Consider the following 72089-nt stretch of genomic DNA (forward strand, 5'->3'; position numbering starts at 1 on the left):
AAGACTCTTCTTAAGTAACAATAATAGTCATTCAGAATAGAAATCCAGATTTCAGGACTCCACAACACTATTGGCTCCTCTATAGAAAGAACATCTAGCATCATTACAAAAGAACTGAAAAGAGAGTCAGTAACTTGGAGAAACTGTCATGTGAATTGGTAACGGGTTCACTGGTGTCCCTTACTTCCCATTTCCCAGGCATTTTCAAGCTTCATTTTCGCAGCAAAATTCCTCTCCTCAAACTCCTGTCTTTCCATTTTTGTCTTAATAATCCATTTACCAAAATGAAACCAAATATCATGACTTATAACTGCTGGAAGGGTTTGCTAGCAAATGGGACGCTATGGACCTTCCCCTAAAAGTCATGCCTGCTTCTTCTAAATAAAAAACAATGAACCATGACAGGGAAAGTTCCCTTCCCCCTAATTATAAAAAAAAAAAAAAAAAAAAAAATTATTTTCTTGATGTTCCTGTCAGAGAAAGATGGCTGTGATTGCAGCAAAGCAATTCCCAGGCTCACTGGTTTGTTGGTTTGTTTGTTTGTTGTACCAGGGATTGAACCCAGGGGCCCTTAACCACTAAGTCACATTCCCAGCCTCTTTTATTGAGACAGTACCTCACTAAGTTGCTTAGGGCCTTGCTAAGCTGCTGCTAGCTTTGCATTTGTGATCCATCTGCCTCAGGCTCCTGCACTGCTAGGATTACAGGTGTGCACCACCACACCTGGCCTCACTAGGGTCTTAGTATCCTCAGTAGGAGAGGCTCTTAGAAAGTAAGAGGGAAAGATTCAGAACCCCCATTACTCCCTCAAATAATGTCTTAGATTCAGCATGTTTTTAGCAGTATGGTAGACAAGGATCCCATATATATCCATGTCATACACACAAACACATAGAGGCAGGTATTTGGGTAAACAGGAGCATAGAGCCAGGAATGGTGGCGCACGCCTGTGGACACTCAGGAGACTCAAGGAAGAGGATCCATCACTCGAGTCCACGAGTTTGGAATCAGCCTGGATAATACAGTGAGACTCTGTCTCAAAACAAATAAGAACATAGAATGTGTGACTTGCACAGTTAATTTTATGTTGAGAACTAGAATTCTGTAAAATAGTTTGTTGTAACCCATTTTGTGCTTCTCTAACAGGACACCTGAAACTTGAGTAATTTATAAAGAGAGATATTTATTTTTTATACTTCTGGAGACTAGGAAGTTCAAGATCAAGAAGGTTACAGTCTGGGAAGGGCCTTCTTGCTGCATCATCCCACAGTACAAGGCAGGAAGAAAAGAGGGGCCAAGGGGGCTGAGTTCAACCTTTCCCAAGGTCAATCCCATTCCTGAAGTAGGTCCTCACGGCCTGATCGCCTCTTCAAGGCCCACCTCTTAATACTGTTGCAATGACAGTTAAATCTCAACATGAGTTTTGGATAGGATAAGCATTCAAATCACAGCACAGCTGGTTGATTACATTTTTATTACATTTTTCATGGTAACTTTTAGAACTTTTATAGAAGTCTAAATATTTCATTCAGAACAGAAAAAAAGAGAGATGGCAAAACGAGTACTACAATCATTTCATAAGAGTTGTATTCATTTGTTTTTCACAAAACTACAGAAGAGTGGAAATCCCACTTTAGCCTGCCAGGAAAAGAAAACTTCAGAGTAAATTCTGGGAACAAGTATTTTTTAAAATCCTTTTATAAAGAACATTCTAGCTGCTACTGCAGGAATACTAGTTGAGTCTCTATTGCATGCCAGGCCTGTGTTTGGAGCTAGAGTTATGTATGGGGATGCAACATAGCTTTCTGCCCCCAATGTCATTTACTTATTCATTCAAACACATTTATTAAGCATCTTGTTTGCTCCAGACACTGTATGTTAAAAAAAAAAAAATTAAAATCCACTCGTTCATGGAATTTTCTTCCAAAGTGGGGAAAGCAGATAACAAATAAATACATTTTAAAAGAGTATTTACATTTAGAAACTGATAAAGATGGATCAAGGCTTTGAAGAAAACAAGCCAGCTAAAGGTTTAGAAATTCAGAATGCTGCTGGGAAGGAATTCTATCTTAAAATGATTAGTAGAAATCTCTTAAGGGACAATACTAGAGTGCAGCCCTGAAAATACGAAGAATTAAGTCACCTGGTGATCTAAAAGAGTGCTGCAGGCAGAGGCCACTGTGCAGAGGGGCATGTGGCTGAAGCGCACCAGCAGGGGGCGGTGCTAGGGGAAGACACTGGAGAGATGGGCGGGGTGAGCAAGCAGGGGACTGGCGGGAATTCTGGACTTGAGGTATCTGGGGATCGTGAGTAGAGCGATGTCTGAAAAACCTCACTGAAGGTATTTCATAAAGAATAATCTGTTGATTTGGGAAATGGAAGCAGGGGAGCAGTGCGAGGTTCTGCAGTGATTTGAGTGAGGAACGACACTGATTAGAACGGGAGAGATGGAGCGGGGAGCACAGTGCTCATGCAAACACGAGGACAGCGCCAAGCACCGCTCTGCGGGTCCTGTCACCTCACCTGCACGACTGTAGTCGACACCACTCAATAACCACTCAGTAACAACCTTATGGAACAAGTTCTAGAGACAGACCCACTTCACCGCCATGGAGAAGCGAACACAGTGCATTTAAATAGCTGGCTCACGAATGCACAGAGGAGAATGCGAAGGCTTGGGGAAACGAAAAGTTAGAGGAAACAACCCACAGGTAAGACCACCTTTGCTTCTAATACCAACCAGAAGTTCAGGGGTTCTCAATATCACTGTATTGCTCCACAGCTCACTTAAACTCAGAACTCACTGAAGGCTGCTTCCTCATAGTTATGGTTTATGATGGAGAAAGAATACAGACTGAAATTAGACAAGGAAGAGTCCAAAATGTCTCAAAATGGAACTTCCAGTTGTCCTCTCCTGTGGAGTGACGGCATTCACTTGCAGAACCTATGTGGGACAGCAAGCGTGGAGTGCTGCAAGAGAGAAGCTCACTCAGGCTCAGCAATGGGTTTTCAGTGGGATTCCATCCTGTGGGCATGTGTGACTGCCCGACTGGCTGCTCTCAGTCCCCACTCTCTCTGGAGGTCTACTGATGCCAGCAGGCCCAACCTTGTCACTTAAAAATCACACTACTGGTCCTTCTGGCGTGGCCATCCACCACCCTGAACCATATTATTAGACTATCCTGACTCAAGGTCCACAGAGGGAAGACACTCCTCTCTTGTTTTCACACATGGAGGTTTAGAGGTTACTTCCCAGAAGTCAAGAGCAAAGGTCGAACCTATTTTTGGTCAAGATTTGATTCTTTACTGTACAGGAGAAGAAATGGGTAAGAGGGGAGTGAATAGTTCTTTTTCAACAATGTGAAATTTGCACATTTTGTATCAAAATAAAGTTATTAAGTCATACTCGTATAAACATATTCATGGTTCAAGCATGAGAAGATTGGACTAGAATTACAAATTTTGGAACCAAAAGAAATGGGGATAACATTAAATGCCATGAGATGGAATAGGAGGAATTAAAAAGAAAGTTTAGACAGAGAAAAGAAGAGGGACAGGAGCTTTGAGACAGAACCATATACATAAGGTCAGAAGAAGGAGAAAGACCCATTGACAAAATTGAAAATAAATGGCCAAAAGTGATTCAGCAGAAAAAGGAGGGGAAAATGAAGAAACTGTATTTTTTTTTTTTTTTTGGGTGCTGGGGATCAAACCCAGGGCCTTGTGCTTATAAGGCAAGCACTCTACCAACTGAGCTATCTCCCCAGCCCAAGAAACTGTATTTTTAAAAGTGAGATTTATGTAGGAAAATGACCCCAGATTTTGGAAATGCATTACTTAAGTATTGTAAATAAAGTATCACAATATCTGTAGCTTTCAAATTATTCAGCAAAATTTTAAAGGTAAAATATATTTTCTTTTTTATTTGTTCTTTTTAGATATAAATGACAGTACAGTGTATTCTGACATATTACACATACATGGAGTACAATTTATTCTAATTAGGACACCATTACTGTGGTTGTACATGATATGGAGTTACACTGGTCATGTATTCATCTATAAGGATAGACAAGTTATGTGGGATTCTACTGTCTTTCCTATTCTTATTCCCTCTCTCTTCCCTTCATTCTCCTTTGTCTAATCCAATGAACGTCTAGTCTTCCCCTCTTTACTCTCCCTTGTTGTGGATTAGCATTCACATATCAGAGAGAACATTCAGCATTTGGTTTTGGGGGACTGGTTTATTTCACTTAGCATTTACCAGCAAATGTCATAATTCTTCTTTATGGCTGAGTAATATTTCACTCTGTGTGTGTGTGTGTGTGTGTGTGTGTGTGTGTGTGTATGTATATACATATATACATATATATATATATCACATTTTCTTTATCCATTAATCTGTTGAAGGGCACGTAGGTTGGTTCTATAGTTTGGCTATTGTGAATTGAGCTATAAACATTGATGTGGTTGCAACACTGTAGTATGCTGATTTTAATTCCTTTGGGTGTAAACCAAGGAGTGGAATAGCTGGGTCAAATGGTGGGTCCATTCCAAGTTTTCTAAGGAATCTCCATACTGCTTTCCAGAGTGGCGGCACCAATTTGCAGTTCCACCAGTAATGCATAAGTGAACCCCACATGTTACCCAGCATTTATTATGTATATTCTTGATAATTGCCATTCTGACTGGAGTGAGATGGGTTGGGTGCCCTCAGTACAGTTTTACTTTCTAGAGATGTTGAACATCTGTTCATATATTTTTGACCATATGTATTTCTTCTTCTGTGAAGTGCCTATTCAGTTCCTTTTAAGTTTTAAATTGCTTACTAACATAATGATTGCACATATTTATGGGGTACAGTGTGATGTGTGTGTGTGTGTGTATTATAGTGATCAAATCAGAATGCTTAGCCTATACATTACCTCAAACATTTATCATTATTATGTGGTGAGGACATTTGATATCCTGTCTTCCAGTTACTTCATATATGTTATGTAATATTGAAAAAACAATCTCAAAATTCAATCACAAAAGACCCCAAACAGCCAAAGCAATCTTGAGGAAAAAGAACAAAACTGAAAGCATCACATGAGCTTATTTCAAAATATACTGCAAAGCCATAGTAATCAGAACAGTGTAGCACTGGCATACTAATAGATAAAAAGACCAATGGCACAGAACAGAGAACACAGAAGTAAATCCAGGCATCTGAGGCCAATTAATTGCTTAAAGGCATCAAGAACACACATATGCAAAAGCATAATGTCTTCAATAAATGCTACTGTGGAAACTGGACAGCCACCTGCAGAAGGATGAAACAAGACACCCATCTCTCGCCATACACAAAGTGGATTTAAGATTAAATATAATCTTAAATTGAAACCATGAAACTACTAGAATAAAAAGGTCAGGGGAAGCTGCCTGACATTGGCATGAGCAGGGATTTGGGGTTTCCTTTCCTCATTTTTTTATTAGTGCATTATAGATGAATGTATTGATGGGATTTGTTGTTACACATTCATAAATGTACAAAGTATAACAATATAATTTGGCCAATATCACTTCCCAACATACCCCCCCCCTCCAAGCAGAGATTTTTTTGCATAAATTTATTTCTATAAATGTAAAAGAAATACAGCACATATGTTGGAAATTATTGAATCTAGACAAAAAAAATGAGGACTTTATTGCAGTAGTCCTTTAACTTCTTGCATATTTGGATTTCTTTTTGTACCTGGGATTGAACCCAGGGGTGCTTAACCACAGGGTCATATCCCCACACTTTTTTTATGTCTTTTTTTTTTTTTTTTTTTAGAAACAGGGTCTTGCTAAGTTGCTTAGGGTCTCACTAAATTGCTGAGGCTGGCTTTGCACTCATGATCCTCCTGCCTCAGCCTCCCGAGCTGCTGGAATTACAGGTGTGCGCCACCATGCCCAGCCATGTTTTAATTGTTTTATAATAAAAGATTGGGCCCTAGAAAGGAGGGGGCTGATGACCAGTACCAACATGTTCCTGAGAAATCCAGACGGTGGGACAGATAAAAGACTCATAGAATTCGCACTGCAGAATCTGATAAAGATAGGAGACAAAAATCCTCATTTGGGGGATTTAAAGAGAATGAAAAAAGGAGGAAGGTGTAAGGGGATTTTCTCTAAGGCAGAGAAAACAAATTAGACAAGGGCCTTCAGACAGCTGTAGAAATTGGGTAGGCACAGAGGAGTTCAAGGTTTCAAAAGGACCTGGTGTTTGAGCTTTGTGTGCAAGGATTAAGAGTTTTTGTTTGTTTGTTTGTTTTTATCAGAGTTAAGAAGAGAGACATTCCAGGCAAGAAGAGCAGCATATGCAGAGGCGTGAGTGTGTGGGAAAGGCGTGGCGCTGTGTCTAGTTTGAGGATCTACAGTATGGTTACTAGTGATGTGGACACACACACACACACACACACACACACACCCCAAAAATCAGAACCCCCCAAAGAAAGGTCTGAAGGTCTGTAACTTGAGAATCCCCCCGGGCACTGGTTACAACGCAGACTTATGGGTCCATCCACCACAAACTGGAGGAGAACCCCTGGGGTGGGGCTCCAGCTCAGAGGTGGTGAAGGGGAACGTGTCACAGGACCCTTGGGTGCATGTCTCCTCCCGTCCCGCCCAGCATCGCAGCTCCTTTCACCTTTGCCACCTCTTTGAAGCCCTTTCTGTCTTTCTCTCCCACCCTCATTCCAGATCTCCTCTCCTTAGAACTCGGGTTTGCTTGTGGCCTGGCCTTGCATGACACCACCACCACCAAGACCTTTCTGTGCAAACCTTGACTGTAGACTGACACAGCAATCTAGGTGTCTCCATCCTTCAAGTTCCCATTACACACAGAGAATCAGATGGGGGCAGAAGGAAGAAAAGAGACAACTGTCACACAGAACAGGCCATGAATCCACTCCAATGAATAGGGGCATGCCACATGTACTTAGGAGCAGGTTCTCCAGAGTAGTGCTACTAAAAATGCCAATCTAATATACACAATGGAATATTACTCAGCCATAAAGAAGAATAAAATTACAGCATTTGCAGGTAAACGAACAGAGCTGGAGAATATCAAGCAAAGTGAAATAAGTCAATCCCCCAAAGCCAAAGGCCTAATGTTTTCTCTGATGAGTGCATGCTGATATATAATGGGGGGTAGGTAGGGAAGAATGGAGGAATGCTGGATTGTGTAGAGGGAAATGAGGGGAGGGGAGGGGGTGCAGGGAAGGAAAGACAGTGGACTGAGATGATATCATCACCCTGTGTACATGTGTGATTACGCAAATGGTGTGACTCTACATCATGTACAATGAGAGAAACGAAAGGTGGTACTCCATTTGTGTATAATGAATCAAAATGCTTTCTGCTGTCGTGTATAACTAAATAGAACAAACAATAAAAAAAAAAATGCCAATCTACACTGAGAAAAGAAGCGTGTGCCAGAATGTAAATGCACGCACTGCTCCCTTCCCCAGGGAAGTCTTGCTACATACATAAAGTCAGCTCCAGTAGAGAGAGTGCTTAGTGACACAGTTAATACAGAGTCTGCCACAAGTCCCTTATCTTGCTGAGGACTGGTGCAAAAAGTTTCGAGGCCTGTCACCAGTTCTTGGGCCACACATTGAGAAGCACTGCTTTAAAAAAGAGCTGTAGATAAAATGGGGATCTGAAGTACACAAAATACAATATATATTGAAATCACTGATCAAAAAACACCAAAAAGAGTTCATCTGGAAAACCCAAAAGAAAGGCCTTCTGATAAATACACAAAAGTATAGGACAGCCACAAGCGGTAGGCCATATTTCTGAAGATGGTGAGAAATTAGCTATTAGAAATTAGAAATCTGACACTGAAAACAACTCCAACTCCTGCCAGGCAAGATGCCTGTTTTTATAAAGAAGGGACCGTGAACCCCAAGAGCACCTTGGGTGCTTTATGGCTTACTTTTATTCCTCTCCACCAGGTGCAGTCACCAGAGTGAACTGGGAAGCATAAAAGCCAGAGAACATTTTTTCAAACTCTCTTTAAGGCTGTTAGGAGGTATAAAATACACACCTTGAGCAAAATAAATGTATGCATTGCAAGAAAGTAATAAATCACTTGCAGTTTTATCGTTGTCAGTCATTGGTTCTGGAAGGGCAAACTGTACTTGATTCTTGACTTGTTCCTTGCTTCACTGATCAGCAACTTTTCTTAGAAGTTACAAAGTTTCCAGCATTGATAACTGTTGGATTTTTAGGGGGTAAAAGTCACCTAATATTTTTAAAAATATTGTTTCATAGACATAATGGCATGCAATTAAATTCTGCAAATGTCAATTGAACACCTACTACGTATAGTAACTGCTTCCTCTGGACTCTAGAAGGAAAACAAAAGAATAAAATGTCATCAAGAAGCTGATAGAATCCCTTAGCAGAGACTAGTGTGTGTACACATAAGTAGCAATTAGGGTAGACTTCAATTAATGTTATAATTGGGCAAGAAAAAAGGATGATTAATTCTGACTATGGGAATATTGGAAGACTTAACAGCAGAATTGGTCCTTAAAGGATAAGTAGTATTTCAAGAGGCAAGGTAAGAGGGAAATAAAGAATCCCAGGCAGAGGAAACACTTTAACTAAATCTTGAAAGAAGGTGATCCTTTTAGGAAATTTCAAGTAGTCTACCAACTAGTGCATCAGCTGTGTTGTGGGAAGGACAGACAGAGTGGGTAGAGATGCAAGCTCACAAACGCAAGCACACGTGTGGAACTATAAGACATGCGGGGTCACTAGATCACAGAGGTTGTAAAGAAGAGGGGTGGGCTCCAAGGCTGGGATGTAGACAGACCACATGATGAACGGCTTTGAAGGTCATGCTGAGGAATTTAGAGCATGGAAGAATGCATACAAGAGAGCAAGAGACATAATGGACAAAATGAGTACAGAAACAGCTACAGATCAGGAATAGTCTGCACTTGGCTGGTCTAAGGAGTTGCATAGTGGGTTGGGGCCTGAAAGGTGCTCTGCATTTCTCTTAAAATTGGGACACAAAGCTATCTTACACAGTCAATGCCTAAGCTTGCAGCTTGGTGGAATAAGTCCCTACATTTTCCTTCCTCTTGAAGATCTCGGCAAATATGGCCAAATATACCTTTTGGCACAGTGTGGCCTCAGCAAAACACTGAAGCAAGCCTTTTGAACAATTTATACAGTGAGATGGCTGCCAGTCCAAGGCCACCAAGCCCCACTTCCAGCTGGCAGCAGGAGAAAGTCTAGGCCACCTCAGAACCAGGAGTCCTCTACTGTCTGAGTGCACATAAGAGTCCACAGAGCGACGCTCATGTCAAGGAGGGGTCCAGCTGTCAGGGAAGAGACATGGCGCACACAAACACACACACACACACACACACACACAGAGCTTGCTGGTCCGGGACAGATTCAATTAGCCAGGTGACCTCCTCCAGGCTCAGGGGCATTTAGAGGATATCCTGCTGTGGCTTGGACATTTGCCATAGTCTGAAAACTGGTGGGCTCCAAAACTAGAACTTTCTGAAAGAAGTCTCTCCATTTTAAATACCTTGGCAAGGAGGAACTTTAGTCTTTCTGTTTGTTGTTTTATTTCTTTTTTTGCAGGGTGGGTACCAGGGATTGAACCCAGGGGCAGTTAACTTATGTTGACTTAAGTCACATCCCCAGTCCATTTTTATATTTTATTTAAACAGGGTCTCACTGAGTTGCTTAGGGCCTCACTAAGTTGCTGACTGTGATCCTCCTGCCTCAGTCTCCTGAGCCTCTGGCATCACAGTACACACTGAGCCCACATCAAGCTATTTTTTTAAAATTTCTCTTGTATTATTTTCCATGTTTTTTTTATCCCTCATTGTTTTTTCCTACTTTCATCTAATTTCGTTTCTTTTCAAGTCATTTATTTGAACTTTTCTATCTTTTCTTCTTTTCCATTTTTATACCCTTCTCTTTTCTTTCTCTTCTCACTTCTTCTTCTGTCTCTCATTCCACCTCCCTTTTAAAAAATACATTAATATTAATTTTACTTTCATTAATGCCTAATTTTCAAGCCTAATTCTATATTATTACTCCTCCTTTCTTCTCTTTAGTTAATGGAATTGTAGAGACCATTTTCAATCAGTTTTTAGTATACACTGATACGTTGTTCTCCTTTACATTGTAACTTTTACTGAGTTATTTTCTCAAAGTGGTGCTGGAGATTGAATCTAGAACTTTGAACATGCTCCAAGTGGGTGTTCTGATGCTGAGATATATTCCCAGTCCATGGCACATCATTAAGAGAAAGTTGTTCCCTAAAAGGACCTTCACATAATAGTGGAAGAGATAGCCATCTGCGTAGATGCACAAATCTCAACATGCAAATACATCATATATAAGAAAACAAGACAATAAGACATCTCCAAAGGTTCATAACTTAGCAATAACTGAACCCACAGATATTGAAATGGATGAAATGTCAAACAATTTTTAAAATTAGTTGTTAAAACAATTACGCACTCAAAGAATATACAAATAAACAACCAAATGAATTAAAGAAGACCAACAGGATATGAGTGAAAAATTCAATGAAGAGGTAGAGATTCGGGAAAAGAATCAAACAAATCTTGGGATTGAGAAGCTCAACAAGTCAAATAAAAAACTCAGTTAAAAGTCTCACAAATAGGCTAGATCAAGAAGACAAAATTTAAGGACTTGAAGACATGGTGGATGAACTAGAACACTCAGTGGTAAAGGGGAAAAAAAGAAACTATGACCAGAATATTTAAGATGTTAGGACAATATGAAAAGACCTAACAAGATCCATAGGTCTTGAGGAAGTAACAGACATAGAGGCAGAAGGCATAGAAATCCTATTCAGTGAAAAAAAAAAAAAAACAACAGAAAACTTCCCAAATTTGGGGAATGAGGTGGACATTCAGATACTGGACGTTTTTAGAACCCTAAATAGACATAACCAGGAAAAAAAAAAAAAAAAAAAAAACCTCTCCACAATATATTATACTTAATATGCTGAAAATTTAGAACAAAGAATTTTTAAACCTTCAAGAGAAAAATGCCATGTCACTTATAAAGGCAAAAACATCAGAATAACAAATTTCTCAGCAGAAACTCTGAAGGCCAACAGGGTATGGAATGATGTATTTTCATGCCCTGAAGGAAAAGTTAGTGTCAACCTAGATTACTATATCCAGCAAAGTTAACCTTCAGAGTTAAAGGTGAATACAGATCTTACGAGATAAGCACAAACTGAAGGAATTCACAACCATTAAGTCAGCAGAGAAGATATTTAAAGGAAGACTACACACAGAAGAGGAAGATAAATAGAACCAAGTGAACATGGAAAAGAATAACTCTCATGTGAAGAGTATATAGGAATATGAGAATTAGGAATGAATCAAACATTAGAAAAACCACAAAATGACAGGAATCAGTACTTACATTTTAATAATAACCCTTGTTATGGTTTGGATGTGAGGTGTCCCCTAAAAGCTCAGCATGAGACCATGCAAGAAGGTTTAGAGGAGAAATGATTGGGTTATAAGAGCCTTAATCCAATCATTGAGTTAAATCCCCTGACAAGATTAACTGAGAGGTAACTGAAAATAGCTAGCGTGTGGCTGGAGGAGGTGGGTCATTGGGGGTGTGGCTTTGGGGTATGTATTTTGTATGTGGCAAGTAGAGTCTCTCTCTGCTTCCCGATTGCCAGTGAGCTTCTTCCTCTGCCACTCTTCTGCTGTGATGTTCTGCCTCACCCGGAGCCCCAAGGAATGGAGCCCACTGTCTGCAGATTCAGACCTCTGAAACCGTGAGTGCCAAATAAACTTTTCCTTCCCTAAAACTGTTCTTCTCAGGTCTTTAAGTCATAGCAGAGAAAAAGCTGACTGAAACGACCCTGAAGAAAAATTGCCTTAATTTGCCAATCAGAAGACAGACTCGTGGATTCAATTTAAAAAATTAAAATAAAAAAAAAAAAGAACCCAACTGTTTTTTCCCTGCAAGAAACACAACTCACTGGCAAAGACATACACAGAATGCTGTCCTGCCTCCATCAAATCACTATGGAATGAAATTAGAAATCAACACAAGTGAAACTATAGGAAGTACAAACACCTGGAGACTGTACGATCAGAGGGTCACTGAAGAAATTAGGGGGAAATTTAAAATTGGGAGAATCAAATGAAAATGGAAATGCAACATACCAGAATTTGTGGAATAGGAAGAAGGCAGTTCTAAGAGGGAAGGTGTAAAGCTATGAATGCCTACAGTAAAAAATCAGAGATCCCAAATGCATATGCTGATTATGCAGCTGAAGGTCTTCGAAAAACAAGAACCAAATGAAACAAAAAACCACTAAAGGGGAACAAATAATAAAGATCAGAGGTGAAATTAATGAAATAAAGACTAAAAGAACAATACAGAGAGTTGTTTCTTTCAAAAGGAAAGCAAGATTGATAAAACTTAGTGACACTAACTCAAAAACAGGCAGAGAAAACCCAAATCACTAAAATTAGAGACAAATAGGGGATATTGTAACAGATTCCACTGAAATCCAGAAAATCATAGGGACTGTTTTGATAACTTAAACCCAATAAATTGGAAAATCTAGAAGAAATGGATCAATTTTTAGACACAGATGATCTATCAAAATTAAATTAAGAGAATATAAAAAACCTAAACAGATCAACAAGAAGTGAAGAACCTGAAGCAATAATAAAAAGTCTCTCAACAAAGAAAAGTCCAAGACCAGAAGGATTCACTGTTGAATTTTGCCAGAATTTACTTTTAAATAATAACTAAGGTCAAGGCTCCTCAAACTATTCCATGAAATAGAAAATAAAATGATGTTTTCAATATCATTCTTTGAGTCCAGTAGCACCCTAATACCAAAACCTGATAAGGACACTGCAACGACAACAAAACAACAAAGGAAAGAAAGAAAGAAGGAAAGAAAATCGGAGACTAAAATCCTTGATGAACATAAACCCCCAAAAAACTCAATAAAGTACTTGCAAACAGGATTCAACAGTACATTAAAAAGATCATAAATCATGATCAAATTGGTTTCATCCCAGGGAGGCAAGCATAGTACAACAAAAGGCAAATCAATGATCATAATACATAAATAGAATCAAGGATAAAATTCTTAATAGATCATCTTAATAGATGTAAAAAGAATATATATCCTGATGGTTCTATTCCTCTAGAGAACCCAAATACAGTCTCTTTAACAAATGGTACTGGGAAAACTGGATATCCATATGTAAAGGGTAAACCAGATCCTTATCTCTCATCCTGCACAATAATCAATTCAAAATGGATCAAAGACCTAAATATAGGACCCGAAACACTGAAACTGCTAGAAGAAAACACAGGGGAAAAAAATTCAAGATAAAGGTACAAACAACTTCCTGAACCGGACACTTAGAGCTCAGGAAATACTAGCAAACAATCAACAAATGGGAAGGCATCAAATTACAGTTTCTACACAGCAAAGGAACAATTAACAGAGTGAAGACAGCTTACAGAATGGGAGAAAAATCTTTGCCAATTACTCTTCTGATATGGGATTAATATCCAGAAAGACCTGAAAAATACTTAACACCAAAATCAATACTTAACACCTAATCAATAAATAAACGGGCAAATGAACTGAACAAACACTTTTCTAAAGACGAAGTACAAATAGTCAATAAATAAATGAAAAAATGTTCAACATCTTTACCAACAGGGAAATGCAAATCAAAACTACACTGAGATTCCATCTCATCCTAGTCAAAATAGCTATCAAGAACACAAATAACAATAAATCCTGGTGAGGATGCAGGGTGGGGGCAAAGGAGTCCTTAGATGCTAAGGGTAGGATGTAATTTGGTGAGGCCATTATGGAAGTCAGTATGGCACTTCCTCCAAAAACTAAAAGTAGAAAAACCATATGATTCAGCTATACTACTCCTTGGTATATATCCAAAAGAATTAAAGTCAGCATACTATAGAGATACCTGCATATCCATGTTTATAGTAGCACAATTCTCAAGAGCCAAGTTATGGAATCACCCTTGGTGTCCATCAACAGAGGAATGAATAAAGAAAATGTGGTAATAAATATACAAGGGAGTTTTATTCAGTCATAAACAAAACACACATCATTTACAGGAAAATGAATGGAACTGGAGATCATCATGCTAAGCAAAATTAGCTAGACTCAAAAATACAAGTATTATGTGCTTTCTCTCATATGTGCAATCTAGATGAAAAAAATAAATAAAAGATGACATGAATGTAGAAGGCAGACTAAGCGAAGCAGGGAGGGAGAGAGAAATGATCAAAATTCATTATATACATAAACGAATAAAACATGATGAAATCCATTAATCTGTATAATTAGTAAAATTATTTTTAAATTTCCCTAAAATTAAAAGAAAAAGATTTATGGCACTATAACACAGATTTGATGGTAGATTGTAATATTGTTTGAAATTAGCCAATTTCTTCTTCTCCTGTAGAAATTTTCCCTACATCATTGTCTTTGGCCTCCAGCATGTGAGTTGCATCAGCTAATGAAGTGGACTGTGAGCAGCCATATCCTACAGCACCCTGAAGAGGAAAGTTTTAGAGGTTTTAGAGATTTCTACCACAATATATACACCTCTGCACAGAGAGGTCTGCTCCATTAGCCTGAGTCTCAGAATGCACAGGATCATGGCATAGACCTTGATCTTTACAACCACAGACTATCCATAGGAGCTGACTGATGGTCACCAATATGGATAAGGAAAAAATAAATAAAACAAAACACATAGAAACAAACATCAACTGTTGTAGTCCACCCTGAGATTTCAAGATTTTTCTTACACAGTATAACATAGTGAGAGCTAAATAATTCACATTTTTATAATATAAAACTAAGATCTTTTTATTTAAATTCTGAAATTCTAAAGAAAAATTAAATTACCTATGAGCACAACCCCAAGAGAAAACCACAAATGGCATGTTGGCAATTGCCATCTACATATGTATATAAATTTTAAGTTAAATAATCATTGTACTGAGTATTTCCACAAATTAAGAATCCTAGCTGGGTGTAGTATGGCAAGACTGCAATCCCAGTGTCCCTGGAGGCTGATGCAGGAAGATCACAAATTTGAGGAGAGTCTGGGCAATTTAGCAAGGCCCTGTCTCAAAATAATTTTTTAAAAAAAAAAGGGTTTTGGATGCAGCTCAGTAGTAAAGCATCCCTGGATCCAATACCCAGTATCACAAAAATAAAAATAACAATACAAAAGAATTCGACTTACCTCCTATCATACACAAAAATTAACTCAAAATGGATCAAAAACCTAAGAGTAAAAGCTAAAACTATAGAAAAGGAATTATTAGTCATATAGTAATTATATGAATTAAAAATGGAATTACTGCATAATCCAGTGATTTCACATCTAGATATATACTCAAGAGAACTGTAAGCTGAGACTAAAACACACATTTCTATTCACACACCAGTGTTCATGACACCTTACTCACAATCACCAAAAGGTGAAAGAAACCAAAATGTCAATTGAAGGATAAATAGGTAAAGTATGGTCTATACATACCACAGAATACCACTGGCCTAAAAAGAAATGAGATATTGATGCATGCTATAACAGACTAAGTGACACAGAAGGACAAACATTCCACATTTAAGGGACCTGGAGTAATAAAATTCATAGACGGAAAGTAGAATGGTAGCTGCCAGAGACTGAGAGGAAGGAGAAATGGGGAGCTGTTGTTTGATGGATTCAGATTTTGAGTGAAGAAAGACAGAGACGGATGGTGGTGACAGGTGCACAAACTTGTGAATATACTTCATGGCACTGAAGAGCACACATAAAAAGCACTAAAATGGTAAATGTTATGTACATTGTACCAGAATAAAAATGTCATCTGAAACATACTTGTAAAAATTCTATATTTTATTCTACTGTTTTTCTGTTTTAGTTGTAGGTGGACACAATACCTTTATTTTATTTTTATGGGGTGCTGAGGATCAAACCCAGAACCTCACATATGCTAGGCAAGCACTCTACCACTGAGCCACGACCCCAGTCCTTATTCTAGTTTTAAAGTTTATATTTCTTACAGACCTTAGATAAGTAAAAAGTAGTCTTAAATATAATCAAAAGGTAAATCCATACAGATTTTTCTTTATATATGTAATTATTGTATAAATGAGTTATACTTAACATACTATTTATATGCACTTACCACTTTCATATTGTTACCAGTTAACAAAGAAATAGTAAACACTTTTCTATTCACCTCAATATTTTTCTATACCATATTTTGTTTATTTTAACTTCTAACATACTATATATTGAATGCTTAACTCTCCCCTTCACTTTCCCTCAAAAACCAGAAAATTTCCAAGAAACAAATAAAAATTTCACTTACAATTTTACCATAGAATTTACTGCAATTTGTAATTAAATATTTACTTATGGGATTATTCCTTAATTTTCTTCCCACTGGACTACAAATTCCGTAAGTACAGAGATAATGCTTGTCCCTACCCCAGTGCCTCATAAATAAGCCTGAACAGAGGATAAAGGTGGCAAGAGTAGTCACAAATGTAAGGGACACAGGCAGTGAGAGAGAATAGGGACTAGCAGTCAGCAAGAAGGCAGATGGAGTATCAGATCAAAAACCTATGAAATACAATGGAGGGTAGTACCTTCTAAAAACACGAGGCTGTCAACTATTTCAGAAAGTTGAATTAAGCATAATAGTATATTATCCTGAAGTTCTAGAATTAAGTAGAGAAATTTCCCTCATTACAAAAAGTAAAAGATGATGTTGGATCCATTGACTAGCCATATAGGAAAAAAAAAAAATCATGAATTTTGACCTTACCTTGTATTGTACATATATATTAATTTCAGTAAGTCATTGATCTAAATAGGACAAATAAAGTAATGAGGGTTTTAGAAGCAAGCTGGGGGAAATATCTTCATGATCTGAGGCAGGCAAAGATTTTTTAAATAGGGCAAAATAGTACTTAAGGAAAAGATCATAAAATCGGGCTGCACTAATATAAGACCACACGGTAGAATTTATTGCAGTTTGTAATTAAAATTGTGAAAAATGAAGACAGGATCTCTACATCCAACCCAGAGCTCATATTTGGGATATATAGAGAAGGGAGAGCACTCGCAGCAAAATGGTCAAAACACTGGAACTGATCGTCCAACAGCTAATACTGAATTTCCTGCTCTGGTGTTGATGCTCTGGTCTGTTCACTTTGTAAAAATTAATGGAGCTGTACTGTTAGGATTGGTGTGGGTGTGTGTGTGTTTATGTGTGTGTGTGAGTGTGTGTGTGAGTGTATATGCACATATACACGTGTGTGTGTCATACATATATGTGGTATAATATACTATAGTGCAAATACATATGCATATATATAATAATGCAATCATACATTAAAATGATAGTATCCAAATTCGTATGTTTAGATGAAAAGTTTTCATCAGTAACTACTCAATTAAAAGGGGCAAGATCTTTCAAGTTCCAACAGAAATTTTCTTGTTGGAATTTTTTGGGCAAAGCACTCTCGGTGATAAAATATAAATTTCTGCAAAACTTCATAACCGGCAACATAATATTGGCTGCCAGAAATTTTGATATCTTACCCAGATGATTTTAATGAATATAAGTTTAGATATATATATATCAGTCTTACAAATCTTATTATATTATGACTAAGACTAATCCTGAACAGTTCTCCAGTCAGATATTAACAAATATGAAAGATAAATTCCCTTTTCATTTGCCTCATTCTTCTATTAAGTGCCTTAGAAATCATATTTCAATCAATACATCTGATCTTTTCAAATTAAATTATCTTCTTTTAGAGAGCCATATAAAAGATGTTTTGAATAGATGGAGCATTTGGTTTATTTTACATTTTTGTGATACATTCTATTTAAATGCAATTCCTTCATCAATTAAATTACATTACTAGCTGTTGCTAGTTATTATGTTTTTTAAAAACAGAAAAACTAAAATTCAAAGTAACATTCTAAGATTTTATGACTTAGAAGTTTAAAAGTTTTTTTCATAAAATAAAAAAAGTTTTACTATATGTACAAATGAATTCTTATATTTTACTAATTAGTGTTTTCTCTCACATCACAGGAGAATCAAAGAATAATTCATTTTTTTCAAAAATATACTTATGCAGTGCCCACTCTGTACCAGCTCTGTTCTCAAAGTTGGGGACCTGGAGGTAACCAGAGACAAGGCCCATTTTCAGAAAGTTTACTTTATAGGAGAGAAATAATCAAGAAACAGAAAGAAGGAAATCCTAAGAGGGCTTAGGATGTATCAACCTAAACTGGGTGGACAGAGGAGGGGCAACTAAGACATGAATCACAGAAGAATGTACTGATGTTTTAGATCTTCCATGATAAACTATCACATTGGGTGACTTAAGCAGCAAACATTAAATGTTTCACAGTTAAGGTAGACATCTGGGATGAAGGGTTTGGCAGTTTTGATTTCTTCTTGGGGCTGAGTGGGAGACTCTGTTCCAGGCCTCTCCTCTGTCCCCTGGTGGTTTTCTGGTTGTCCTTAATGTTCCTTGGTATGAAGAAGCATCACTGCATTTTGCTTACAGTGCCATATGGTGTTATCTCTGTGTCCAGATTTTCCCTGCTGAAACTTTGATTTTGGATTTCTACCTCCAGAACTGTGAGACAACAAATTTGTGTTGGTAAAGCCACCGAGTTTGTGGCTAGCATGTGCAACAACAACAAAAACAATGTTTAACAATAATTTGTTACCTCCTATTTTAGGTATCTCTAATAACAATGTAAATATATTATAATTTCAGAAATATTAAGGGTTAATACCTAGAAGCTATTTCTCCAAAAAGAATAAAACTTTCATTTGAAGAAACAGCCTTTGTATCTTGGGTTCTTCAAATAAATGAATGCTTGTCATATTGATAAACAGTAAGATTGTCAATTTTCAATTTTCATTCAGATATTTTGATATAATATATATACATTCTAGTTGCATATTTTATGACTTGGATAAGTTAGTGGAATCATTATATTGCATGTATTTGCCAATAGCAATTTGGTTTCTGAATACAGTTGCTCTTTTTATCTAAGACTATTTATACTAAATTGCCATATCCCACTGATCACATAAAAGCCATTGTTGCCAGACAGGCACAGCAATGCATGTCTGTAATCCTAGCAGCTCTGGAGGCTGAGGCAGGAGGATCGTGAATTCAAAGCCAGCCTAAGCAACACTGAAGCACTAAACAACTCAGTAAGACCCTGTCTCTAAATAAAATACAAAAAGGGCTGGGGATGTGGTTCAGTGGTTGAGTGCCCATCAGTTCAATCCCCAGTATTCCCCCCAAAAGCCATCATTACTAAAATAGTAGCCAAAGAAGCCACCACTATCAGTTGTCAATGCAAAAGCCAATTCTCTTCTTTGTCTATCTAACCTGTTATTGCTATAGAAGTTTGATGAAAATAATTGAATTAAGAATTTCTTACATGCTAGAGATGATTTCAGCCTCAATTCAAGGTAGAAATGTGATCACTCTTTAGATTATAATCAAGAGAGCCTCTCTCTGATCCATAAATAACAAAGTGATTGCTCTTTCCAACAAGCTACAAGACACCTTGAACCCGTCAAGGTGGAGATTTCCCTCAGAGTGCCCCACTGGGCTCTTGAAGGCCAACTGAAAACCTGACAATGGCAAAAATATGCTTCAGAGTTTCCCTCTTAAACTGCTAGATCAATACATCTGTCATCCAACTTACTCTAAAAAATGAAAGCCCATAAATCTTAGGCATCATAATTGCCCTCTTACACCATTCCACTGCCCTCAAGTGGCCACTGTTCAATTGCTGTAAGATTCGAACATTGGTAGCCATGAATGCAAGAGGTAGATTTCCCTCATTTCTCTCTTAATTCCTGACTAAAATCCTTTTGTCTGCTTTCTGTGACAATGGCAGTTCAGTGCTTCTGAGATGAATAGCAGAAGACGATGCAACAAATTAATACAAATGAAGTCATTCCTGAGTGACTCCATCTGCTTTAGAAATAAGGCTTGGACAATAATATGGCCAAGATCCAGATAATTAGGCCTGACTCCAAATGAAGGCACACAGGTAACTTATAGCTTCATTAGCTCTCTTCAAGAAGGCAGACATCCAAAAACTAACCTTAATAGAGGCAGCATATGATCTATTGACAATCTGTTTGATATTAAAAAATGAACTTTGTTTTTGCAACGTTGCATGAACAGTAGGCAAATAACATATGCAACACAAAATACCATGGACCAAGGCATGGTTGAAGATCCTGGATGCCAGTCTTGAGATTTGAAGAACAAAGCCCTTAATTTTTGTTTACAGAATTTAATCAAAAGCATTAATAATCTAGCAACTAAGAAAGACACATAAGGGGTCTGCAAGTGTCTATACTCTGTAATCAACAGGAAGATTATTAGGTAATAACAAACGTTATTCATCTTCATAATGGCTAAATGACAGCCTGTTTAAAAATAACAAATGACTACTCCTCATTGACTATTACAGGGTGAACATGACCTTCATGTATTTTAAGCAAACAAGTCCTCTTTTCAAAGACTTCAGGAGTTCTTTAATTGATAATGATGAGATGTTTTATCTTTACCAAGGGACACCAAACCTTTTAAGATGCTGTTTAAACTAAGACAATTTTATCCAGCTCCCTAGTTAGTAGGTATCTCTCTAATCTCTGATGATCTCTCACTAATGTTTTTCATAAACAAGATATAAATAAATCACAAGTTTAATTAGTTAACTGTCTATAGAAACTTTATATAAAAATGCTTCTTTTTTGTGCCTTCTGATTTTTCTATTGTGGATCAGTGGATTTTCACAGGCCAAAAATACCTGTAGATCTTAAGAAACTTTTAAAGATTATCCTGATTTCCTTTGAAGTACAAGTATTGCATGTCTCTCGTTACTGCAGATCCCAGGGCTTTCCCTGAACACTCTCTGGCTCCTAAACAATCTTGACAATCAGCAAGCATAACTTACAAATGTCCCTCACGGTACTTTAAGTTTTCAGCTTGCCACATCTCCCAACCAGCACTTTCAGCAACACAACATGACAACTCGCTCAAATGTGACATAGCATTTGTGACATGCGGAGATCAATCCATTAGGGGAACCCTCGAGGATGGCCTGCTAGACTTCCTGAGACGTAATCAAGCAAGCAGAACAGCTCTGGCAACTGCTGCCACTGTTTCAACACCATCCGCCAGACATGACGTAAACTACCCACAGCATTTGGCGTCTCATTCATTTGCTAGAGCCCTACTGTGGTAAGCAGAAGACAAACTCTCCCAAAGACATCCATGTCCCTGGAACTTGTGAATATGTTACCATAATGGCCATAAAAGACTTTGCAGATATGATTACATTGAGAATTCTGAGATAAGAGGAGGTTAGAGTGATACATTTTGAAGACAAAGGAAGGGACCCCAAGGTAAGTAACGTGGGCAACTCCATAAGCTGGAAAAGGCAAGGAAAAAGATTCTACCCTGTAGCCTCCGGAAGGAACACAACCCACTGACATCTTGATTTTATGCCCACTGGAACTTTGATTTTGGACTTCTGATCTCCAGAAATGGAAGATAATAAATTTTTGCCGTTTTAAGGCAGATTTTTAAAATAATTTAGCTATAGATGCCTTTTGTCTCAGAACTAGTCAATGGCTGGTGTTCCTGAAAATAATGTAATCCTCTTTCTGGTAATAAGAAAAAAGTATATATTATATATATATTACATATTACATATTATTATATACAATATATATATTATATATACACACAATATATACATATATGTGCATCTTACATATATAAAATATATATAAAATTATATATAGACATGAAATTTTATTTATGTATATGTGTGTGTGTGTGTGTGTGTGTGTGTAAAGAGAGAGAGAGAGCAGAATTCCAGCAAGGAGTTCTTTTCAGTCAAAAATTAAACTATTTGCTTTTTTTCTATCTTAGTTATGTCTTTTTAAGACATGACTTGAAACAAAGTCACCAAACTTCCATTTGAATACTGGAACCCTTGAACATTTGTTATGAGAAGAAATTGGTATTTTCTCCAAACAGAGGCAAGATGCTTTATATTTTAAATCTGCATTTCCTCTTCTGTACACCAACAGGGTCAACTAAATATTTTCCAAATTTTGTTTCTAGCTTTGAGATCCTAAATGCATACTGTGCACCAGAGTCTTCTGCTAATTTCAGCATCATGTGTAAGTATTTACTCTTACTTCATAAGGAGGTAAGCTTTCCTATGTGCTTTATTTGATGATAATCTTGATTATTTCACCTCAGGTCCCATTTCCTCCAAAGGGAATTTTAGCTGCAAATCAGCAAAGGTTATTCATCATCGACCTGCCTTTTCTCAGGGACTGAGTACACACATTGATTTTGTAACATGGTTATCAAATTATCTTCATAAATCAGCTAATAGCCAAACAAACAATGCCTCAGACAAAAGTAAAAGGTCTGGTCTTCCAAGGAAGTAGTGTGCCTGTATTTCCAAAAAGTTATGTGATGCATACCAACCACTGTAATTCTGAGCATCTCTAAATGCCCTTGTCCTGAACTCTCAGGACAAATTGGGAGATTATCATCCTCAAGTCTGTGGCTTTTCTAAATGAAGTTATCTAAAGTAGCATGCTCGCAGGAAGATGGGAAAGGAGTCGTTTTCTGATGAAGCTTTAGGCACATAGTTTAAGTTAACGAGACATGGCAAGAGCAGGTGGGTAATTCAATGTTCACACACTGTAATGGGCCAAAGGCTAATTACTATTCACTGTAAAATGAACATAAAAGTAGCAATTATGCCTTCATCCTAGTGGATGTGATGTATTAAAAGCTATCAGCTTCACCTTCTGTAATAACAGCTTTTGTCTGTTTGTACCAGGATGTGCAAAAATAAGATGGATATGGAAAGAGAAGCTCTGTAACTATATACTAGACAAACATGGAATTCTCTCTGTCTCCTCTTCTGTGCTCAAGACACAAAGGAGAGATGACATGTGGGGCTTGGAAACGTCATATGTAAATAGGATGAGTTTTTTCTCCTGACTGTGAAATGCTCCCAAATTAACTGTTCACATAAAGATTTTACCCTGGCCAACTCCTCATGTCACCTGTGAGCTACAGATAAATATAGAGTTCACAAGGAGAAAGTTTCAACTGCTGAGTTCAAGCTGTCAGATTTGAGTAGTGCCAGGTGGCTGAGCTCAAAGTCCATCATCTTCATCTTCGCCTAAGGCACCCAACAGTGCTAATCAATCTCATTCTATAACTAATGAAAACTTGTGAAAAGTGTGTGTGAAAAATATAAAAAGGGAAGATAATGAGTAAGACTCAAGGGTGATGTCAGTACTGTAGAATAACTCATGTTAGAAACTAGAATGAAAATCTCAAGAGTTTTAATAGAAAAGAAAGCCATGGTCTCCCAAACAGAGAGGAAAGGAAGCGGAACGTGGAATTGTAGGGAATTCTCATTTCCAATTCAGACAAATGAAACTAATCTTGACCTCCTCTGCCAAGATCCTACCACTCAGTGACTTCTAAGACATAAGTGGGTCTCTAATCATACTGAAAGGCTGCTCCATGTAGCCTGGACACCTCTCCTATTCTTCACTGGAAGTCTCAACTTTTTCTGATGTGAACCTGCTTCTCACCCAAGGCCTGTCACTGGTGTAGATAACTTCGTCCATTTCCCAGCACTGTGCAGAGGACAACACCTAGCTCTTGAGTCCCCACTTGACCTTAGGCTTGGGCAGCTCTGAAAGATACAGCCTAGTAGTTCCAGGACTTTTCTATGGGATGAAGGGTCAGGTACTCATCAGCAGATAGTGGAGACTGCACATGAAATACCTTGGGAAGGAAAAGGTATTATAGTGATAAAGATTAGTTTACCTATGTGCAGTGCTCCTCATCTGCTGAAGCTGGAATTCCTCAAACATGGTCAGGATCATTTTACAGGAAGAAAAAGTCATGCACATTTAGTGTTAACCCCTTAAGTCACAAGTTTTTAATTCTGTGAATATTTCAATGAGGTTGATACACGTACATTAAAATAGATTGGAAATCATAATCTAGAGCTAATATTATGTTAAATATTATTATATTATAATTCTATAACTGTTATATGTTATATCATACATTACATACTATTTTTGAATTTTTATAGGTATTCTAGATCTGGAACAATGGGAGAAAATGTTATCAGACTAATGTAGGAATTTTAACCAAATCATTTCTATTTTACTTCAATCTCCATTTCTCTAAGAATTTGATTTCCGAATTTTAAAAATACAACTGCTATTTACTGAGGAAAGTACAATTTAAAGTTTCTTATTCTCAAAAGCTTGTAGGGGGTCTCAGGTTGGATCCTCGGAACCTTAAACTTGGTTTAAATGTCACCTTCCAGAGATAACCTGGTATTAGCACTGTGTTTTCATCTGTGCTGATGAAAACTGACCCACCTGCATCTGCTGTTTGAGGTCTGCCCCCAAGGCCTCCTTGCCAGGAGGTGTCCCAAACCACTATGCAGCTGCCAAAGTGTGGGTGCCCCAGTCTGTCCTCAGGATGCATAAAGACGGAAATGCCACCACCCTAGAAACTTCTCAGAGATACCGAACCCCACTCTTCTCATTTTGGCACATGCAGACAAATTGAGAGGGTTATGAATACATCAACAGTACAAATTACATCTGGATGTCCTAATGCATTCTACTCTGTGGGTGTTGCAATCCAATATTGATTTTATTTAGAGTAAAAAGAATTATTTGATGACAAATTTAAATTTATATTACATAAAAATTCAATTTTTTAGGAGAGCTTTACTTCCAGATTTATTGCAAGAATGACCCTGCAGCCGCCAACCTCCTTAACTCCTTCACTGCCATGATCTAAATCTCAAGTATGGTTTATGACTGCCTCCCATTCTTTAAACCACGATTTCTCTCACGAAGATAAAGCTAGAGACCACCCAGCACCTACCTGCTTCCCCGGCCTAAATATGTGACGTGGTTTTTCTTTAATCTCACTGCTTGAAAATTTGCCTCAAACAGGCTTTACTGTGTTTGCGCTGCCATCATTCTTCACTAGCATCCTGATTTTATGTACCCTTGTCTGCTCAAGGAGATTACTAAGGTTACTGATGTGTTTTTAATGTAAATATTCTCCCTTTGTCATGAAAAGAGGAAATTACAAAGATGTCAGGTAATATTGAATGTAAATAAGCCTTTCTCACCTCAGCTAATGCTGAATTTCCGCAACTTAGCAAATAAACTGATATCAGAGTAGGATTAATGTCAGCGATCCACTGAAGGCTGCTAGTCTAAGGCAAGGCAATAAAGCAAAGACTACAAAATACTAATGACTCTTCTGAGTGTTGGTAGTGCTTGCTCTCCACTGGGATCCACAGTTCTACATTCTGTCTTGCTGGTATCAACTCGGTGGTGCAGTCATTACAACGCAACCACTGGGAACTTAAACACACACACACACAAAACAAACTCCCCAGCAGCTGGGGAGATGAGCCAGGTGTTAGCAGTAATGCTGCGCCTCACATTTTCAGTTCATTCCCAGAGGTTAAGGCACTGAGGATACACCATTCATCCCAAGCAAGCCATCAGTCTGGCCTTGCAACAAAAAGCCAGTGAGGGACAGACAGACATGAGTATGAAAACACACAAGTGAGTCACAGGTAAATGCAAGAGGAAACATGTTCTAAGCCAGTTTCAGTCACACATCAGAGATTGTTGTACATGGCCTGCAAAGTCAAAATTTTTACTACCTAGACCCTGCTGACCCCTATCCTATACCCTGACACAAATGTAGAAACCAGTTTATGGGTGACCTCAGGGTACTTAATAGGACTGCAGAGACCTGAGAACATTCCTGCAGAATCCAAGCAAGCCTGCTAACTAGATGTATGTACAGAAGTACATCAGTGAGGAACCCCAAAGCAGAAATTGAGATGCGTGTTTGTGTGAAGGATTTTCACAGGAATGCTCCCAGGAGAAGCCCATAAGCAGGGAGGGCCACAGGACAGGAATCAGAAAGAAGCAAAGCAGAGTTAACAGGTTCCAGGGCAAGCCCAAGTGTGGGCTTGATTAGAGAATCAAGTCAGAAGCATAATTATACTTCAGTCAGTGCCAACTCCAGGTGGAGGTGGTGGGCTTCCACACTCCCACACCAATCATTGGAAGGGAAGGGAAGAGTAAAAATTTTTAGGCACTTTCCACTCTTTGAGTGTGCAGACCAAACAGCCTCATGACACCAGGGCAGGAGCTAAAGAAAGTCACAGCTGGAGACAGTCAAAGCAAAGCACACAGAAGCTGTACCAACTGTACCATGGACAGAAGCCCACAAAACATTACAAAGGTGCTGAGGGACCCTGGGTGGAGCACAGACAGTTGGAAACCGGGCCTGCAGGCCCTCACAGCACATACTGGGGTTTCACAGACAGAATTCGGTACCCAACAGCACAGGATCACCTCCATGAGTGACCTCTCAGCTCATCTAGGAGCCTCTGTTCTACCTCAACACAGCAAAACACCTGTCTCTGTGTGAAGCCAAATGACAAAAGTAATCAGTTAATATTATGGAGAACCTTCATAATATATGAAGCCTTTTGGGTAATATCATTTTATTTAGTCCTCACACATCACTGAAAAATAGGTATCATTGTCCCTTTTTTAGGGGTGAAGAACACAGTGCTCAGAGATTGTTGTAGATTAAAAAAAAAAAGAAAAAGAAAAAGAAAAAACTCTATGAATCAAGAGATAAATGGCCCAATCAAATTCAAGAGAGGAAGCAGAAGAGATGAAATTTGAGCTGGAGTTTGTTTTACTCTGAAGCCCTTGGGCTCCCCACTCTCCCCACTCTTGAGCTGCTCAAACTGGAGGAATAAGACGACAACAAAACTCAACAATTAAACACCTTCATGACAGTACGTGGGGTGGAGGGGGGAGGGGAGACACTGGGTTAGTGATGTCATTTAAGAGGGTGCCAGGGCTTAACAGGCAATGAGAATGATTGACACTTCTGTGGTTTTAGTTTTTTTCTGACTATTTTTAATAAAGCAGGCTTATTTCTTAAATAATTTAATGATTAGCTAGTAGGTTTATACCAAGTTCTCAGAGGGAAAGGCCTATGTGTTTTAGAACTGTGACTCTCGGACTTTGAATTATGTCCTAATGACCTGGGGAAAACACTGAAATGAACGTTCCCAGACCCCGCTCCCAGAGACCCTATTTCTGTATGTCTGGGTGAAGCCCGAGCATCTGAATTTTTTGCAAGAAATCTGAAGCAAATCACCCATAGGTTGCATTTTGAGAAACTGTTTACTCTGTTTTAGAGAAATGGGAGAAAGTAACAAAAAGCCCACTTCTCCTCAGGAATCTCTGCCTTACCTCGAATTATGGTATTTTGTATTTTACAGAGGGAGGGCAGGAGGGCTGGGGGAGAGGAGAGAGAGAGGGAGGGAGGGGGAGAGAGAGAGAGAGAGAGAGAGAGAGAGAGAGAGAGAGAGAGACAGAAATCCTACTCAGGCTAGCCAGCTGGGAATGGCAAGAGATCTCATTTACAGATGAGTTAGCCATATGTGCTTCTCTGTATCAATGTAATTGCTGATCTAGAATTGGAAATTAAAGTTGTTAATTTCTGATATCAAGTGCAATGGACTAGATCCAGATATATTTTTGAATATAAATGTGTGCACCAATTCTGTGTGATTTTTTTTTTTTTTTCAGAAATTCCAAAATGAGTAGGAGGAAGAACAATTTGGTTTGCTGGCCAAGTTCTATTCTGGGGTAATTAAAATCTGCCTACTTAAAATTCGTTTTTGTAAATTTCAGTAGCTACAGGCTTCTTCCTCACTTCCTGTTCTAAAGGGCCATCCAATGGCCCATTGTTAGCTGACTGCCCTATGACTCCTCCAGGTGACACTCTGTGGCAAATGTGTACATCTAAATGTAAATTAGATAAGCCATTTGTACTGATGTATGACATAAAAATATATTCAGTTAACATGTCCATGCTTGGCTTTGAGAACAGGGCCTTCAAAAAGCATATTTCTAGTTATACTTGGATTCAATAAGAATAGCTTAATATAGCCAGTAAATTCATAGTAAATTAATAAACATGATTGAGAGTGCATCTCATTATTTAGATAAATAGCAACTTGTCATAGAAAGGGCAGTCTTGTGTTGTTTTTATTTTTTTCCCTGTATCATTCCAATGTGACCCTAGAATATTTATTCAGATAAAAGCATAGTTCCCTTCTTTTTCTAAGGATTTAAAAATACTTCCCATACAGTAATGATTGACTCTGGCAATGCTCTTGGTAAGAAAAGCAGCAAGAAAGGAAATTAAGAAGGCAATGAGGAAGGGGGTTGGACGGATGAGAGTGGTGGACGAAATGAGTGGGGAAAGAGAGAGAACATTCGGGCTACCACATGGTCCCCAAATGAAGACAATAGGAAAACGTGCCCCAGATGGCAAGCGAGCAACAGCCACTTACAGCCGTTAGCGTTCACCACAATTTCTGATATGGTATTCCTGTCTAAATACGGTGATAAAGCCTCTTTTGACTGGCGTCAGCTATTGTGATGCAGCAAGGAAGCTTGTTTGGCAGAAAGAGAATCCACACTAGAGACAGAAGGCGAGATCCCACAGGGACTAAACGGGCTGTGGAAACAGAAATCAAACAAAGGCTGAAGATTTAGATTGCTGATTTTGAAGTGCTACAGAAGACTACCTTGCCTTCCACAATGGAAATTTACAAAACCTTCAAGACAGAACCAGATCTGGCTTCCACTAACTCAAGTTACTCCACCTTCTAGCAACAGCCCGAATTCAAGAAATAATAGCTCTCAGATGTGACTCTCAAGAGAACAGCAAATTGCTCCTCCAGTGGAGTTAAGCTTTTCAGACGTCTGTCTGATCAAGCCTATCTTTTAAAGCAACTTTGATATTTAAAAATCTAGGTACACTTGTTATCGAAATAGAGTACTCTAACCTGGACATAGACAGAGATAACAGCAAAGGGGAAATAAGTTTAGAATTCTAAGGACACCAAATTGAAGTAACATTAAAAATTCCAAGGGCTACAAATATCCTCAATATCTCATTTTATTCATATTTACAGAGTTTTGTACTTTAGAGAGATTAACATTTTTATAGGATATAGTACTATCCAAGTCTAGCAAAGCAAGTGTTTAGAAAATAGAAAGGTTAAATAGAGGACTCCTGGTTGAGAAATATGCAGTGTTTTATTTGAAAATGCTCAGTAATGTCTTGGTTGATTGAAATTGCTAATCAAGGTAAAAGATGTATGATTCAAGCAATTACTGAGCAAATATAGTTTCTTATTTTCAAGACACACAGTGGATGCCTAAACAGCATTTTAATAACCTTTTGAAATATTTCACACCTTAGATGTTTTCAATTATTCCCTATTTCTTTTTTCTTCTTTCTTTCTCTTTTCTTCACCTCTATGATATGATTACTTATCTATAACTATAATAGTATGTTCAAGATTCTCTCCTACTCCTGGTAAATGATAGATAACTGATGTTTGGAACATGAATAAATGAATGGTGGATGGATGAATAGATAAGCACACAGGTGAGCAAATCAGCAATGAACGCGCCTGTCATAGGTGGATGTTGTGTAGTACCGACTCTGAGATGAAGAGCTGTGTGTAGGGATTTATTGATGTTCTTAAGAATAAGGGACTGAGGGGGCTGGGATGGCAGAGGGAGAAGCAAAACAGTGACACACCTCAGTGGTTTCCAGAAGTGGCTCTGGAGCTAGACCAGCCCTTCCAAGTTCTCCCCCAGGTTCTCTGAGGTGAAGTACTTTACACCCCACATCAACCAGGGGTGGGACGTAGCCTTGAGCAAGGAAGATGAATCCTAGAAAAGGATTGAAGTTGGGGACCGGTGCTTTGGTGCTAAAGGGGAACAGGATGTTGCCTGCAGCACCCTCTATCGGTTGTCCATACAGATTTTTACCCGTTGGTCCAAAGAGTTATCAGGGACAGATGAACAGCCTAATCTTAAGCTGCATGCTCAGTTTTCTAGGAGCAACTAAGTCACTGATGAACTACAAGTATTCCTTTTTTAAAGAATTCCTTAAAAGTCATCACTCCATATTATGAAGAATAATGGATCACAATCCAATCTGTGTACCTGAGAGCCAATGAATATAAAACAAATAACATTATCACTCTCCAACTGACTTAAATCAAAGTTTAGCAATTTAAGTTTTTATCTTTGTCAAAGACCTGGCTATAGCAGTTCCATGCAGGTGCCTGCAACAGATTCACATTGTCCACAGACTATAAACAGTAAGACAGATGTTCATCTGGATGGGTGGACAAAGGAAATACATACCTACAGATAAAATTGGAAGTTTTCTTAAGGAACAGTTGTAGGCTCACTCTGCTTGTTAAGTGGATAATCAATTAAATACTCAAAACTCTGAACAGGGTCAGATGATGTTAGCCTGGAATGGACACCAAATCTTTTAATCCCCCAAAATAGCAAAATCACAAATTAGGGTCAAAGTATTAGCTTTCTTTCCTACATCATTGGTTGCCACTAACTATCTGAAGACAGGGTTCATCAGTGTTTCCAGATTTTAAAAATTAGGTACAATTTAAGAAAGCACCTTTAAATTATTAAACCATCTCTATGTGTATTTTTAATGATCAAAAACACGTAATTGCAATTTTTAAGCAACGCTTTCTAAGTTATTATAGTTATAATTAATCAAACAATAATAAAAATCCACCCACAGCCTTGAGTCTTGTCATCTCTCTGTAACATGGAGATTCAAATGGACACTCAAAAACTGCTGTAGGCTAAACCAAAGAGGCCAGCCTCCTCTGATTTGAACTGCAGGCTTAGTTTACTCCAAGCTATGTGAAGCTGTGTCTCTCCAAGACCAAAGAGAGATACTTTGCAATTTGTGTTGCCAAAGAAGGGGGGATATCCTCTGTACCTCCCAAAGTAATCACAATTATAGGTAGAACAGGCTAAAAGTAGGAAGGGCAGAAAGTTGAATTCCACAGACCCATGTATGGGTTAAATCATGCACCAATCACTTTATTCTTCTGGCCCCATTTCCAGAGACACCTCTATTAGTGGGAGTGTGTCCTGATACAAAAGTCTTCCCAATACTTGACAAGAGAGTATCACTCACTCCCTGGGTGCAGATTATTTCAGCCTGGATATGAGCCTGCATGAATTATACCCAAAGCTCTCATTAGGAACCATTTTCACCAGGAATAACATTTCATCATATAAAACTTTGAGGGAAAGTGAAAGTACCTGGAGTTTCTTGGTATGCAAAGCCAGCCCTAACCTACTGTCACAAAGGGGTGATTTGTGAGGTGACACTTCTTGCACTTCACTTCTCCTAATTACTACAAAATTTTGCAGGAGCCTAAAATGGCTTAAGTCTAGATTTTCAGTCCTACACTATTATGGTCTATTCATCAACCAGTGACCGCACTTATTGTATGTGAGAAAATATCCCTAAATGGTTCTCATGTTCCTGTGTTATCTAAGTGATAAATCCAGTGCCTAACTTTCTCTCTTTCCAGGTAATATTTGCCACAGCAGAAATAGAGTCATAATTACAATATGCTTTCATTAAACTAATTTCAATTCCAAAATTTCATGTGAAAGTCTAAAATATCATGAAAGATTTCCTTTTATAGTCACTGAAAAGAATGAAAATTAATTAAATTAACTTAACAAATGCCAATAATTTTGCTGAAATTTTTAGGCCACCAGAAATTCTCTTTGCTTCATAAAATTGCCTATTTTACAACACTTAACATTCAACTAAAGATAGATAATTTGCCCCAGACTACAATAAAATTCTTGGAAAATACTTTTGGAATCCAATATCACCTCAAATAAGTTATTGAAGATTAATATTACTACTGAGAATTCTAAAATAAATTACTACAAAAGATCAAATTAGTGTAAATGTCTTTTATCCTCAAGATCTAGCCACATAATTTTCTCCTGTTTTAAAATGCAATAATTAAAGCTTGGTAGAGGTCCCTAGTTTCCCAAATTGATCCTTCAAAGAATGCTGTAAAGGTCTAATATTACTGACGACAGAGAGAGAAACTGATGGTATTATTTTGTATTAATTCCCTTATGGAAAAGTCAAATATAAATGTTATGGGTTTACAAATTCAATATATCCCTGGGCCAGTTGACTTCAAAATGTCTCTTCCTGGTAGATTGTGTATTACATGAGTCTAACAGCCAGGTAAAGTGAAGGCTCTGCAATTATTTGCTTAGTTTAGAATTTATTTTGCTTAATCTAACTCACAAACAGTAGAACTATTTTTCCAAAGAATGACTGCAAGCTACTGATTTTTCAGGAGGATGCTACACTATTTCTCCATGGAAAGTACAATTTAATATTGTGACTACAGGTGTGGATTAAGAAGCTGGACTTTTTCGGATTTGAATCCCACCTTGGCCTCTGACAGGCTGTTACCTTAAAAGATTATTTAATTTCTGTTGGTCTTGGTTTTCTCACATGTAACATGGGACAATGTAGAATTGTGAGGATTAAATGAAATATGTACATATTACTCAGAACAGCACCTGGTGATTAAGAAATCCTCTTTTGAATAAAAAAAAAAAATATATATATATATATATATATATCTTCTACTTCAATGCATCTGACTTGAAAACTTTGGATAGAAACTACCTTGTATGTGAAATGACTGACTTCATTTTAAATGTATACAAGAGTATTGACTAACTATCTGAGGGCACCAGGCAAGAATGACTCAATTCTGAATCTTCTTTGAGGCTGTTCCCACGTCCCAGGAGCATGTATCATGCCTCATACCCAATATGTCATGTGTAAGATTCAGTCATGGGCCCCAGTTTTAGTAATTGAGCCTCTGTGGTGTTCCTCCAGATGTGAGTCCTTGCTTTCACTTTGGTCCAAAGCACCCTGTGTCCCTTCAGGCCTCCTTCAAAGGAAATTCTTCTTGCTTTATCAATCCTAGTTCATGTGTGACTCCTTGATCATCTATCTCAGTTTATTTCTCTTAGCATTAACAATGACTTCAATCATCAAATGTTTACTTATTATGTTGAAGGGACTTATTCAGACTCAGTGGTACAGAAAGGAAGAAGCAGACACATGGAGCCAGCTCTTTCTTCTGATGGAGCTTTGCCTTCCCAATTGCAAACGTTTGAAGTGCACCACCAGATCTTCCCACTTGAACTAGATGCCTGGAATCCCTGCAGTACTTGCTTCTGCAATGTGTCTTAATTTGTCAAATGGTCTTGATACAATTCCTCCAAAGTTCCTTTGATGCCCAAGACAAGTCACAGACTTCATGGGGAATCAGCATGCATGAGAGGACACACATGGCCCTCTACTTGGTATCGAGGCTTCCCAGACTTCCCTGGGTTTGCTATTTACACATGAATACAATCTGCCCACTGGCATTGAAACACTCCAAACTTCTTATGTCTCTGCTAAGCAGAAGTGGATACAGAGCACTGCCCATGATGGGGCCTCATCCAATCCCCAAATCCCAAGACCACTGCTACTGCTTGATTCAAAGACCATCAACATAGTTCAAGACCATGCATACTTACAAAGATGTACCTGATGAAGTTGAATGTTCTCTACCTGAACTCGGCTCTACAGAGACATGGGGACTCTGAAAAAGGGGCCCAGATAGAAAGAAACCCAGTCATTTAATTGCAGTCACTCCAAAGGATGAGGTTTTCCTTTAGGGAGCACTTGTTTCCCAAGGCACACAAACCAGCAGAGCAATGCCGTGTATCTCTCTGGTAGTGAGCATACAGAGGAGATGCACCACAACACAACCCAGCTTTTGCTGGAGATACACCAATGTTCAGGGCATTGAGATGGCTGTGATTTATATCCAACTCAACCCCTGAAAACCCTTTACATTAGGTCTACCAAGCCCCATTTCCAATGAGGAAGTAGACATGTAAGCAGTTTGGTCAAGACCACACAGATCCCAAGTAACACATTGAGACATTCTTTCCATGATATAAGGCCATCTCCTAGGAAGAGGGCAATCACAGAGCCTCTGTAAAGAGAGGCCAGGGATTCGCATCAGGTGCTAAAGCCAAAGGTAGCTTTGTTAACTACATTAGAAAAATAACATGGAGCTTCTGGGAAGCAGGCATTCCAGATCATTGATAGCTTCCACTTGAGCCAGCAGTAGTCATGATCCAAGATGGTCCTACCTGGCCAGAAGAAATAAATAGCAGAAGCTGGGTGTCCTAGCTTTCCCTACTCACCAGAGAGTGGTGCCCACAAGTCTTAGAACCATTTCCTTTCCATCTCATGAGCAGCATGGCCCTCAGTTACGTTCTTAAAGTGAAATTTGTTCAACCTCAGTCTATACTGGTCAATTTGACAATTCATGAACACATTTTAAACAATGAGAGCTGAGATAAACAAGGTAGCAGCCTTATCCCCAAAATGCTGACATGTGTCTGGTGATGTAAACAAGCAATTGAACAGGGAAGCTCAGTGTCACTGGAGGTGACTCAGTTCAAGAAGGTTTCCCTGGGAAGGCAACACCCACAACATACATGAAGGCTAAGTGATATATATGTGCATTTATTTGGGGTTTTGGGTGGTGTTTACAAATCTGGTGATTAGATATAAATCCCAAAGGAAGTGAGGAAGATCTCCTCATGAATGTTTATTGTTTGTTTGTTTTGCTTTGCTTTTTTGGTGCTGAGGACTGAACTCAGGGGTTTTACTACTGAGTTACATGCTCAGTCCTTCTTATTTTTTTTGTTTTAAGATAGGGTCTCTCTAAGTTGCTTAGGACCTCGCTGAGTTACTGAGGCTGGCCTTGAACTTGTAATCCTCCTGTCTCAGCCTCCTGAGTGACTGAGATTATAGGCTTGTACCATCATGCCCGGCCTCATAAATGTTTATGTCATACTTCTTATTCTGAACTGAGTGAAGTTGCTAAAGTTTTTCTTCTGGTATTTGTCATGGTAACTCGATCCATTTTTTTATCCCAAATTTATAACATACTCACCAAATGCTACAAGTCTGGCTCAGGTAGTATTTGGAATATCAGCTCAAGAGCCCACACAAATTTAATCTGGGCTCCAGCTTGGCATGCTACTCCTAAACTCTGGAGCATATTTATTTCTATAGAGTCTCCAACTTAAGAAAAAAAAAAAAAAACCTAGTTAGTATACTTTTAAGTAGCATGCTCAAAGCTAAATAAAAATAAGTGTCTTCTATCTTGGTTTAAAACTTAAAAACAGACTGGCAAATACTCCCTGGCTAAAAGATAAATATTCCAAGTGTCAGGACAACAAATGCAAAAGTTTTAGCACTAAAGTAAAGCCTATCTGATTAATGCTAAGAGTCCTTCAGAAATTCTTGGTGTGGTGACTGTGAGGCATGTGCTATCTGCAGGTTCTCCGGTAGAAGCCTGACCCTAGAAGGCTCAAAAGACTGAGCGATAAGGTTTTTAAATCACCATGGAGCTCTCCTGGAAGGCAAGGTAAATTCTTCCATGAAGAAAATATATGCAGATTTAGCTAGTTTCCAAATGGAAAGATGAGCTGCAGAGCTTTATACCGTTTGGAGGTTAAATTTGCCCAGTGGGAAGACCAGTTAAAGGAGAATTACAGTAGTTTAGGCTTAAAAAAACGAAAGGCAATGTATCAGTGCTCTTAGATGGAAAGCAGTGCTTTTAGGCTTAATGTTACAGTGTGTTATTTTTCCCCCAGAGGAGAAGAAATATTTTAAATTATATTACTATTGTGATTCATAAATAAGAATATGACACTGAGTTATTTTAATCTGACATTGATGCTACCAGTAATTACAGTTCTCTATTGCAGCAGACAGGTGTCAGTCCAAGAGGTAAGAAAAACAGGAATAAATAATATCAATTGATCTGTGCTTTGATTATTAACTCTACTTTTATAAGGAATTAATAAGAAAGAAATTAATCTAGTCAGTAAAAATCCTATGTTCTGTCTACTTAAAGACAACAATATTAGGCAACTCAGGAGGCTGAGGCAGGAAAATCACAAGTTCAAGGCCAGTCTCAGCAACTTAGCAAGACTTTTTATCTCAAAATAAAGAATAAAGAAGGTGGGAAAGGGGATATAGCTCAGTGGGAAATTACCTCTGGGTTCAATCCTCAGTACCAAAAAAAAAAAAAAAAAAAAAGACAATATTGACATATTGACATTATTTGATATACATACTATACTGCATGTATCAGTCTCATTTCCAGTTTTAGGGCCCCCTAGGCCCTTGATGTTGTGGAATTTTGGAGGAGAATGAAGGGAAAAGGACAAAAATCAAAGGTACCATGAAAGTTCAAAATCATGGGGGCAAAATTTCTAATCAAGTCAAAAAATTTCCAAGGAAGGCCAGAGTCAGTTCAGAGCTTAAAATTTTATTGACTGTTCTTGTTCTTTCGCTTAGCATTCCAGTTTACTTATTGTAAAGTACCAAATTCTATAGACATTAAAGACACTTGTGTAAAACCAAATGTAGCTCTTGTCATGAAGTCTATTCCATGTAAATCAAGCAGTTTGGTTTGCAGTTTTCACACAAATCTAGTATAAGAGGGTACTTTGAAGTTGCTTTATAATTAGTCTGTTCAAACTCCAGAAAATTCCATATCCAAAACATTCTGTATGCTTTTGTGGATGATTTTTTTTTTCAGTTCTTCAAAGAAATAAGTGTATCAGACAGTGGAGGGGTGATTCATCTTCAATCATGTAAATGAAATCAATATTTGACTCTACTTCAATAACTGGAAGATTAAACATAGGTATATGGTTCATCCCTTTCTTCTGCATGGTGGGATAATTTAAGAAAGAAGGACAATAATGGAGTCACACTGCACTTACTCCTGCCAGAGCAGAGAAAGAAACAGAAGCATACTCAAAACCAGTCTGCAAGAGTTTGTCCTCTTCTTATCAATCTCTGAAGTCACTACAAAATAAAAGGATTATTCCAATGTTGCCAAAACAACCCCATGGCTTACTGCATTTCTGACCCAGATGAAAAAAACCTCTTTAGAAAAGGAATGTAAGAAACTGTGCTGCAAAAACAAGGTTTGAAACTAAAATACCTATCCCTAGTTACACCACCACATCCCAATTCAATTTGGCTGTGAATCCCTAGTATCTAGGCCAGCACTAATAGTTATAAAATAAATGCTTATGAATCAAGGAGTGAACTACTGATAAGCCAAATGGGTCTAATTATCTAAAAATAAACATTTATACAATTACAAAACAACCAACAAAAACCTGGGATGTTTATATTTCCAGTTGCCCTCACTTCTTTCTGTGGCTTTTTCTTTATATTCCAATTGTATCAAGTATTGAGAGTCACATACTAAACCTGTAACCACAAATAAATTTATAATTATAATTCATACTGAGAGCTCTGAAGAAAAACTAAGGAATATGCTAAGAGATCATAATGGGAGCTGGTTTAGACTGAAGTTTTAATAAGACTCATCTGAGGATGAAACCTTTAAGCCAAGTCCCGAAGGATTGAGCTAAATGATGAATGGGGAAGAGAAATGTCCAAGACAGAAGACATAACGGGGAGAAGAGCAGAAGTATTGAGATGTATTCGAAAGCAGTGTTGCTGTAGCTGGTGATGAATTGGATGTGTGGACTACGGAGGAGGAGGATTCCCACCTTTAGAAATGAGCAGCTAAGGGCCACCTCAAGAATGATGAGCTCTTTCTGCACAAGCTCTCTTCCTAGCCAGCTGCCAGTCACCAGGCATTTCTTCTGTTGAGACCATTCCCTGCCTTGTGATACATCCCCTTTGTCTTCAGATACGCTGGTCAGACCAACAGTCAGGTATGAGTTCTTTTTGTCTTCACACAGGGAATCTATCTATCTCCCGAGTATGACCATGTCACCTTCTGGAGTCTCCTCAATCATAAGGGACAACCCTTTCAACCCAGTCTGGACACTGCTAAGCCCTAGCTGGGATCGATTCTGATTATCTGGTAACACCTGATAAGGTACTAGCCTTTGGGGATAACTGATTTACACTTCAAAGGGAATATTCCATGTCTAAACCTACTGATTTTCACCCATTTTAAACAGAATTCTTTTATCAAACTTACAAACTTATTCTTACAAAGCAGCTCAACCTAAAGAACAGATGAAAAGGAAGCTATTCTGGTGGGAGCTGGGGTGAAGGGTTCTGAGCCTCCTCCATGTGGCTCCTCACCTCCTCCCTCTCCAAAGTTACCCCTGCAGAACTTTGAGGTTTGCCTCAATTCAAAGTTGGGGGAGATAGCAGGAAGTCTGGGATCAGGTAAGAAACAGACCTTCTCAAATCGTAACATAAAAGGTAGTACAGATTAAAAGAAAAGTAAGCCTAGCGATTCTAAGGACCCTTTTCTTGTTATGAAAATCACATTTTTAATATGCACTGTATTGTTATATGCTAAATGACAAATAGAGCCCAGCAGGGTATCAGTCAGTGTTGGCATGAAACAGAAGGGACTGTTAGATTGGACGACCGGAGGGGAATTTAATAAATGAAAGCATTCAGAGGTGAGGGAGGCCACAGGGAAGAGAGGGAATCCCCTCAGAGCAGGCTGGAGTATCATCCGTGGGCTTCCAGACAGAATCATCACCATTCGGTCAGGGAGCAGCTGGCACCGGAGCCCCTGAGAAAGAAAGCTGAGGAAAATGCCCGACTTCATTCAGACTGAACTGCTCTCCTGTAACTGGAAGACAATGGAGCCTGTTGAGACACCCTTAGAACTGGGTAGAGAAGGGTAGAAAGCAGGTCTGGAAGAACACACTGGCCATATGCAGCACAGCAGTTACTGTGATTTGTAGGTACATGAACGTCCTAACAATATTTTAATACGTGGATTACAGTAAAACATAAGACCATGCAGCATGCGACATAAGGCAGTAATTCACGTAGTGCTAAGTTCAGGAAAATGATGTAAGCTCATAAAAGCTAAAAATAATACCTGTGACATCATGAAACAATTATTTGGGTTTTTAAATATTTCTCCCTGGGGTTTCTAGGAAAATCTGTTTGACCTTTCGTTAAAGACCATCTCAGGCAGACAATTGATTATATCCACCCTCAAAGGTAATCGTAAAGAGTTTCACAGCATAATTGCTTCAAAGAAGCTTTTTCTTCAGGTTTTTTCTTCAAGTGATTTGGTGAAAATATTCAGGTGATGGCAATGGCCCAGTGCCTCCAAAATCCCCCCTCCAATCTCAAGGACCTTAGTCTCTAGCTGCTTTGTGAAAGTCTGTAGCTTCCATCTTCCAGACCAGCGAGTACACACAGATGTAAAGGGCGTGCTGACGCGGCACAGGGGATGCAATTAAAAGTGCACTATATCTTTTCTTTCCCAGAGTTCTTTTGGATTTGCTAACTGGGGTGATCCTCTCCAGCTCTGGGGGAAAACTCCAGAGGGACCAGAATTCAGGACTTCTCTTCAGTAGCATCTCTCTCAGTAAGATTGCTCAGCTTCCGCTTTCTTTCCCCCCTCATTCAATCTCCATTTGCCTGCTGATATTTTTGTAACCTTTCCATGGTTGAGGTTGCAGGTGGAGAAACAAGAAGGGCACAGAGTAGGAATGGTTCTGAGAACTGCCTCTGGGGCAAAGAGACTGGTTCTCTGCAGGAAAAGTTTGAGGCTGCCTCCTCTCCCATGGGAGCTTCCTGAGATTCTCAAGAAGGTTCCACAGTGACCAAGGCTCCTCTGTCTCACAGTGCTCTTGGGTAGGCCTACTGAAGCTTCACAAAGCCCAGCTCTCCTCCCTGAAGGCCTCAAATGGAGTCTTTCCAGAACACTGCCACAGCAGGAAGTAGCTCATCTGAGGGGTAGAGAGAGAGCTAGCTCTCTTGCTCTCTCTTTGTCTTCCCTCCCCTCCCACTTTCTCCCCTCCTCCACTCCACCCATGCAGCCTTAGTTTTCTCAAATGTGAACGATGCACTAGACAGTAACCAACCTCTCCAGGGAGAGCTATTCAGGAAGGCTCTATACTACTCTTTCTAGCCACCATTTCTCCCTGAATTTTGAGCCATCTCATTCAATCTCAATTCCTGACATCGAAATTTCCTCTTGGAATTTGGCACCTCACTTTCAAATTTCATGCCTATTCTATTTTGGAGCCTTGGACAAGATTTAAAGGTTAACATTCCATTATACATTCATATGTACACTCAAACACACATCTACATTCCATTTTATACTTTATAGCCTTAGGGTTTAGATAGATCAACTCTGGAACTCCTCTAACTATTAAAAAATTTAATCACTGTCTAGTGAAGGCTTTTGTAGAGTAAACTGGAACAAATCTAAAACCTATCTACCTATTATTCTACCAAAGGAATTTAAAGAGGGCTGTAAATATGCAATAACACATTTTTTATGGAAGAAATTAAGAAACGCATCAGCTGATTTCATATAATCCTCTGAGTTTGGGCTGCATCTTACTTAATGACTTGAACTTGAATAATTAAATGAGTGATTATCCTGTACCATTGGTTCTTTTGCATGTGTAAGAAGCATGGGAGTCATTTAAAATGAAGATTCCTGGGGATCTTTCCAAGAATCCATATTTTAATAAAATCATTCTGATTCTGATGCATGGGTCCAAAAAAGTACACTCAAGAAACTTCTGTATATGCTGACAAAGGGCCATAATATACTTTTATGTACATGTAGTCCTCACCACTTAATTTATAAGGATATTTAAAGCCAGAATCACAAAACAATCAAAATATCTAGATTGTTGTTACTTTTTCAGCCATCTTTGTTATGGGGTTGTTTCCTCTTTACGTATGGTTCTTCTGCTGAAAATTCCAAGGGGCCATTCCATCCTAAGTCACCCTAGGTGCATTCCTGGAAATCCCCAGTTCTGGTTTCTTTAAAGTAGTCAGAACCTAAACACAAAGTGACTGTAAAACTCTTCTGGAACTTCCTTATTTCCTTGTAGTCTTTTATAGTTATATTATGCACGTGTTTCCATGGTAATGTTCCAGCTACTCACCTCGAAGTCTCTATCTGCTCTTGTTGATAACAAATGAGACTGGAAAAGAAACCAGTGACTCTTGGTAAGAACATAACTCACCTGTGGGGAGCAGAGGTGCACGGCTGGACTAGGATCAAGAGTTGCAAACTTTGTCTTAAAGGGTCACATAGGAAATATTTTAGACTCTATCCCCTACTCAACTCTGCCTTTGGCACAAAAGCAGCTATACATTATGAGTGAGAAAATGGGAATGACTGTTCCAATAAAACTTTATTTACAAAATTAGGCAGTTAGCCCATGAATGAGAGTTTTATAGCCTTTTGGTTAAAGCAGTGATTCCCAATTATTAGCATGCATGTAAATCAACTGCTTTCTGACTCAGTAGGTCTGGGGTAAGGCCTGAGAGCCTAAATTTCTAACAAATCCCCAAGTGATGCTGATGCTGCTGGCCCAGGGATCACTCCTTGAGAACTATAAACCTAGAGCTTAATTGACTGGCTGCAGGCACCCAGTGTGCTGTGAACAATAGACAGTATATTCAGTGAAGGTATATTCCAGGTTCCCTTGGAAGCAAAAGACTAAAAAAAACTTACTAGCTAATGTTTTAGGAATCAGGGAACCCAGGGGAACAAGAATAAGGGAAAGGAGAAATCACAGAGGAAATGAACTGGAGCAAAAACACAACAGTGAGTCTCTGACCTCGCCACAACCTCACAACAAACAGAGCGAGTTGCCTGACCTCAAAGGTTGTCTCTGTAGAGTCTGGAAACTACTATTGAAATAATTCTTGATGGAGAAGAGTAAGAAATATCTTCTGGCTACTTCCCTCCTTCTATTGGTTGAAATTCACCATCATGTCCAGCTTGTGGAACAATCGGGATAGCTCCAGCCCCCGAGTCCTCTCCAGCCACTGACCAGGGATGAGTGCTTTCGTAGCACCACCTTGGCCTATGCTCTTAAAAGCTGCCTTGTCACCCATTAAATGTATCTATTCCCAAAATGTTACCTATGCTCTTTTTTCTCTCTTCAGAGCTGCCGCCCATTCTTATGACTTCAAGTAACATCATTCTGTGAATTATTCAAATGACAATCTCCAGCTCTGACTTTTCCAAGCCTAGGAGTCAGAGCAAGCGTTGGCATTTTGTCAGGCCCTCAGCAGTTCTAAAGGAAACTCCCTTTGATGCTTAGGAGGTTGTTTTATATTACATGATCCTGCCATCTCTAGTCACAGCTGATCAGACAAAAGGCAGCATCTGACCCAAAGACATCAATCCAGTCTGGCAGTGACCTATGCTCCTGATAAGAAAAGATGGGAAAACCAAGCAGATTCCTCCAGGGAATATGAATTCTAAATGTCCAGGGGCTGAGTTGTTGGCATTAGGTGTTGAAACGGAAAGAATTCAGTGAAATAAAGTCAAGGCTCCATCTAACCAAAAAGCAGGCTAAAGCAGTAAAGAGAAAGGAAACGATGAACAATAAGAAGAAAACTACTAATGAAGAAAGAAGAGGGCAGAAAAGGACAAAGTGGCCTGAAATACTTGTCTCCTAATGGTTTCCTAGATCCAGTACCATGGAGGCCAATGATACCTCGTGTGCCCTCATGTGACTCCTGTCTTTGGTCTTCATGATTTGTGGTTTCTGTGCTAACGCGCGTGGCCCTCTGCCACTCCAGCATGAGGCCTGTCACAGCACCTCATTCCCTGAGTACACACTTCCTGTTTTGGATGTGCAGATTCCTCTCCCAGTGGTATTTTTCACCATAAACCAAACATCACCAATTGAAATTCTTCCCATTTTACTTAATGATGTTTTCCTCGTTTTACCAATATACAGTAACTCCTCTCTTCTTCCCCTACATGTTCAGAACTTTGTTCTTACCATGCATGTGAATTCTAAACATGTTATCACAATTATTTCTTATGAATTGTCAGATACTTCAGGACACAGAATATAAACACTTTTCACATCATTCAAATGACATATAATAGATTTTTCAATTAATATTTGCTTGCAATTTTACTGAATATTTATTCTAATTCTTTTGGGTTAATTCTTCTCCTTTCTACAACCCAAGATTGCCCCATTTGATCATCATCTTTAATGGCAACATGATATACCATACTCCTCTTATTATCCACCACATGCATTATCTTATTTAAATGTCACAAGAAGGGGTTGGGGATATAGTTCAGTTGGTAGAGTGCTTACCTTGCAAGCACAAGGCCCTAGGTTCAATCCCAAGCACCACCAAAAAGAAAAAAGTAAATGTCACAAGAACCCTGTGAAGTAAGTACAATCACTGAACTATCCCCATTGCATTGGCAAGGAAAGGGAGGCACTCAGAGCTTAAATGAACTGCACAAGAATTTGAAATGCAAGGAACATGGTGCCAGTATCTATGCCTTTAGCCAAAAGCCATCACACTAGGGGTGGGTGAGGCTGTGATGGCAAGTATGTAGGCTTTGTTCTTGTGGAAGAAAGAATATTCTACTAACAGAGCAACTTTAAACTCTAGAGAGAAGATCCACAAGTCTAAATCAAATGAAATCTTAGAAATTTTAGGGTAGGTACCACAACCTGGTTGATACATATATAATAGCAAAGCAAAGACAGAAATCATACGAACTCTGAGACATTACCCAAGACATAACCTCAGCACACTGAGGCCAGGGAAGCCCTATTGACCAGCTGCCCTAAAACCCAGTTCCAATGGGACTACAGCCACAGGCAGCAATTGCTGAGCAGAATAAATAACTGAAGGTGTTCACATTTTATTCTTGTCAATAAGGATCAGAATATTATATCTAAAATTCTGACACTTTTTGTGTTTCCCTGGAAACGGTCCGGCCTAGGGAAAAAGACTCCTGAGCAGCTATTGGCAGCAAATCACCAGCACAGAGATCCCTCTACCCCCATCTAACTCTGGCCCTACACACACACACACACACACACACACACACACACACACACAATCTGGCATAAGGATGTGTGTGAATACTGATTTGATCATGAGCTCTTCCTCCCCCCCCCCCCCCCCCCCCCCCCCCCGCAATGTCCAAAACACCACGCATACATCAGCATAGTATTAAAGAATTCCAGCTCTGGAGTTGCTATTCTCCAGGTCAGTCATAGCCCTGCCCCTTTATCAGCTATTTCATCTTAAGTAAGTTGATTTATCCTCTCTAGTGCTTGACTAGAGAACACCTGTAAAATGGGGATAACTATCAACCTTTCAGCAGGGGGACGTCAGGCAGATTTTCATTAGTTAAATTAAATAATGCATTTTGTAGAGTTTTTAGTCCGGACACATGATATTTATTATTTATTAGAACTGAAATGCTCTAGCTAATTCTGAGTATGTAAAATAGAGAAAACTTGCTTTACCACTCAAATTTAGATTATTTGTGAATAGAGATGACACCTCCTAATTATAGTTTGGGGAAGCGTTAAATGAAATAACATAAGTAAAACAATATTACTTTTTACTTAGTAGGTTCTAAATTAATGACCTTAAATCCTTCCAAGTATTTACTCATAGGCAAGACCTCAGTGAAATTAAGGTACTTCTAATAACCCTGGTGTGGCATCCCAGTGTGGTTCCTTATCCCTCAGGCAAGAGAAGCCCTTTAACTGAGTTTTCTTTTTCTTGGGAAGCCTGCCAAACAGTTATTACAGTTTATACAATAGGTTGTTGAAGAACTTGCTGGTCCAGCTTTTTAACCCTTCACAATGTTTTGAGTCATCTTCTGAATAACTCAGTGCTGCCAAACCTTTTTAATACCAGTCAATCAAGCATTTGTTAGATATTTACTTTTGTGTATTAATTGCAAGCACAGGTTTTAGAATAACCTTCTGAAACAAAAGAAACGGAACAAAAAGATAATAAGGAATGACTTGGAAATGGACACAGAAATCACTGTTTGCTAACTGGGCAATATATCACCTTGCACACAAATAACTGGAGTTTGTCCTCAGAATGTGAGGAAGAGAATTATCACAGTATTAGACTTTTAGACTTTCTTCATATTTAAACAAACCCCACAATGTCCATTGATCTGCATTTAGACAAGTTCTGCATTTAGACAAGAGCCAACATCTGGGCGGAAATGAAGAATCATGGAGCAGTAAATTATATTCCCAAATTGCATGACCTCCGTTCTTTGGGGCTCCAAACGAATACAATGAGCAATTACATGCCCATCAGATGCTTAAGATAACATAACAGTAGATTACCAGAAATCAGAGAGATTAACAATTTTGTTGAGTAAGACCAGACACAGAAATTTATAAATGAAGAAAGATCAAAGCTTGGAAAGAATAAAAGGGCCCAATAAAAATTCTAAGCCATTTCAAATATTTACTCATTTTTAGCTCTCTGTAGGGCACTTCAAGGTCATCTGAACAAAAACTAAAATAATGAAACTACACTCTCAATGCAAGTACTTTATAGTATAAAGCAGAATTTTAAAGTGTCAAACGCCAGTACAGAATTGGGAGGGGTCATATGAAACCCCACATAAAAGATAAAAGGGAATTTATGGGTGGGAGGTGTTAAGTGTGAGAATTAATAACTATGCTTTTTCCCAACCCTAATGCTTCAGTCCCAGTTAAATTAGTTAGAAAGTATAAAAATATAAAAATGCTTTCTTTGTGTATGTAACAGAGAGGAGAGATTTGAAATCTCCCTTGAGTCAGAAACGCAATCATTACAAACTGAGTTTCTGAGCCACTGTGGCTCCTCTCTTCCCATCACAAAACCTTCTGCCTAAGTCATTGGACTCTAATTTCAATATTCCCTAGGAGGTGGAGTGCTCTCTTCTTTCATGTGGTCCGTGTCTATGACAAGGAATTTGTTTCAAAAGTCAGAGCCAATGAGGATCTTTGCATTCACAGATGTGAGAAAAGATACAACTCCATTAATCAAGATGGCCTGAAGGGTCCCTTCAGCTTGACTAAATTTTAGACAAGTCTCTTCCTGATGGTGGACCCCTAACCTACCTTCTCTTAGAGCATTTGTTTTAGAAGACTTGCAATTGCAAATTCTTTCTCTGCCCTTTTGAAATGTAAATAAATCTCCCAGTCTCTTACTAGTTTTACAACTCAAGATTGTCTTTCTCAAGGACCTGGGGGCCAAATCCATTGAAATGTAATCATTAAAAAAGATAATGCCCTGTCTAACAGTCTCTGGAAGGACAGCACCTAACTTCAATCAGCAGAGCTAATAAGCGAATACAGATTCCTAAGCACACTGACCAACCTCCCTACTAATGTTTTCCACCAGTTCATCCAAGTACTAAAAACTCTCCTGACTTTTGCTTCAACAAAGTTGAGATCAGTCTCCTTCCCTCATTGCAATAGCCTTGAATAAAGTCTTTCTTGCTATTTAACTGTCTGTTGCAATTTTTCTTTGACAGCATACATGATTTCTAATAAATAATTTTGCCTTGTTAGAAGATTTTACAAAATCGAGTAAAACAAAAAAAAGTTTAACGGTATATATGCTATAATATATTTCAGGCCAACATTTTAGGAGACAAAATAGTTACTTTAAAATACACTGAGATGGTCAGTTGTCTATCAAACAAGAGTTTCCTATCCAGAAAGCCAAGGGGGAAGGACAAATTGCCACATGCGCAGAGCAGTCCAGTGAGATGCAACAGTAAAAGACTTGGTAACAACTTGCTAAGAGGAAAATAACTGCCAGGTCCACCTTTTCAGATGCAATCCTTTTAAATCATGCCATGGAATATAAGGCAAAAGAGAAGAAAAGGAAAAAGGATGAATAAGACAGCTTCCCATGACAACTACTGAATTATTGACCAACCTGGTTTTTCTGTCTTAGTGTCTGAAGGACAGAATCTGGAACGGGAGCCTCAGGTGGATGAGTATGGCACATACTTCCTATGTAACTTCTAATAATCAAAGTGCAATGATTTACACTTTGCCTTTCAAGTGAGTACACAGAAGCCAAAGGTGACAAAACAATTGGCAAAACAGTTGAGTGGCATTAGGCTGAACACGTTCAGAAGGGAACAGCTCTCTACACTGTTGGGAAATTTTAACAAACAGAAGGAAAAAGGAAGTGCTCAATTCTGATTCCCACAACTGATGTTCAGAGTAATAGCTGCTAAAACAACAACAACAACATGGGAAAAAGACAATGGTAGCTCATATTTGGTGAAGAGGTTGTTAGAGAACTGTTATGATTTAGGTCTAAAATATCCCAAAAAGGCTCACGTGTTTAAGGCTTGGTCCCCAAAGCACCAATATTCAGAGGTGGGGCTTTGGGGAAGTGACTGGATCATGAAGGCACTAATCTTATTAATGGGTTAACCCATTAATAAGTTTCTAGCTTAATGGACTATTAGGAGGTGGTGAAAACCATACAGGTGGGACCCAGTTGAAAAGATTGGGTTCTTGGGGGCATGCCCTTTGGGACTATATCATCTCCCTGGTTCAGTTCATTACTTCTCTTCTCTTCTCTTCTTCCTTCTTTCCTTCCTTCCTTCCTCTTTCTTTCTTTTTCTTTCTTTCTCTCTCTCTCTCTCTCCCCCTCCCTCCCTCTTTCTCTGGGCACTATACCCTTTTGCCATGATGTTCTGCCTACCCCAAACCCAAAGCAATGGAATTGGATGGCAATGGATTGAAACCTCTGAAACTGAGCCAAAGTAAATCTTTCCTCCTTTAAGTAGGCTTTTTTCTTTTTCAGGTATTTTGTTGCCACAATGAAAAGCTGGCTAGCACAAGAATGACTACACTAAGTGAGAATTCAAATTCTTCTTGTTGGCAGTGACTCAGTGACTAGGTTGGAACATGCAGCCAAACATTCCTGAAGAATCACAAAAAGGAGAGGTTGTGGAGAACACAAAGGTAGTTCTAATTTTAAAAATGAATAGATCTAAAAATATCTCTCCAGAGATTAGTTATTAAATACAAAGAAATTTACCTTTACAATGGAAAAACTCATTGGACACCCCTTTAACTGGGGGAACAAATTAAAATCACCAAAAATGGGACAGATAATTATCTGAACCCTGATGTCATAAACTGAGACACGTCACTTATGCAGTATTCCTGTGAAAAGTGTTTAGGCAGAATCTTATGAAAAAAACAAGTAGATGAATCCAATATGAAAATATTCTGTAAAACACCTGTAACTGAACTCCTCAAAAAACTTCAATTTCATGAAAGCTGTAAAAGGCAGAGAAACTAATCTAGACTTAAAGAGACCAGAGAAGCTTGACAACTAAATGCAACATATGAACCTTGTTTGGATCCTGTTCTGAAGAATATCATTGTGACATCTGAATATGAACTAAATATTATATAACATCAATGATAAATTTATTGAGTGGAAATTATATTTTAGTATGTAAAAATTTTCCTGTTTCCTGTCTTCCTCATATTCTCAAACAGTTCAGCAAATATTATATATATGTATCTCTCAATCTTAAGTGAGAATCTATTTTAAAAGTAGTTAACAAAAGCTTAGAAGAGGAAATCATGTTTACTGGAAGCCAGTTGTATATTTACTAAATTAAGTTAAGACTAATTTTTGAGAGCTTACACAAAATATTGCAGGAAACTGTAATAGGATTTAGTTTTTTATTCAATATTCAAAAAGGTAAATAATATATATCTTTATATCATGTATACAAGCTAAAGAAATAAAAGAATTGAGTGGCCATATGGCAAAGTGAATTCAATCTCATCTGATGGACATAATTCAAAGGGTTGCCATCAGCCTGAAGGGAGTTTCTTAGTATTATCATACATATGGATGACATGATAACAAAATATTTTAGTGACAATGCAAATATTCTCAGTTTAACAGTCATTAATTCCAACAGGTTCCAACAGATCAAAACCAATAGCATGATATTTAACAAAAATTATTCAAGGTCCCATTATTACCAATAGGTCAGTGTGTGTGTGTGGGGGGGGGGGAGACATGCTGGGAACTAGGGATAGTAAATAAAAAAGACACAACGCTCTCTTAATCTTTCATGAAAATCACAAATCACATTTTTTAAAAATTATAAGTGAGATAAAATCCTGAAACTGGAAGCACAGAGTCCTTGAAAGTGGGTATCAGGAAGATCTAACATAAACAGAAAGTCAGGAGAGTCTGCTCACAGGATACAGAATATTCATGGAAAGTTTAGGGTGTTCTGGGTATACCAGCCAAAAGTGAAGACATTGTAGTGGAAGGATGGAGGAAGTGGAACAGGGAGAGGGGGGACACACCAGTCTGCAGAGGGTGTATGTATGAGCAGAGGTGACCATGGTGTGTCCACCAGCCAAAAGAGATGCAGGGTGGCTGAAGCAGAGAGAACCAGGGGAGAAAACTGCAAAGAAGTGCAGATGGTAGAATCCATTCTAATGGCAACAAGTCAAAAGGCATCATCAGTTTATTGACTTCAATTTCAATGTGATTTGATATTACACTGCAGATCCTCAAGAATACAACATCCAAAGCAAGGGTGGTGAGGTCCTGTCCTGCCCACTACTGACCACACCCAACTTTAAATTTGTGCTTAGTTCAAATAAATTCATTGAAATTGAATTCTTCACAAGGCGTTAAACAAACAGGAAGTGGGTCACTTTCTAAAGGGAAGAGGATTATATGATTCCAGGAGGCACAAATATCTTTAAATATCCAAAGAGCCATCTGTGACACAAAAATCATAGCTGGCTTAATGAATAGGGATCTTAACAACGCATGCTTAGCTCAGTCTTAGGAAGTCATATGAATAGATCCTGGCTGAAGATGAACTGGCTATGTAGGGAAATTCTGAGCCTCCCAGGTTGACAGATAAATAGGCAAAGAATTTAAAGAGAAAATTCTAGTCCTTGGACTAGATAATTAATAGATCTTCTACCAATGCTCAGATTCCATAATTCTATGATAGTGCTATTGCCATTACATTGGCAACATTCTAAAGAACTATTCAGAACATTCTGATGGGAAGAATCTGAATGTGGCTTAACTAAGAAATCTAAAAATAAAATGTAATACCGGTACCAATAAACCATACCGGTATCATAGTCAAGACTGAATCTTAAAAAAAATTTTTTTAAATAAAATTTCAAAATATAAAATAAAGGATAACCTTACTTTTGAGATGAAGGCAATCTAACCATTGAAACATGGACTTTGAAGCAGACCTGTGTGGCTTTGGGTAAGTTTCTCATCTCTCTATGTTAGGTCCTTGTATGTAGAATGGAGATAACAATAATAATTTAAAAACCTAGCTTATACAAGTATTGTGAAAGTTAGTGAGTTAACAAATTTAAAATGTTCAGAAAGTATCTGACACATATAGAAGTGTCTGATATCTATGATCAATCATAATATTTAGATGAGAGACTCTGGAGTCAGATAAACTTGAATTAAGTCCTACTTCCATCCTTAACTAGTTAGGTAGGTGACCTGCCCTTTCTATAAAATGGGGATGAACATATCAACTAGTCAAAGCACAGGTACAAAGGTCAGAAACTGTCCTGATCATTTGGAGCTAACAGAAGTTTTTTAAGTTGGGGCTGGAGAACAGTTCAGGATTGTAAGGTTAGACAACCAGAACTATCTTGCAGAATTGGTCTCATAAAGATGTGGGTGTCTCTGGCATAATTTGAAATTAACTGAATCAGGAAGTCACTGTCCCAATGGTGTTCACACCACTTCTGCTAGGTTCTGGAGACCCCAAGCTGCTGCTACAATACCACCCCCAAACCACTCATGCAAATGCCTCCCCCATCACAGTGCCTTCAGAAGAAGTGTGTTTCCCCCGGTGTCTGCCACGTCCCAATGCTTAGGAGCAGGCCTACTTGCCAGAAGTTAGGTCATGCGTAGAACCTGTGTTGTGAAGAAGCCTGGGAGACGTATGCCTTAATTTTTCAGATACAGCAGCAAGATAACATTCTAAGAGACAGAATAAATATTAAGGGACTAGTCTACAAGAGCCATCACTCTAGTTCCTATCAATAGGGTGAGAATTAAATAGGAAATAATGTATGTGTAGTAGATAGGTCTGTGTTTGCTACATAGTTATCACTCAGTAAGATACTAGTTGACTTCTACTGGAACATGACCAAAGAGAAATTACCTTTCCATGTCACCTACTAAAAATTAAGAAGAAAATGGGGGAAAAAAATCCAAACTCCATTTTTAATAAAACTAAGAGAGAAAACATAATGAACTGACTCATAAACACACATAGAGCCTTCCAAAATTAGCAGAAATAAAGCAAAAGCCACACAGGAGGACGTGCCAAAAGGAAACAGTAAGGATTACAGAAAACAAAGCAAACCTAGAATACGTGTAATTGGAGATGCTGAAGAAGAACACCACAATTCAACAAAATAAATATTTAAGCATACAACTCAAGAAAAGGGCCCATTGTGTGCCTGTTGGTATAGTGCACAACAAAACACATCCTAGCCAAGTTTGGGCAGCCAGGCAAAGAGATAAAATTGTTTACAAAAAGAAACCACAGAAGTTGTCTCAAATATCTCTATAATGCCCAGAAACCTATAATACCCCGAAGTACAGTAAAACCAAAAGATAGTCAAGACAAGACAGTGTGAGTTGAGGACTGGGTGTCGCACCTACTCAGAGGATGCAGACAGAAAGCTACAAACAACTGAACTACAGCACGCCAGGCACGTGAGCTCAGGGTCCTCCTTCAGCATTCCGCCAAGGAGCCACCTGAGCCAACCAAGAAATGCCTAGGCAAGAGACAGGCAAAAGGACCAGAAATGAGAACAGATCACACTTATTTGTAAAAGTAAGACTAAAATAAATGTGAAGATTCATATGACAAAGAAAAAAATGAAAATATATTTATTTTCATACAATGTAGGAATGATACAAGTATTTAGAAAAGAAAGGAGTAAGAAGATAGAATGCACAGAAAGTTTATCATCCCACCTATATAGTTTATAGCTACAGGATTCTATTCAATAACATCATTAAAGTTATGAAATATAAATAGTTTAACAATACAAATGTAAACACAAAGTACTAATAATTCAATGGAGCGGTAACAAAGAGAGAAGGAAAAAGAAAAAGAAAACATTTGCTTATGGTAGAAATCAATGAATATTGATTAAAAAATAAGGATATGGGCCACATAAGATTTAATTATAAAGATAAGCAGCAGAACAAAAATATAAACTTTTCTAATGACATTAAACATATGCACACACATGTAAACTTTTCTAAGTGACATTAAACATATGCACACACACAACTAAAAGACAAATAGGGAACATAATTAAGACTTTATTAACATTTATAAAACAAAGCACCACATAAAATAGTATGACAGGAATAAGATCAAATACAACTTGTGTGTCAAGTTAGTAAATGTAAGTTTAATTCACTTTCTAAAAAGTGAAAAGTGATTTTAACACTAGATCACAAAGGGAAACTCAACTCTTGATTTATGTAAAAGATAAATTAAAACAAAGGGAAACAGAAAGATCAAAAACAAAGTAACAGACAAAAGTATTCTGAGCAGAAAGAAATTTCCAGTTGCAGTAAGGTAAAAAGGTCAGCAAATCTTCACCACCCTCCACTTCTCCATCCCCCCAAAATAACAACAACAACTCTTCCAGAGCTCTGGAAATAGAACAAAGCAGACAATATGTGGGAAGTACTTACTCTTAAAAACTACTAAAACTTCAGGTGAAAACAGTCTAGCCCAGGGGTTGCCTGTATGCCCACTCAATTCCATATTCAGAATGGTAGGCTTACCAGAGTAGGATCTCTGCAAAAGCAACTACTCTGACCCAAAAGGGGGCAATCTCTATTTGGATTGGGGCTGAGAATGGAGAGAGGAAAAACTCATGTTTTTTTCAAAAGTGAAAGACTCAGTAACAGTAGGAAGCAATTAGGAGAAAACTGCCTTCACTTCTAGCCCAAGATTAAGTGCCAGAAGGCTTAAGTGTTGGATTAGCCAAATTAGAAAATGAAAGAGCCACAGAGAGGCAAGATAAGCTCTCCACATGTCTCTGGATGGTAAAATACAGAAATGTAAAGGGAAATCCAAGAAAACCCAGTGGGGAAGGTACACAGACACTTAAAAATGGCTGAACTTTGAATGCACTTCTGCCCTCAGTAAAAGACTCACAGGCTCCAAGTGTTTAAGCACAACCTCTACCCATGTCACTGGTGACCACCAAGCTGACCACTAAGCTTGTGCAGGCAAAGGTGCGATACCTAAGCAGCTTGTGCAAATACTAAAAATAAGAATAAATAAACTCCACAGAGATACCAAGACAGCATACAACAAAGGAAACAACACAGGTTAGCACAGATTAAGTCCAGGTAATTTAAAAACAAAACAAACCCCCAAAAAACTCAAATAATCAAAACCCCAAATTGCTACACAAATGTTAAAGTGTCAGGGTTCATTCAACCAAAAATTTGCAAGGTATTCAAAGAAACAAGAAAGTGTGACTAACAGTCAGGGTTGGGGGAATTTTTTTAAAAAATTAATAATTGGACTCAATATAAGTGGATCTAGATATTGGATTTATCAGACAATAAATTTCCAACTATCTAAGGATCTTCGAAGAACTAAAAAATCAGAAGATAATAGTGACTCGACAAATAGGAAGCCACAAAAGAGAAATAGAACCCATATTTTAAAAATGGAAATTCCAGAATAGAATAAATAATACGTAAAAAATTTACCAGTTGTAATCAATAGTATATTTAAGATGATAAAATAAGCTACCAGTGGACAACAGAATAATAAAATTTCCCAATTTAAAGAAGAGCAAGGAAAAAAATGAAGAATAATAAACAGAGCCTCAAAGACATTAATTAGCATAGCCCAAATCTGTAATGGGAACCCAGAAGAGAAGAGAGATAAAGGACAGGAAAAATGTGTGAATAAACAATGGTCTTCAGCTTCTCAAATTTGATGGACAATGTTAATTTATACATCCAAGAAGCTTAACAAAATCTGGATAGGACAAAGACAAAGACATCCACACCTAGACATATCATAAGGTGATGAATACAAAAGTCTAGAAAAAACTGAAAGCAGGAAGAGAAAATCAGCCTATCATGTAAAGGGAAGAACAATATGAATAATGGCTGATTTTTCAGCTGAAAGAATGAAGGGCCAAAGGCAGGAGAATCATACAATCAAAGAGCAAAAAGAGAAAGACTGTCAATGAAAAATTCTATTTCTGACAAAACTAGCCTTTGAAAATGAATGTGAAATAATGACATTCCCAAAATAATAGTAGACTACATTGCAAGCAGACCTGCCCTATGAGAGATAAAAAAAAGGAAGTTCATCAGTCTACAAGGAAATAACACCAGATGGGAACTTATTCCCCAAAGAAGAAATGAAGAACAATAAAAATGATAAATACATGAACAGAAGACCCATCAACCACAGCACCTGCACACCGGCCAGATTACACCTGTGACTTCTCCAGCAGCTACCAGAAGGGGCTCACGTGACCTAGGAATGCAACCCAGAAATGCAAGGGAGGTAGTGGCTCCTGGAGTACACCCCAACAATGGCAAAGGAAAGAAAGGAGCAAGAAAACAGGCTCACCTCCATACCTCTCTGCCCTCCCTTTGAAAGGGTTGCTCTGAGAGGCCAGGGCAGCTCCACTAGAGCCCACGAAGAACCTGTGATGTCTCTGTGAGGCAGTAACGCACCCTTTGTATTCGTTCTGCTTCTTCCTCATTTCAGGTCCATTTTTCCCTCACTTGTGCTTTCTTAGGATTAGCTACTCCCCTCTGGTCTCTGATTTTACAGATCCAAACTAAGAAAAGAAGAGTGGCCCTGGAGAACCAGCCCTCAGGATGGGATTTCGCAATTGAATTAGCAACCTGACTGGAAATTATTGGGATTTCATCTCTGTTAGTATGGTAATGATAATAATAACTATTATTTTTGTTATTATTCTGCATGATGCTTTCTCATTTTTATATAGAAAACTTTTTCATTATATTTCACTTTACTAATAAAGGTTAATTTTGAAATAACCGGAATATTTATTTTTATATTCATTCATCCAATATATATGTACTGATCTCCCACTGTGTGCCAGGTAACAAAGGAGATACTTCAACTACTCAAACAGGGAAGGGTGAACCTCCTGGGGTGAAGAGGAAGCCTTTGTCCACGAGAAGACAATAGTATGATAAGAATGTAACATTTAAATAGCCAAGATACTCCAATGGGATGATTGTGACAATGTAATAATGCCTGGCATGCAATCAAATGACAATTTCCAAGGCTGTTGCCTGCATTTCACTGGGAAGAAGTAGTAAGTGGGAGGTAGCACCAGGCTACCAAGTGGCTGTGTAATGGGTATGCAGCTAGTGATAATGACAAGGATCACTGAGTGTTGTTAAACCCCTTGCTCAGCAGTGCGGGTAGTACAGACAATAAGAAAATAACAAAATCAGAAGTACAAAGTCCTTTCCAACACACACAGAAACACACAAACAAAACCACATACACAAAACAGGGGTTAGCTGGTTCTTACACCACATACTACCTTCTCCCAATGATGGAGGAAGAATCAAACAACACCTCAGATTCCCATGACCTGCCACAGCAGTCAGAAAAGAAAGGTAAGAGAAAAATTATTCCTGTGTGCAGATAACACAATCTCATATTTTAAAAAATCCCCAAAGATTCCACCAAAAAAGGAGTTTGAATTGATAAATTCAGTAAGGTTGCAGGACACAAAATCGACATGTGAAAATCAGTAGGGCAGTATTTCTTTATATTAGGAATGGACTTTCTGAAAAAAGAAATTAAGAGAACAATTCCATCTATAATAACTACAAAAAATAAAATAAGCCAGGTGTGGTGGCACACACCAATAAATCCAGTTCAATGCAATCCCTATCAAAATCCCAATGTCATTTCTCAGATACATAAAAAAAAGTTCTAAAATTCACATGGAACCCCCCCACACACACACACACACACAAATCCAAGGTAATCAAAAGCAAAAAGAACAAATTCAGAGACATCACATCATCAAATTTCAAACTACAGAATACAAAGTGATAGTAACTAAACCAGAATAATAGTGTCAGAAAAATAAAAACATCAACCAATGTAATGGAGTGTCCAGGAAAAGAACCCCTGAATCTATAGTTGATCCATCTTTGACAAAGATGCCAAGAATGTGCAATAACCAAAAGACAATCTTGTTAGTAAATGATGTGAAAAAACCAGATAGCCATACGTAAAGGAATGAAAATGGACCCTTATCTCACAACATATATAAAAAATTAAAAATACATAAACAAAGGAAAAAACTATGACATTGGTCTGAGCAATGATTGTTTAGATTTGAACCCAAAAGCATAGGTGACAAAAGCAAAGATAAGAAAGTAGAATTATATCAAAATTTAAAAGTTCCTGCATGTCAAAAGAAATGATTCACAGAGTGAAGACACAAGGATATTTGCAAGCCCATATATATGACAGAGGATTAATATCCAAAATACATAAGGAACTCAAACCACCACTCTAGTCACTTGCCTGCACCTGAACACGTGATCCACTTTCTCCAAGCAATGTCTTCAGTTCTCACCTCCCTTTTGCTTCCCTTCTTTATTTCAAAGCACTCACAGACTTGGTTAAACAGAATTCTAAACAGAAAGTTCTTCATCCAGACTGTCCTAGATTTTGAGGATGTAATCCAGATATAAATATACCAATTGAATTATGAGCAGACACTATTAAAAAAGAAAAGAAAAGAAAAGAAAGGCTTTAACCTAGAGTAGCAGAAAACATATCCAGAACTTTGTGCAAGGAATGCCTTTATACAGATTTAAGAGTTAGATTTATAGGAACCCAAAGTTATTTCGTAAATAGTTCTACAGAGTTTAACAAGCACTTTAGAAATAAGATAGCTGCTGAATGGTAAATTAATGAGTGAATGTTTGTATCTTTGATTGAACAGATTTGAGCGGTTAATCCTTTCATGGCAGTTGGAAAAGATGACAATGTCATTTTGAATGAAGACTGTATCGTGGCAGTGATGGGCAGGGAAGGTCTCAAACATGCTGTGCCAAGAGATTCCATTGAAAAATTGGATTCATTAGATTAATGATGACCCCACACGCACACGGACACACCTGCTCTGAGGTGTAACTGAAGTTAACGGAAACCAAAAAATTGAGTGTGGAGTTTTATAGCCCTACTTTCATCATGTGCTACTTGTTCCTAGTTCCCTAAATAAATGTAAGTGACCTCGTTCCTAAGCCTAGTGCATTTGTCATTTTTCTCCATTTTTCCATTTTCTTTCTTTGACGTCCCTAGTTTATTTCAATGTGCATGTCCAACTCTTCTCTACCTTCTGCCTTCTTACAATTCTTGCTCTGCTCCAAGTTTGCAGTTGTTAGTCCTCTGTCAATTCTAACAGAATCCTATTTTCATTGTGTATACATTGTATTATTAACTCATAGCTATGGACTTTTTGCCTAGGCCACTGACAGCTAGTTTTCCCCCAGTAAAGCTTGGTGTGATTCTTATGGTCAACAAAGCTATTGGCAAACAAAATGTTCCTTTAATGTAGTGAGAGGGCCATGATGGTAGTCAATGGACCCAAACAAATGTTCACCATTTTACTGCAATAATTTTGAGAAAGATGCATACATTTAACCAGTAATTATAAAGCTTCATGCTAACAAGATGAAACTTTACTTGTTGGGAAAATATTGTTTGATAAACTATCTATTGACAACAGATCCTGCCTTCGAAGACTTCAAACTATCCAAGAATTACAATCTCTATTTTGTGGCATACTAGGAAGTTCCAGCTATGTTGCTTTCTGAAGTTAACAGGAAACCCCAGACTTAGACTTAGGAAGAATACAGGTAGTATCGTGGGTGAAAGTGTAAACTCTAGACCCAGAACCTGGGTTGAATCTTAGCTCTGCCACTGTTAGCTACTCACCTTGGGAGAGTTATTTAATCCTCTCTGCCCCTAGGTCCTCAGCTATGAGGCAGAGAGGATAGCATCTACTCGAAAGAGGTTTTGTGACATGTAAATGAGTTAATACAAATAGAGAACCCACAGCAGAGCTTGGCACTTAATAAGTATGAGGTTCTAATTCCATTCAGCAAATATTTATGAAGTATGTATCCCACAGTAGGTGCTATATGCTAGGAAATGGAAAGAAATAGCGAACAAGGCACTAAAGCTGCTTTCCAAATTCCTGTAGTCTAATGGCTCCATCACACGTCTTTGCCTTGTATTAAAATAATATTGAAGTGTTTGGCAATAAGCACTATGGTAAACTCTGTAACTATTCTGTAGGATACTCTGACCACAAAAAAAAAAAGATGAGTGAAGATGTTATTCTTAAGAGTAAATGTGAAAATTGCAGTTGTTATTTGGTGATGTCAAAGGGCTATATATAATATTTCATTTAGGCCAAATGCTTTTGGTCTGAGTCACCTGCAGGATTGTCTAAAGTTCCCACTCCTCGAGACATATGTGAACAAAGCTCAAGGAGTCAAAGACTATTTCTTTTGATGCTGCCAAGCTCTCACTGAATTATTTTTTTTATAAGAAACAGAATGTGATGAAGATGTCAACCCCAAATCTGTACATGTATTGAAAAAACAAAGACAAAACTTCATATAACCTAGCTTCACTGTGAGAAATCCCTAGATTCAGACACAGATCTCTGATTAATGTGGTTATAGAAAGCAAGTTGTGAAATTAAATTGTCAAGTATGGCATGATTGAGCCCTCTGAATCTAGCACTTTCCTCCTTGAAATTATAAATTTGCAATCATAAAAAAGAAAATGACTGAAATCCACTTATCTTTGGGGATTGGTTTACAGATTACTCTATAATAGGTACACCAAATGATTGCAGCAACTGAAGCTGAGACAAGGTAATATTAAATAGGCCTCCCACCTGAAATCTCCAAAGAAATCTGGACCCTTTTCTGTTTCTTTCAAACACAATAATATCCAAAATTTCTAAATTAGTTATAAATGTTAATATCTTAGAGTCAGGTTAAAGGGAACTCAACATTTTGTTCCTCAGCTCCTCTGCCCTGCTTGTAGAATAAGAAGAAACTTGAGGTAAGAGTTGCTACAATAGCTCCTTCATGGGAATCAACCTGTAAAAAGATAAAGCTGTAAAACCAGTCAGCTTAGGCTATTCAACTGTGAGATACTACGTCCAACCTGGTTAAGAATTTCCCATGGGAGTTTATAGCCTATAAGGGGAATGTGGTGGTCTTGGAAGACGGATGGAAGGTACAACTACCCCTCAAAGTCAAAATGGGTGGAGATCAAGAGAAACACTCAAGAAGACGGGCGAGTGAAAGAAAGAGACTGGACTATCACTCTCAAGCCAGACACTAGCAGAACTGTAGAAACTGGCTAGTCCTTGGTATTAGGTGACTTTTAGTCACTATGAAAAAATGCCTGAAATAACCAACTCATAAAGAGAGAAGTTTTATTTTGGCTCATTGTTTTGGATGCTCCAGTCCACGATTGGTTAGCTCCACTGTTTTGGGACTATAGTGAGACCACACATCACAGCAGGAGTGCGTGGTAGGGCAAAAACTGCTTATATCATGAGCCATAAAGAAAAGGAGAAAAAGGAAGGGGCGAGGGTCCCACAAGCCCCTTTGAGGGCATGTCCTCAATGACTTAGGGACCTCCCTCAAGTTCCTATCACTTAAAGGTTCCAACACCTCCTACCAACACCACCTAGGGGACCACACTTTTAACACATGGCTTTAGGGAGATATTCAAGATAGCACATAATAGCTCATTCATCAGACTTGAATATAGCAACAGGATTCGTCAGCAAACTGGATATATAACCTCTGGAGTTTGAGGCATAGAAGAACATAGACACTCATGGGCCCCTTCTCTGGCAAATTGTGAAGCAAAGCAATAATCCACATCCACAAAACAGGAAGAGAGGACAGCAGTGGGTAAATCTGAACTTCCTGTATAGGTGCAGAAAAGATGGTCTTGTTTTTCTTGTCTAAATGACTGCTTAAAGGGTAGCAAGACTTGGGACAGCACAGCAGTTACCTCGCCAAAGAGGGTGCCAGTAGATCTCACAGTAAGAAGACAGGAAACATGAAGGTTTGTGGAAGACTAGTTAAGCCAAGACTATGATGCCAATGTTTTGGAACCTTGCAATGTGATGGTCTTTTGAAGGACTTCCAAATTACCCAGTATGTAACCAACAAGGCAGCTTATCCCACCGTGTGTCCACCCCCAGACAGAGGCAGCAGGGTATGTAACATTCATACCCTGTTCCTCTAATTGCCTACCTGCAACCAATGTCAGAGAAGGAGGAATAAAGTATAATGGAATGTACCTTCCCAGAGAGTAGAAATGCTGTCAGTTGCAAAAGATAAATAATATTTATTTCAGCTAGACTTTTTTTAATACTTAAAAGTGAACCTTATAACAAAAGGGACTAATCTTCATTACCAAAAAATGCTAGAAAGTTATATGTTTTGCCTGAGATATGATCATCTGCCTGAGGTGGAGAACATCTTAGACAGGGTCTGAAAAAAGAAGTCATCTTCTATTAGTCATCCAGGACATTCAGTCTTTCTCATAAATAGTCAATCAATCAATCAATCAATCAGGAAGCTGATCAAGCATGAACTACATGAGAGACAGTGTTTCACAAAGAAATAATTTACAGTGCCTTTACCCCATCTAGCAAATTTGGGGCAGACAGTGAATGGAGTTGCATTGCCTAATGATATTGATAGCTTTGTATCTGCGTAGTTCTCTACTGATGTAACATATCCATATGAGTAGAAATGGACTAAGGGGAGGCACTTCTGAGACTGGTATTCACATCAACTATCTAAACCAGTACAATAGCTAAATCCAATGACCCATTCAAAGGAAGAAAAGTTTGGGTTAAAAGTAATACTGTAAGTAGAGAAAATAATAACTGAAGATAAGGAATTAATAGATGGGTTATGTAATAAGGGAAATCCAATATTACAGTGGTGCCTTCAGAGTAGGAGAATGATATTCTCTTAGCACAATTACACTAGATGTCCAAAAGTATGAAGCCATGCATTTGCCAAGATCACCCCTGCATTTGGAAACTGGCAAGGTCTAATGGCAGCCTGGAAACATGGGCAGCATTTCTCTGGGAGACATTTTGCTTATGCAATATAATGATAAACCTGACAATTTGTCAATGACAGATTTTAACTCTAGTAATATGCCAGTAACTCTTAACTAATTTTTCAGGTTATACCTACAATAAAGAATATCATTTGAAAAGAAAGAAATTTTCAGGAACTACTCCCCAAAGGTCATTCATAGACTGATCACTGTGCAACTATAAATCTCAATGACTATATACTTAGAAAGGTCCCTAGTGGTAATGGAGAAAATGCAGCAGCTGTATGATTGACATGCCACAGTATGCTATGTGCAAATAAATGTTACTCTTATTCTTGTGGGTGAAAAACTCCTAAACACAATAGAAAAAAACAATGGATTTCTGATGAGACTAAAGCAGCAGGCTTCATGTGCTGAATCTGAATTCCCCTAGGGAACAGCCAAAACCTGAAATGAGGACATCTATGGGAGGCCTTCAGGCATTCTCAATATATTAAATACAAGAATGACTACCATTCATCTAACCACAGCATGATGGACCCAACGTTTTGGGATCCAAAATATATATCCGTTCTACATTCAGCGCCTTCGTATGCAATAACAACAACACGCTTGGTGGGCTGCACAACATGGCCCACATGACCAAGAGTGTTTTAGGGATATGTACCAATCTGGACATCACAGTTCAAGCTGAGTTCACTTTTAATGAGGATCAGTACTGTTAGGAAAAAGATGTATTAACTAGAATAAGCAGATTAGAGGAGCTCCTCTTCCAGGAGGGAGGACGAGGGGTGGAGGTCAGACTGCAAAGATGATGAGGTGGGTCAGGCAGGCTCAACAAATGATGGCAGATAATGCCAGGATCCAACGCTGGGAAAGGGCTTGTACCCTGGGCCTCTGGACTGTTTTAATACACATTGAGGTTGAAGAAGCCACAGGACAAAGCCTTCTATCCTAATTGCTAAGTCTCAAAGGATACACTTATGGGATCTATGAACCTCTCAATTTATGAGAGTCCTCTGGGACCACTGTAATCTACAGTGATACACCAACTGTCCTCACCTTCCCCACAAAAAAAAGTTCAGAATAAGATGCATACAGTATAATTACTGCAGTTTAGTCGCAGGGATAGTAATTATGAATCACACCATGTCCTCTTCACAGAAGAGGTGGTTCTTGCCATATAAGAGCGTATGACAGAAACCAGTCCCAGGATAAGACTAAACAGAAGCAAAATACCCAACTTTGTCCCCAGCTGACTCAGAACTCAGAAATAATCAAATTATGGCCAATCGTAATGATTTCTGTCCACAGTAATATCTAAGAAGTAGGGAAGGACCAATTCTGTTGGGAAGACATGTAGAATACCTTTGTATTTCTTATTTGTTCTGTAATGAAACTGAGTTATACCATTAACATACTGTAACAAGGTGTAACATTGGCCTTGATGGTAAAATAAAATTATCTTACATGAATAAGTTACATAATACTAATACAAGTGAACAAATATATCAGAAGATGGAGTTTAAAAGTTCTTCAGTATATAATGCTCATGCAAAATAACTAGTCTATGTAAGAACTAGATAAAGCTAAATATCAGCTATTTCTATGCTAAGTAATTTTTCACATTTTTATCACAAGGTAGTAGACCAAGAAGAAAATTCAATAACCAAATTAGTTCAAAACTAAGACAAACACATGTAATGACTTTATAACATGGATCATTATTTCTTTAAGTCTTCCCTATCCCATACTGCCTCCTCCAAATATTAGGTACCTTCATGCAGATACCATTGCTGCATCTGTCATATAAATGCTACACTAAATGGAGGTGCTCAGAAAAACAATATCATTTTAGGAAGAGAGCTTAGGAAAAAGGCCAGGGATCTAAATAATATGGAAAAGGAACCACATCGCAGGCCTGAGTTTTTCAAACCCTGCAAATTCCAAAAAAAAATGTTCTGTTTCAGGATTGGCCCTTAGCTGGCTCCTGGGAGAGGAGCTCTTAGAATATTCTGCCTGATAAGAACGTTTTTGTATGCCTGAGGTCTTGAATCACCCAGTACCAGTGTGACCATATAGTTTATGCTAAGGATGTGATTTTTGGTGAATACCTATTTTTTTCTCTGGACTGGGAGGAGCTGGAGTCTGAGTAGTTGAAGTCAGTCATGTCTATGTGACTGAAACCAACTAAAAACCCAAACCAAAACTTGGGTGAGCTTCCCTGGTTGAATACACTCTGCAAGCGTTATCACATATCAATCCTGGGAATAGTAAGTGCATCCATGTGACTTCCTTGGGAGAAGACACCTGGAAGCTTGCACCTGGTTTCTTCTGGACTTCACCCCGTGTGCCTTTTCCCTTTGCTTTTTTCATTTCTACCCTTTCACTATAATAAACTGTAACCATGAGCAGAACATCTTTTTATAAATCCCGTAAGTCACTCTTGTGACTCATCAAGCCTGAGGACAGTTTTGAGATCCCTAATCCATGGACTAATCAAGAAAGCTACACAGAGGATGCAAAATGTGAGTTGAGACTTGAAGGAAATGTGTATTTACAAGGAAGGATAGATAATTCAAGACAGGAGGGAGGGGGACATGTAGAAGGAAGATTCTCACTGTAATGAAGAAGACTGAAAGGGAACAAAGAATGAATTTCATCTCGTCTAGAAGTTTTCGGACAGCCATCCTAGAAATCTCATTCTGACTACTTTCTAATTCTAGCACAAGTAATGCAAAACTACATTTTCTTTTATGTCCCATAAGTTTGGAAGTTCATCATTTAAAAACTCTCTAGCTCATTCATCCTCCTTAAAACAGCCCTGAAATGTGTTTCTATTCTGAATGTTGATAAGTTGTGAATTTTATCTTTCATGGAACCTAGTTCTTTTATTTTTACTAATCAAGTCCACAAATACAGGCCTCCGTAGACTGTCACTTTTTTTTGAGAAAATTCACAAATTGTGCCACATGATAGAACATGTACTATAAAAAGTTATTCCACATCAGCTGTCACCAAAAGCATCTCAATTCTTTGTTTGGCCAAGGCACTTTGCCAAGCAGCTAAAAATGTTCTATCATGGACAGTTGATTTCCTAATAAAGCTTCTAGTTCATGTCTATGAAAAAGCCCAGTAAATCACTTGTATTATGTGGTTCAAATCTGCCTGATACTCTAATTGTGCCAAGGTCTGCACCACAGAAGGTCCCCCTTGGTGTATTTCTCATCACCTCTGCCATTGTTTTTTTTTTTTTTGGACTGCTTCCTAGTTTAAAGAAATACTTTCTTGGTTCTCTAGCTCCCAAATCCAATACTTTGAGCTGTCAAAATGAAGACCTTCCATGGATAATTTGGAAGTTTTTTTTTTTGTTTTTTTTTTTTTTTTCTGAAACACCAAGAAAATTCTGGCTAACTTCCCATAGAAGTTTTCCTTCTGCATTATCTAGGAAAAATCTAAGAGTGAAGTGGAAAAGCACCTCTACAGTAGGCAATCAATTGAAGAGCATTTCTCCTGAGAGAGTCCTGAGCACTATTGATTCCTCTGATTTGCTTCCTATTTAAGATGTACCTTTCAGGAACCTAACAGTTCTCTTGAGTTCAAACAAGTAAGGAGACTTGGAGGAACATAAGCCAGCTGGCTAAACAACAGAAGGGACACTCCAGAGCTATCAGTTCTCATTCTTGTATTAAAATCTTACAACCTGATTCAAGTCCAATGGCTTCATTCTGCTCCTGTGTTCCCAGAGGTGAGAGTGCCAGGAGTACTAACCAATCTCACCGGGTTGTTTGAAAGATTATTAATAAGGAAAACTTCAAAGAATCCTGCCAGCATAAAGCACTGTACCAAAGTAAGTAAAAACACATCAGTGATTTAAAATAACACGGTGGAAGTGTGCTACAGTAGAGACTCTCACAGCCTCTCACATTTTGTATTTACACTGGCAAGGATGGTAATGTTGGCATATAATCCTTGTGAAAATAACAACAATAGTCAGCCAAGGGCTTGCCTGGAATACTGAAGCAAAGCAGGATGTCTTGGGTGCTTCTGAAGTTGGCGCTCTCAGCTCCAATTTATTTCTAAGGCCTGCAGATAGATTTAAGTTGAATGAATTAGTTGAAATGGAGTACATTTTACCTGAGACTCTGCCTAATTGTGTGATTTGCTCTGTTCTTTGGGCACCTGGCACCTGACAGATTCTAATTTCAATATTTTTAAATCATTAGTAAGATTGCACTAAGCTTTAATTTTAAATGCCTTTAATCACTTGGCATAATCTGTCTCAACAAAATTTTTCTATTTTTAAGACATTTTGACTATAAGAAATAAGTGAGAAGCAGCTTTCTTGTCCAGAATTAATCCAGATATGACACCTAAAAGTAAGCAAGCACAAATAACAGGAAAAAACAAATCTGTTTTTTTAAGAAAGAGAAAACTCTTGAAAATCTCGGATCAGATAATCTCTTTACAAGTATAATTCTCCTATAATGCCTCTTTTATTGTTCCCAAAACTTAAAGATGCAAAAAAAATTAGATTCTGAGCAACATCTGTATTGAACATACTTATTGGGATTAATGCTCTTTTCAATCACATGAGAGTTCCTGCTATGACTCCATCAACCCCATTGTCCAACTTCTCCAAACTGCTTCACGAGGAGATAATCACACCGACAAAGTAAACCTAGAAAAAGCCGCAGGGTGTGTCTCCATCCCACAGTTCTGCAGTCCTACTCCCTCAAGCAGGGAGATGTTCTGTTCACTCATCATACACAACTTGCTGCCATGATTTTGCAAAATCAATACAAATTCTTAATCCAAAGGATGGGGATGAATCCCTCTAGTCTATATAAACCAATGGAGTGCAAATATATCGTTTAAACATGAATTCATATGGACATACTAACTATACATATGTAGTTTAGTTAGTCAGTTAGTAAGGGTAGCAAGAACCTGAGTTGAAAGTTTAAGAGTAACTACTGCATTTCTGCTGAGATTGGGGTATAGGAAGGATCATGCAAGGAAAAAATGAAAGGTGACAAGAAAAAAGGTTGAAAATGAGTGAAATATGTGTGAGTTCTTTCTCCTGCATACAGCATACCTGCCCAGAAAAGTTTGATTTTACCTAAAAGCACAACTCAGCATTATAATAAAGAATTTGATCTATTTTTTATTTGGCTGCAGACAGCTCTCAAGCTTTACCTTCCCTCTTCCCCAACTGGGCAAGATGGTAAGAAAGCCTAAGTGCTTCCTCCTTTGGGCCAGCAGGAAGTTCAGACATGGGAGCAAGCCCCTGCCGAGAAGAATGCGCCTTCTCTCCAGCCCCAGTCCCTGGCTACAGTAAAGCAGGTCTCCTTTCCCTGCTCTTTGAAGCCCTTTGTTAGCCTGCTTATAAGCCTCCCCTGCTCTTCCAAGAAAGCCTGATTGTGTGAGTAGGAAACCTTTATCTCTTCCCCCTGCAGGTGTGGCATCATCAGTTTCAACATTCAAATGACATCGTGGGTGAGTGAGGAGGTCTGCCCTGCCTGTGTATGCGTGTGGTGAGGGCGGGGGTAGGGGGGGCAACCCCAGTACCATTTAAGTAAACATAGTCATTTTTAATCCAATGAACTAGGAGCAGAGTCCTTTCTATTTCTACTATTCAGTCTAGCATTTTTATTTGCGAGGGAAAATCTGGTAGTGGTTGTAACCCTTTTATTATAACTAGGGATAAAATCTCTAGTTTTCTTATGAGAATATTACAAGTTCCTTGGTTCAAGTCTCCACTCTGATACCTAGAAAAACTTTACAGGGCAGCCCAGTAGTTTGGTACCAATTTTCCTACATTGTAAACACACCAAGAACAATGAAGAACTTAAAACATTTGGTTAAGTAAAATTGAAAACTATCAAATATTATATTATTTCATCCCTTACTACATTACGTAAGTTTTTCTACATCAATTATCAAGTTACTTCTAAATGTAACCAACAGCTCGGTCCTTGTTCCCAATGCCAATTAATGCCAATTTAATAATGAGAACATGGTTTTGAGAAAAAGAAAAAAATTGTTTTATTACTTTGCTATCAAAGGAGAAGTACAGGGGACTCCTGACCTTGAGGTTGATTCTGCCCACCAGAAGGAACAGGGGAATTTTCAAGGAGCTCTTCAAAGGCTACATTCCAGTAGTGTCCTGATGGTGTGTTAGGATTCACTTGTTAATTTGGGAGATATTCGATTCCTAGATCTCTGGCAGATATCTCCTTCCTGTGGACCACAGATAGCTCAGGGTAATCTCCTTCCTTGGGCCCAGGTTAGAGAGGGTGAGAATGAGAAGAGGAAAAGGAAAACATGTCCTTTAAAACTAAGCCTCAGGACTATACTCAAAAGGTGAAGTGGACCACTGTTACACAAAGAATATAAGAACCTTGATTAAATATAAAGATTATTTAGGGCATTCAAAAACCAAGGAAAATGGGCTCCTATGAAAATCTTAATCTATTTATATCTTAATAAAAACAGAACCAACTGCAAAGACTCAAGAGAAGACACTTGTGTGAGACATGAGTGACACCCAGGTCGTGAGCTAAGAGTTCAAGACAAAGAGGAAACAATAAAAAGCAGAGAGCAATTTGAAGGGTATGCTCCAGCACTCTCCCCTCCTGGCAGAGGACAGGGTTGCAGAAGTCATCTTCTCTCTTTGAAAACCTGAGGCCGCAGTGGTACAGAGTACAAATCAGGACAGTAACCAATGGCTTACAGAGCTTCGAGCACCACCAACTGTACATTTCCAACGCTTTGTAAATGTCAGTGCTGCACAATGCCCGTGTGTGGTGATCATGCCCACCTTCCCTGTGTCCTACGTGCACCTCCCAAGAAGTCAGAAAATCAGTCATACAAGAAGTTCAGATGTTATAACTTCTTATTACCTTTTCATTTGTCTTCTTAAATACCTGTGCACATTTGCAACAAGCAGATGTTATATATTTGTTAAACCAAACAAAGAGCAATAAATACAAGTTTAAGGGAGTCGATTTGGTCTAGCTGAGGAAGAAATTTCTAATTAGAGTTGCTCTACAAAGAAATGAGCTTTCTCAACAAAGGATTGAACTTTCAATGCCCGAAAATGCTCAGGGAGAAGCCATCTGTCATGGGGCATAAACAGTATTTGTTCACTGGGAAAAAGTTATGGATACATGACTTAAAATGTTCCCTCCCACTTCTGAAACGTGATGATTGATCAATCATGTGAACACGAAAATATGCTATGAACTTGAAAGTTATTTTGCTCTCTTTAAAAACATTGTTTTAATCTCTTTTCCAAAATGATATTCCTAAGAACATGGTGTTGATCATCCCCTAGAGGAGAGTTAAGACAAACCACCCAACCTTGATTTCTCCTCTCTAAGACATAATTCCAGATTAAGAGCCATGGGTGGGGGGATGATGGGGAAAATAACATAGTTAATAAACCCTTATGGCACAGCCAGCGCCATCAATCCACCAACAGCTGCATATTGAGTAGCTATTGTGTTGCAGGCATTGCAGGAGATAAAGGATGTATAAACACTAGGTCCCTGGCTTCAATGTCCTTGAAGTATGTTTGGACAAATAAGACATAAAAAGTAAATGCTTATAAATAAATAAAAGAGGTTGAAAATGGACTGCCAAGGACTAGATCCAACCAGCAGCCTCAGGCCAATAGGCTATCATTAATATTTTTAACTGAGAATGACATTAGGTAGAACATGCGCCTTCAGTTCCCCACATTGCCATGATCTTACACTGCCCCAAGTCACACGTTTACATCAAATACCTGACCCCTACAGGCGTTTGCATTTTTGATATCCTGGTCTTTAATATAAAAGATTAATAGCAGCAATAATAAAAAATGGTATATGGTTACTTTCAAGTAAATGCCACAAACAACAAACACCAGATAAGAGTAGAGGAGGAAGAGACCAGTGTGGCTGTGTTCTCCAAGTTCTCATAGAGAAAGAGAAATCAAACCTGAGTCTTGCAGAATGGAAAGGACTTAAGCAGAGAAGAGAAAAGCTAGCCTAAATGTGATAATGACAGGAGTAAAGGTCAGAGGTGGGAGAGTACAAATCATAACCAGAAAAATAAACGAGGAAAAGCAGAGAGTAGTAAAAAGTAAGACCAGCTCAAACTGAAAAATGGTTTGAAAGGAAAGCCATATTAATCTAAAATTTTGGCCAAAGTGACAGAAACTCAAATTGAATTAGTTTAATCAAAGGTAGGAACTTACAGGCTTCCCAATTGGTAAGTGAAGGTTAGCATTAGATCTCAGCACTTGAGTGACAGTATCATTCTCAGTAACATTCTCTCTTTCCTTCTCATTCTTCTCACTTTTGAACTCACAAGTGTACTTTTAATCCAGGGAAATGTATTCCTGGATCATATGTTGATCATTATAGTCTGAGTAAAGTAAGTCTGTTAATAAAAATGATGTGCTGTGCACTGAGCAGCCATACTAAAGGAAGGGTAGAGCAAGAAGGCTAGTGCAGCTGCCTTCAGACTGCAAAAAGCCACTGAAGTCTTTACACCCAAAAATGGCATGAACGAAGTCCTCCCTTAAGAAGTGTACATGACGAATTAGAGAGAGGGCAGATGCACATGGCGAGGTCAGTATGGAAGTTCTTACTAAGAATTAAGTCATAGGGTTCAGATTAGAATGGAGAAGGATAATGGGGAATAGGCAGATCCAAGAAACAGTTCAGAAGACCAATCCATAGCATATGGAGATTGAGTGGTTATAGGTGAGGCAAAGTTCAATAATTCATTCCAAAAATAATTAATTGAGTACCAATTCTCAATTAGGTCCTTGTCCAGGTGCTGGTGAATAAAATAGAAAATATGTCTGTATCACAGAACTTACTTCTGGGGAATAAGCGAGAGAGATACATAAACTGATAAGTAAGAAATACAACTTCAGGTCCTAATAAATGCTCTGAAGAAAATATGAGTAAGTGGCATAGGGAAGGGTGGATGGAAGGAACTATGTTAGACAGGTTATTCTGAGAAGGCCTATGAAGAAAGTAACACACTGAGAGCTACGTGGTGAGAAGGAAGTAACCATGTGAGAACACAAGAGAAATGTGTCTAGGAATAAAGACTACTCGTTCCTGTCTAAGCCTGGCATAGAAAAAAGACAGAAAGAAGACTGCTTTGCTGCAAAAGAGTGGACCAAAGGAGAACAAGAAGAGGCCATGAGATGTGGTCTAAGGGCCAAAGGTAAGGGTCAGATTTGGTGGAGTCTCCTAGGCCACAGAAAGGACATGGGGTTTTATTCTTATTGCCATCAGCAAAGACATGATCTCGTTTTGTCTGAGCTATGGTTTAACTGTGTCTCCCAAAATTTCAGGTGTTGGAAACTTAATCCCCAAAGTCATATGTTAATTTGAAGTCATATGTATTTGAAGGTCAGTCCTTTGGGAAGTAATTAGATTAGGTGAGGTCTTGAGGGTGGGATCACCATGATGGTATTAGTGGCTTCTGAAGAAGAGAGACTCAAGCCAGCCCATCTGCTCTTTTGCCATGTGAGGCTTCCCACCATCTCATGACACAAGAAGCCCTCACCAAGTGATGGCACCATGCTCTTTGATTTCCCAGTCTCCAGCACTTTGAGTTAAATAAACCTCTATTCTTTATGAATTCCCAGTCTGTGGTGTTCAGGTACAGCAACAGGAAACGGACTAAGACAACCTGTACATGGTGCACCTAGATTTCAGTGTGGAGCATGGACAACAGGCAAGAGGAGAAGCAAGAAGAGTCTTCCTCAGGCTCTCATGGTAGTCCTGACAAGAGGAGATGATGCTCAGCCTGTGATGGAACAGCAGAGATGGATGAGATGGTCAGAGAAATGCAAGATTTGGGGTCTGGATGGAAAATGTCATTATCATACAGAGAAAAACATAAATGAGTTGAAGAATGTTTTCATGCTTAAACCTGAGTACATCTATAACTCAGAAGATGCATAAACTGTTGATTGTATCCCCTGCCAAGAGCAAAGGCCCACAAATCTTCCACCTCTGTGTAGAGACAGGGCAACATGTAAGGTTGTACCTAAGAATATCTTTTGACTGAAGTTTCAACCCAAAGTGGAAAACTGTTGACAATAGCTATTTCTGATATGGGAAAAGCCCAAAAGGATACCCTAAAGAAAAAGAAATGATGGGAAAGAATCATAAAAAATAAATCAAAATGAAAATTTTAAAAGAAAAATTATTTCACAGAGGAATTCTTGAAAACTTCATAGAAAAAAAAATGAGTTCATTTGGCCTCTGGCTTTGACAAATTTTGTACAACAAAAACAACAAAAAAAATGCAGACTCCCTCCCTCTTTTTCACTTCTTTCTATTGAATTTTTGGTGATTTTTCAGAACAAAAAGTATTACAGAGACATTTCTGTATATTGCTCTTTAAAGTGTAAACATGTACAGATTTTCTGGAGGGGATTTTTGGCAGAAGTATAAAAGTAAAAACATTTATATCCTTTATTCTGTTAGCTAGTTAATTACAGGAATTTATGCTAAAGAAACTTAAATATGTTAAAAAGACTGTAAAAAGTTATTAATTACACAATTATATATTTCAATTAAAAATCTGAAATAACTTACATGAATAACAACGGGGGATTGAAATCAATGGCATATATCCTTATTGTGTTAGATAAGAACACACATGAGCAAGAGGGTAATCTAGAAAAATCCCAAAGAAATGGTCTTCTAGAGCCTGCGTGGGTAAGGAAAGCCC

Source organism: Sciurus carolinensis, chromosome 15 (assembly GCF_902686445.1).
Source record: "Sciurus carolinensis chromosome 15, mSciCar1.2, whole genome shotgun sequence".
Taxonomy (NCBI): domain Eukaryota; kingdom Metazoa; phylum Chordata; class Mammalia; order Rodentia; family Sciuridae; genus Sciurus; species Sciurus carolinensis.